Source organism: Lontra canadensis, unplaced genomic scaffold, assembly GCF_010015895.1.
Source record: "Lontra canadensis isolate GAN:19392208 unplaced genomic scaffold, GSC_riverotter_1.0 scaffold121, whole genome shotgun sequence".
Lineage (NCBI taxonomy): Eukaryota > Metazoa > Chordata > Mammalia > Carnivora > Mustelidae > Lontra > Lontra canadensis.
In genome coordinates, this window is record NW_022631115.1 from 3,804,155 (window position 1) to 3,876,243 (window position 72,089).

Consider the following 72,089-nt stretch of genomic DNA (forward strand, 5'->3'; position numbering starts at 1 on the left):
TTTCTGTTCTGATCTTTATTATTTATCTTCTTCTGCTGGGTTTAGGCTTTTCTTTGCTGTGCTTTATCCAGCTCCTTTAGGTCTAGGGTTAGGGTTGTGTATTTGAGGCTTTTCTTCTTTCTTGAGAAAGCCTTGTATCACTATATACTTCCCTCTCAGGACTGCCTTTGCTGTGTCCCACAGATTTTGAACAGTTGTGCTTTAATTTTCATTTGTTTCCATGAATTTTTCAATTCTTCTTTAATTTCCTCTTTGACCCATTCATTCTTTAGTAGGATGTTCTTTAGCCTCCATGTATTTGAGTTCTTTCCAACTTTCCTCTTGTGATTGAGTTCTAGCTTCAGAGCAATGTGGCCTGAAAATATTCAGGGAATGATCCCAATCTTTTGGTACTGGTTGAGATCTGATTCATTACCCAGGATGTGATCTATTCTGGAGAATGTTCCATGTACACTAGAGAAGAATGTGTATCCTGTTTTCTTTGGGATGGAATGCTCTGAATATATCTTTGATGTCCATCTGGTCCAGTGTATCACCTAAAGCCTTTATTTCCTTTTTGATCTTTTGCTTGGATAGTCTGTCAATTTCAGTGAGGGGGTTGTTAAAGTCCCCTACTATTATTGTACTATTGTCAATGTGTTTCTTTGATTTTGTTATTAATTGGTTTATGTAGTTGACTGATCCCATGTTAAGGGCATAGATATTTAAAATTGTTAGAGCTTCTTGTTGGACAGACCCTTAAGTATGATACAGTGTCCTTCCTCACCTCTTATTGTACTCTTTGGCTTAAAATCTAATTTGTCTGATATAAAGATTGCCACTTCAGCTTTCTTTTGATATCTCTTAGCATGGTAATTTGTTTTCCACCCCCTCACTTTAAATCTGGAGGTGTCTTTGGGTCTAAGATGAGTTTCTTGTAGACAGCAAATGGATGGGTTTTGTTTTTTATCCATTCGGATACCCTGTGTCTTTTGATTGGGGCATTTAGCCCATTTACATTCAGGGTAACTATTGAAAGATAAGTATTTAATGCCATTGTATTGCCTGTAGGGTAACTGTTACTGTATATTGTCTCTGTTCCTTTCTACTACTTTTAGGCTCTTTCTTAGCTTAGAGGACCCCTTTCAATATTTCCTGTAGGGCTAGTTTGGTGTTTGTAAATTCTTTTAATTTTTCTTTGTCCTGGAAGCTTTTTATCTCTCCTTCTACTTTCAATGATATAGTATTCTTTTTTTTTTTTAAAGATTTTATTTATTTGTCAGAGAGAGAGAGTACACACAAGCAGGCAGAGAGGCAGGCAGAGAGAGAGGAGGAAGCAGGCTCCCTCCAAGTAAGAAGCCCGATGTGGGACTCGATCCCAGGACCCCAGGATCATGACCTGAGCTGAAGGCAGTGGCTTAACCAACTGAGCCACCCAGGCATCCCAGATATAGTATTCTTTGCTGCATTTTTTTTTTTTTTCATTTAGCGCTCTGAGTATATCATGTTAGTTCTTTCTGGCCTGCCAGGTCTCTGTGGATAAGTCTGCTGCCATTCTAATATTTCTACCATTGTATGTTACAGACTTCTAGTCCTGAGCTACTTTCAGGATTTTCTCTTTGTCACTGAAACTCGTAAGTTTTACTATTAGATGATGGGTGTGGGCCTATATTTATTGATTTTTAGGGTAGTTCTCTGAGCCTCCTGGATTTTGATATTTGTTTCCTTTGCCATATTAGGGAAATTCTCTTCTATACTTCACTCCAATATACTTCTGCCCCTCTTTCTCTTTCTTTTACTGGATTCCCAATTATTCTAATATCATTTCATCTTACGGTATCACTTATTTCTCGAATTCTCCCCTCATGGTCCAGTGGTTGTTTATCTTTCTTTTGCTCAGCTTCTTGATTCTCCATCATTTGCTCTTCTACATCACTAATTCTCCCTTCAGCCTCATTTATCTTAGCAGTAAGAACCTCCATTTTTGATTGAACTTCATTAATATCTTTTATTATGTGGCCTGAAAATATTCAGGGAATGATCCCAATCTTTTGGTACTGGTTGAGATCTGATTCATTACCCAGGATGTGATCTATTTTAGTTAGATTTTAGTTCTTTTATTTTTCCAGAAAGGGCTTTTATTTCTCCAGACAGGGTTTCTTTAATATCTTCCATGCCTTTTTCAAGCCCAGCTAGCGCCTTGAGGAGTACAGTCATTCTGTACTCTAGTTCTGACATATTACCAATGTCCATATTGACTAGGTCCCTAGCCATTAGTAGTGCCTCTTATTTCTTTTTGTGGTGAGTTTTTCCTCCTTGTCACTTTATCTAGATAAGAATATATGAACAAGAGAATAAAATACTAAAAGGCTTTCAAAGACCCCAGAAAAATGTATGCTAACCAAATCAGAAGAGACCCAAAACTGGGGGAAAAGAAAGGTGGAAAACAGAAGTCATATAAAACGGGCCACCCACTTGATTTTGGGTGTATTTTGGACTCTTAGAAGTAACTACCTAGCAAAATTTTAAAGAAAGAAAAAGTTATATATTAACTTTTTCTTTCTTTAAAATTTTGCTAGGTAGTTACTTCTAAAAGACATATATATATATATATATATATATATATATATATATAAAAAGAGTAAACATGATGAAGGGATGGAATATGTCTGTAAAGATAAAAATTTTAAAAAAATTCTAAAAAAGGAATTGATAAGTTGGTTGGTAAAAGAAAAAAAAAAAAAGAGAGAGAGAATGTGCTTAGGCTGGAGAATGGATCAAAGCCATGTGCTAGATTTAGGCATATTTTGATCTATTAAAAGAAACTGTATTCCAAAATTATTTTAGGAAAAAAAAACCTATATGTATACAAAAAATAAGGCTAAATAAAATGAGGGGATAAAATATGACTATGACAATGAAGGTTTAAAAAAATTTTTTTAGAAACGTACTGTTAAGATAAACTAGTTAAAAATGTTAATAGAGGAAGGAGGAAAAGTTAAAAAAATAGAATAAGAAAAAAATAAAATTAAAAAAATAACTTTGCAATACTAAAGGATCATGGGGAAAAAGCCATGAATTCTATGCGTTGCTTTCCCCTAGCTCTGAAGTTCCACTGTTCTCCTTCATCCGTGAGCTTGGTCTTGGCTGGATGTTCTTGGTGATCTTCTGTGGGAAGGGCCTGTTGCTGTGAATCTCAAATGTCTTTGCCTGAGGCAGAATTGCACTGTCCTTGCCAGGGGCCATGCTAAGTAATCTGCTTGAGTTTGCCCTCAGAATCTTTTGTTCCCTGAATGCTTTCCATTGATCTCTGGAGGACAGGAATGAAAATGGCAGCCTCCCAATCTCTGGCCTGGAGGGGCCAAGAGCTCAAGGCCCCACTCCTTAGTGCCCCCTCAGAGATAAGAAGTTAATCACTCCTGTCTCCCTGGTCTCTGGCCCTGCTCTGTGCTCTCCTGGCCTGTGACTGAGAATTTCTATCTCTAGTGCACAGCCCTGTTTGGATTCTCCAAACCCAGCAGATTCCTGGCACATTGTTCCTCCAAGAGGAGGATGGTGAGTCTCCTCAGATCTGCCACTTGTGGGGTCCCTGCTTGAAGATCAGTGGCCTGACTGTGCCTTGGATCACTATTTGAGGTGACCCCTATCTGAAAGTTCACTCCTTAGCTCTGTCTCTGTAGTCAGCTTCCCTGCTCTGATACCTGGGAGCTCTGCCACACTCAGACACCCCCAATCTTTCTGTGACCCAACAGGACCTGAGACCACACCATCACTGCAAGGGTTCCACCCCCACTTAGCCTCTGGTGTGATGTCCCTCAGTGGAGCAGACTTCTAAAAGTTCTGATTTTGTGCTCCACTGTTCAACACCTTGCCAGGAGCCAGCGCCTGCCTCCCACGGTCTATCTTCCAATTGCTTTGGATTCATTTCTCTGCAGGTCCTACCTTTCAGAAAGTGGTCGATTTTCTTTTCCTAGAATTGCTGCTCTTCACCTCTTCTATCTCCTGTTGAGTTTGTACGTGTTAGGAATGGTTTGATAACTATCTAGCTGAACTTCTGGGACCTGATGTTATTTCAGTCTGCTTCTCCTCCGATCTCACCTCTCTGAAGTGTTCTATTTGTTTTTGTTTGTTTGTTTTTGGTTTTGTTTTTAAGAATTTGAGAAGTATCAGTAATAGTTCTTCTTTAATTCTTGGTAAAATAAAACAGTGAAGATATCTGGTCTTAGAGTTTTCATTCTTGGGAACTTTACTGATACTGATGCAATTTCCTTACTAGTATCTGGTCTGTTCAGATATTCTATTTTTTAGTGATCAAACTTGGTAAATTGTATATTTCTAAAAACATGTCCATTTCTTCTGGATTATTTAATTTGTTGGCATGTAATTATTCATAGGAGTTTCTTATGATCCATAGTATTTATTTTATGATCTGTAATGATATTTCTTTCATTTCTGATTTTATTTCCTTCTTCTCTCTTTTTTGCTTACTTATACTAGCTCAAGTTTGTCTCTTGTTTATCTTTTTTAAAGCTCTTAATTACTTTAATCTTTCCTTTTGTCTTTCATTCTCTATTTCATTTATTTCTGCTTTAGTCTTTGTTTTCCCTTCCTTCTAGTAAGTTAGAACTAGACTGTTCTTTTTTACTGTCTTGAGGTATAAATCTAGGGTGTTATTGAAGTTTTTTTTTTTTTTTCCCAAGTTGTTGTCTAATCCCTTCCTCTTCATCTTACTACTGGTGTCCACATTCTTGGATATGTTGAGAGTACAAAGAAGATACTGTTTAAGATTTATTTATTTATTTACTTATTTGAGAGAGACACAGTGAGAGAAAACATGAGAGGGGAGAAAATCTGAGGGAGAAACAGACTCCCTGTGGAGCTGGGAGCCCGATGAGAGACTCAATCCTGCAACTCTGGGATCATGACCTAAGTCGAACACAGTTACTTAACCAACTGAGCCACCCAGGCACCCAAAGATACTGTTTACATTTTACCTTTGTGCCTACAATAAATCTTGTGTAAAATTTAACTTTTGTCATTTAAGGCTATAACCATTTCCCCTTCATAGTTCAGATGTTACATCTTCATACACTCCATATGTGGATTGCTTACTTGGCTGCTGTTATTTGACTGGTCACTGATTAGTATGTTAGCTCTCTTTGTATTTGAGTATATTTTCTTTAGATATCCCTTTGGATGCTATTAGAATCATTTCTCCGAACTCAAGTAGAAGATCTAGAAGTTAGTTTACTTTGAAAAGAATAGGAATAAATCATAAGAGATGGATGATAACAGAGAAGAAAGTTATATGACAGAGCCAGATTGTGTGCTTCCCTGACAAGTGCTTCCTTATCCATCCTTGCCTTGCCTTTAGAATAAAACTTGCCTCTTGCTCTGTTATGTTGCCTGTAAGACCAGAGCCCCTCAGACACAGCTGCTTTTAAATTCTTCTGACCTTCAGCACTGTGGGGATTTTTGCAATGTCCCACTGCCTGACTTTGCCTGCAGCTCTTCCTCCATCACAAGGAAACATTCATGTGGTCCCGGAGTGTTGTATCCTCACTTCTAAGAGGTCATTCATACTCTTTTCTCTGAGAAACTATATTTTAGCCAGAAAAGTGTTTCTATTTAATGCCCTCCCTTCATAGTAAATTAAATTTCTGTTGTGTTGATTATTGTCCTTCATAGCTTCCAATACTTCTGCTGATGCTGTAGCTATTATTTATTTTTGATTTTATCTTTAAAAGTATGGTTAGAATTTTCTTAAGAGTTAGCCAAAAGTTTTCTTCTTTCTTAAAGAAAATGCATGGCTATGTTTACTTACTTATTTCTGAGATCATCTATTTTATTATGTTGTGACCTTAGGTGACCCCCCAGAAGCTGTTGAGGTATTTGGAACCCTTTATTAAAATACTACTGGAGGGGCACCAGTGTGTCTCATTTGATTAAGTCTCCAACTCTTGATTTCAACTCAAGTAATGATCTCAGGGTTGTGGGATCAAGCCCTGCATCAGGTCCACCCTCAGGGTGAAGTCTGCTTGTCCCTCTCCTTTTTCTTTTTCTTTTTCTTCTTTTTTTAAAATTTTATTTATTTATTTGACAGAAAGAGATCACAGGCAGGCAGAAGGGCAGGCAGAGAGAGGGGGAAGCACGCTCCCTGACTAGCAGAGAGCCTGATGCAGGGCTCTATCCCAGGACCCTGGGATCATGACCTGAGCTGAAAGCAGAGGCTTTAACCCACTGAGCCACTCAGGCACCCCTGCCCCTCTCCCTTTGCTCCTCCCCCTGCTCTTGCTCTCTCTCTCTCAAGTAAATGAATAAATAAAATCTTAAAAAAAAAAAAACACACAACTGGATCCACATGTTTGTGTTGACAAACTTTTTCACTACTTTCTGTCATTTCTAATAGGTACTCCATTTTCCAATTTACTCTACAATGAATATACTTAAACAAATAAAAGAAACAGATTAAAACAAATAGGTGATATGTTATGAATTATAAGTAGAATCATGACAAATTGTATTAGAGAACTGATGGTATTTTCTACAAATATGCTTCCCAAGAAGGCATCACTTTTGTGACTTCTTCTTTGAGTTGTGACAAAATTTTTACTTCTTTTTTAGTTCTTAACAATATTTAAGACAGTTGAACTGTCAGATAAATAACTCCTGGAGAGTAGCTTTACATTAACTGGCCTATGTTTAAATAAAATGGAATCTGACACTAAAACTACTGAGAACTATTACTTATATCTTTCCTTAAATAAAAAAGCCTATGTAATCTCTCAGAAGGTAAACACCTAATTTTTAGGTGTTAGAAAGAAAATGTTTTCCCCCTTTAAGTATGTTTGTCTTACTAAATAAGGAACTTTACACACCTGGTTTGTGCTGTTGCTATTTTGTCTCATCACGTTCATTGTATTCTGCATTTTTACAGATACTCCCTAGAGTTACACTAAGGAATATGTACTAATCAGTAAAGAGAACTGAGAAATGTTTCTTTCCCCAAAGTCATCATAGCAACGTAAGCAATGATACCCGGTAGACCTGTCCCTAAAAAGTAACTAAAATTTAGTTTCATACATTATGGATTTGTTATGATGTTGACTGATTTTTAAATTTAAATAGATAAGAAAAGAGAAATCAGAACTTCATACAAGGACCTCATACTCCAAACTCTGACATTCCTCAGATCCTTCAATAAAGGACTAAAGTGATGTTATACACTATTGACTTTATACCTGGGCAACATTTTCCCCTCCCCAAATGGTGAAAGCCAAGCATATACAGAAAGAGTAAATAGATGATTTTATACTCAGCACTTGAAATCAAAGCAAATGAAAAATAATTTGCTCAGCAAATTACATTTCTGACAACTTGAAATCAAAGCAAATGAAAAATAATTTGCTCCACGAATTATATTTCTGACAACTCTGTCAGAAATATTTTTTAGTCAACCTGTGTATGTGCCAGTATTCCCTTTATAACAGTTAAAAGTACCTCTATGATCTTGTCTTGCCTTTTCTGATTACTCAAAGCAGACCTATCTTTGTGTCCCAGTGTACACAGACATGATAGTTTTTTGATTTCTTACCCACAGCTATCTTCACTGATGCTGATATATGGATTATCATACCTGCTTTTGCTGGTTTTTAGTTTTCTGTTGAGAGTCTTTGCCTTCTAAAGGCCTAAATGTTATAACATTGCCCTTAGAACAGTTGTTCCATTTCATTTATTTATTTATTTATTTAGTGCAAGTAAGAGTTAACATTTATAGAACACGTAACATGCAGAATAGTCTTATAAGCTCTTTATAGGAAACTTATTTCACCCTCATGCAATTCTATGAGACATTGCTAGTAATATCAATGGACATTTTTACAGATGTAAAAACTGATTCTCCAAAGTAATTTGCCTAGAGTCATCTAGTCAGCAAGTGAATGATCTGGGCAAGGTGACGCTGGCCCTCAAATCTTTAGCTATTGAAAATACACTCAAAAGATCTAAAAGACTGAGATGTGAAGAGAATGCAGAACTTTTTCCAGTGATGATATGCATATTAGTAATGATTATTTCAGTTTTATATACAAACAAAAAATGTTATTTTTAAACTATGAGTGAGAACACTCATTTCTCTATCACTCAAATGGGAACTGAAATGGACCACAGCAGCTGACTATAGGTATGGTACAGACTCTTGCTCTGCTATGATAAAAAGAAACATCTTAGAGTGGAATTCTTGTTATTCTGGTTAGTACTATTCATCCATCCTTGAATAAAATCTCTTCAACAGTGTACAAAGCCAATGCACTGCCCTCAGCAAGCCTGTAGTTTAGCATACTGCGAGGAACTCCACCCGTTGACCGACTCTGCACTCTATCTTTTTTGCTGAAACTCTTGCTATCATTTGCTTGAACATGCTTCCTTACTGCAGTGATGGGCATAGTGATGTGTCATTAATGATTTTCTGTGTTTCCTGGCCATTAAGGACATCAGTTCTAAAATAATTGGGAAGACTCAAAGCAATTAGAAACATACTACTGACAGTCTAACCACCTCAAGCCACATTAACCTTATCCAAATGCATATTATCATTTTTTATTTGTTCCATCTATGACAGTGACTTTGAGACATTCAAATAACTTATCTTCTATCATGATCAAAATTTTACAAGCAATGCCAGAAATTTTCTGAATTTCTCTGAACTCTGAGGAAATAAAGGAATTTGCTCAGAACACAGGATTTTTGAAATTTATGGCAGAGCTAGGCTTTTAGAAAATCTTTATTAGTCAGTGTTCTCTGAAGAAAGAGGATGAACAGGATATCTATATATATAGAGAGAGATTTATTTTAAGTAATTAATTCATGAGATTGTGGAAGCTGGCAAGTTCAGAATATATAGGGGCTCAACAGGCAGGAGACCCAGGAAGAGTTGTAGTCTGAGTCCCAAAAATCCTTCATTCTTACTTAGATTTCCTTCTGATTCAGGGAAAGTCAGTCTTTGATCTATTTTAGCCTTCAGCTGATTGGAAAAGGACCACTCATATTATAGAAGGCAATCGGCCTTTCTCCAAGACTTCCAATTTAAATGTTAATCTCATTCAAAAACACCTTCAAAAAAACATCAGAATACTATTTGACCACATATCTGGGCACCATGGTCCCACCAAGTTGATAGATGAAATTAACTACAACATCACCTATTTTTTTGTGTGTGGAGTATGAGACTGGTTTGTTAAATACATATCCTTAGCTCTTCCTTAGATAAGCCACTTTGTGATAATTTTACTCCATCAAGATTACAATTTGGATGAATTTCAAAATAATTATGCTAAATGAAAAAAGTCAGTCTCAAAAGTTATAGATTGTATGAGAAATTGGTGAAATCTGGATAAGATCTTTGATTCTACCAATGTCAATATTTGATTTTGTTTCATACTATTCTTATGCAAGGTATTACAATGTGGGGAAACTAGATAAAGAGCACATAGAATTTATCCATACATTTTTTTCCCCAAGTTCTGGTAAAACTATGATTATTCCAAAGTAAAAAAAAAAAAAAAAAAAAAAAAAAAAAAAAGAAAGAAAAAAAGTTAAAGAAGCTTGGTATTTAGTTACAAGTTTAAAACTTACATCCACACAAAAGCCTATACACAGATGTTAATATAAACATTGTTTCATTCATAATTACCAACATTTGGAAGAAATTGTGATGCTTTCTAGTAGCCAAATGAATAAATAAACTGTAGTACATCCAGACAATGTAATATTATTGAGCTGACACACAAGACAAAAGAAATAAAATCATGAAAATACATACAGGAAATTTAAAAGCATAATGCTCAGTGAAAGAAGTCAATCTTGATCCCAACAACATAACATTTTGAAAAAGACAAAACTATGGAAACATTAAAAACATCAGCAGTTGGGGCACCTGGGTAGCTCAAGTCAATAGGCATCTGCCTTTGGCTCAGATCATGATCCCAAGGTCCTGGGATAGAGCCCCACATTGTATTCTATGCTCAGCAGGAAGCCTGCTTTTTCCTCTCCCACTCCTCCTGCTTCTGTTCTTTTTCTCACTGTCTGTCTCTCTCTGTAAATAGATAAAATGTTAAAACAAAACCAAAAATCAGCAGTTGCCAAAAGTTAGGTGGGGGAAGAGAGGTAAATAGGCAGGACATAGAGGATTTTTAAGGCAGATGCTAATCATATGATATTATAATGGTGAATACATGTTATTGTACAGTTGTAAATCTATAAAATGTGGAACACTAAGAGTGAACCCTAATGTGAATTATGATCTTTAGGTTTATGTAGATACATAAGTTGTAGGAAATGTACCACTCTGATAGGGGAATGTTGATCGTGGGGGAGCCTATGTATGTGTGGTAAGGGGACATATGGGAAAACTCTGTGTTTTCCTCTCAATTTTTCTGTGAACCTAGTACTAGTCTAAAAAATAAAGTCTATTTTATTAAAACGTTATAGAAAATAAAGGAATGGTAAAATAGTATACATTACTAATCTTAAGAAAACAAATGGCTATATAAGAAACTGACAAGAAAAGGTATGTTTCCTTTGAAAAAGGGTTATTTCCTAATTATAAAAGGGCCAGCCCCTCAAAGAGACATCAATCTTAATTATGTAGGCAACTATTAAAAACTCAAGATTTATGAAGCAAAAACCAAGGGTACAGAAGAGAGATACAGACAAATCTAAAATTATAGTTGTTAATTTTTATACTACTCTCTCAGAAATTGATAAAACAAGTAGACAAATGTTAATAAAAATGCATAATATTGCTACAATATTATTGTCCAATGAATCTATTTATTGAATAGATATAAGAAAATAACATTAAATGCAGAATTCACATGCTTTTCAAGGACACATGACTTACTAACAAAGCCAGACCACATATGGGCTTAATATATTATGTCATTAAAGTTAAATAAAATTATACAGAGTATGTTCACCTTCCAGAGTAGAATTAAGATATATAACAAAAGGAAAATACCTAGAAAAATGTAAAAATATGTAGAAATCAAGCAATACATTTCTATTTAATTCATGAGGCAAGAAAATATTTGTAAGAACATTTAGAAATATTCAAACAGAATGATAAAACAAAACATTAAAATCAAAGAACAAGACAATAGATCAATAGAACAGAATAGAGAGACACAAATGGACTCTTAAAAAGAAAGAAACAAAGGAAGTTTAGTGGAGAAAGGACAGTTTTTCAATAAATGGTGTTACAATAACTGAACCTCTACATGCAACAACAACAACAACAAAATGAATCTAGACACATACCTTCCATCTTTCACAAAATTTAACTATAAATGGATTATAGATGTAAGTGGAAAATGGAAAATGATAAAATTCCTAGAGGATTACATGAAAAAAAGCCTAGAGGACCTTGGGTTTGGGAACGTTTTACATCAAAGCATGACCCATGAAAGGAAAAATTGATAAGTTGGACTTCAAGCAAATTATAAACAAATTCTGCTATGTGAGAAGCATGGTTAGGAGAATGAAAAGTCACATACAGGGAGAAAGATTTGCAAATACAAACAAAAAACAACAACAACAAAACATAGCTGATAAAGGACTGGTATCCAAAATATACAAAGATCTCTTAAGACTCGGTAATATGAAAAAAAAAAATTAAAATTGAATAAAAGATCTGAGAAAAGAAGGTATATGGATGGAAAATAGGAATTTGAAAAGATGCTCAACAAACATATGTCATTAGATAATTGACAAAACAAAAATGGGATGCTCACTACATACCTACAGAGTTGTTAACATTCAAAACACTGACAACATGGAATCCTGGTGAAGCCGTGAAGCAACAGAAATTCTCATTCATTATTGGTGGGGATGCAAATGGTATAGCCATTTTGGAAGACTGTTTGACTGTTTCTTGTAAAAAATTAAATGTATTTTTACCATATGTTCCATCCAATGTGTTCCTATCCAGGAATCCAAATGAGTTGAAAATTACATCCACACAAAAGCCAGCACAAAATCCCTATAGACGATTTATTCATAATTGTCAGAAGTTAGAAGCAACCAAGATATCTTTCAGTAGGTGAATAAATGAGACTGTGGTGCATTCCTACAAGAGAATATTATTATATGGAAACAGCCCAAGTGTCCATCAACTGATGAAGGGCTAAAGAAGATGTTGTGTGTATGTGTATATGTATACATACATGTATATACATATATATACATACATGTGTATATATAAACATATATATATTTTGTGTATATATACATACAAAATAAACAAGTAAAAGGGAAAAAAAGAGAGTTAGAGGCAAACCAAGAAATAGACTCTGACAAATAGACAACTGAGAACAAACTGATGGTTACCAAAAGGAGGGTGGTTGGGGATAGGTTAAATAGGTGGGTGGGGGATGGGTTAAATAGGTGATGGGGATTAAGGAAGGCACTTGTCCTGATGAACACTGTGTGTTGTATGGAAGTTCTGAATCACTATATTGTATGCCTGAAACCAATACATACTGTATGTTAACTAATTGTAATTTAAATAAAGATTTTTAAAAAATGAAACAAAAAATAAGCAATTAAATCACAGGAAAACATGGAGGAACTTTAAAAGCATATTACTAAGTGAAAGCATCTAGTCCTACTGTATGATTCCAACAATATGACATTCTAGAAAAGGCTAAGCTATGGAGATATATAAAAAAAAAAAAGAAAAGAAAAGAAAAGAAGAGAAAAAATCAGTGGTTGCCAAGGGCTTGGGATGAGGAAGGAAGGGGAATTGGTGGAGTACAGGGGATTTTTAGGGCAGTGAAACTATTCTGTTTGGTACAAATGGACACATACTATTATGCATATGCCAAAAACCATAGAATGTACAACACAAAGAATATGATATAAACTAATATAAACCATAGGTTTTACATAATAATATACCAATATTGGTTCATCATTTGCAACAATGTATCACACTAATACAAGATATAAATAAGAGTGAAAAACATGTATATGTTGTTAGGAAGGAAGGTGCATAGGAACTCTGTATTTTCCAATCAATTTTTCTATACACTTAAAGCTCCTTTAAAAAATAAAGTAAATTGCTTTCATAAAAATATTATGGAATATAACTAATATAACAGTCAGAAGGAAACTTAAGGATGTCGATATTTATATTAGAAAAGTAAAGACTTTTATTTTTTATTTTTTAAGGATGATTTAAAATTAGATACTTAACTTTCTAACTTCTTTTTTTTTAAAGATTTTATTTATTTGTTTGACAGACAGAGATCACAAGTAGGCAGAGAGGCAGGCAGAGATAGAGGAGAAAGCAGGCTTTCTGCCTAACAGAGAGCCTGATGTGGGGCTAGATCCCAGGATCCTGGCCATGACCTGAGCTGAAGGCAGAGGCTTTAACCCACTGAGCCACCCAGGCACCCCAACTTTCTAACTTCTTAAACTAGTTTAAAAGTAAAGATCAAATTAAATTTAAAGTAAATAACATGATAATAACAAATATCAGTGACATAAAATATAGTCAAATAAGAGAAGAAAATCAACGTAGTTAAAAGTAAGTTACATGAAAAAATTTATAAATTATAAAATCCCATAAGCAAGACAAATCACCAAAAAAGAAATAGAAGGGAAACATAAGGGAAGAATATTAGAAATGAAAGAGAGAACTCCAAGAAAGATTTTACAGATACTAAAAAAATAAGAAAGACTGGGACTAAAGAGATTATGCTAAGTGAAATAAGTCAAGCAGAGAGAGTCAATTATCATATGGTTTCGCTTACTTGTGGAGCATAAGAAATAACATGGAGGACAAGGGGAGATGGAGAGGAGAAGGGAGTTCGGGGAAATTGGAGGGGGTGATGAACCACAAGATACTGTGGACTCTGAGAAAAAACTGAGGGTTTTGGAGGGGAGAGCGGTGGGGGGTTGAGTGAGCCTGGTGGTGGGTATTATGGAGGGCATGTATTGCGTGGAGCACTGGGTGTGGTGCATAAACAATGGATTCTGGAACACTAAAAAGAAATTAAAAAAAAAAAAGATAGGACTTATATAAAAAGTTGAGAAGGAAATTGTTTGAAAATGTTGTCAATATTCAACAGTTTAAATGACATGGACGTGTACCTTAAAAGACACAACTTACTGAAACTGACACATGACAAAATAAAAAACCAGAACTGGCAAGTGACAACATTAAATAGAAAATCCATGAAAGAAATTGAATTTGTAATTAAAATTTGTGGTCAAATATTTTCAGCTTTAAATTCTATCAAGCATTTAAAGAAAATAATAACAAATTTTTACAAACCCTGAAAATAAAGAAGGAGGGAATTTTTTACATTATTTTATAAGTCCAAAAAAAGAACTTTCTTAATCAATGCATATTCACATAAACAATTGTGACAAATCAACAATTTGTTAAGTACAGGTAATAGATTGAACAAATTTTCAAAAGAATATAAGATAATGATGAATAAGTACATGAAATAACCCAACATCATTAATCATCTGGGTAATATGAATTAAAACCACACATATGACTTCATACCCATTAAAGTATTTAACATTAGAAAGACCTACAATACTATATATCAGCTAGGATATGGAACATGTATTTTCATACAATGTTAGTGATAGTCTAAAATATTATATTCACTTTGGAGATTGCTTGGCAGATTCTTATAAATCCAAATACACATTTGCATGTTGCCCACAATTCTGCTACTTGTATTTACTAAGGTGGGGGGGAGAACATTTATTCAAGAACAACATAGCACCTGTAATCATAATAGCCAAAAACTAAAAGCAACTGCAATTCCTGCAGACAGGTGAATGGATGAGCATGTAGTTGTATATTCACACAACATAATATCACTCAACAATAAAAATAACTAACTTGAATATATGGTACAATGTATATGAATATCAGAGACATAGTGTGACCAAAATAATACAGACATTTAAAAGAGAGTACATGTTGTATAATTCTATTTACATTAAATTCAAAACTGGGCAAGATTTCACCAAAGTGATTGAAATCAGAAGAGGGACTGTGTCTGAGAGGTGACATAATTTGTGAAATGACATAAGGCTATTTCTGGAGGTAATTAAATATATTTTGATTAGGATGTGGGAACTTGTATATTCATCTGACAAATTTCATTACAGTGTATATAGTTAAGATCTATGAATTTCAGTGTATATAAATTGTTTCTCAATAAAACATAAATATGTAATAAACAGGGAAAACCCCTAATACACAATATAGAAAATTAGCAAAGCCAGGAAATGGGTGTTTGAAACTGAAACCAAGAGGAAAGCCCTCATTATCAATATCAAGAAAATGATGCTATAACTACTACTTTATTTGAGGGGAAATGATTAGATATTAAAACAACTTTTTGTCAATAAATTTAAATTTTTGAATAAATTACAAACTGTAGAAAAAACATATAAAAAGAATTTAGATACACACAGTCAATATACCAAGTGATTTCCTCACCCCAAAACTCTCCACTAAGCTGACCATTTTAGTCAAACCCTCCCTCTACATGTGACCCCTGGCAAACAGTGATTCATTATTCAGCCATAATTTTGCATTTCCCAGAATGTCATGGTACTGAACACATATACAGACTCTTTGAGTCTTGTTTCTCTCACTTGGCATAATGCACTTGATATTCATCCGTGTTGTTTCATGTATCAATATTGGTTTTTGTTTTTATTGCTGGGGAATATTCCATGGATGTACCACAGTTTGTTTCTCCATTTAACACTTGAAGGACATATGAATTGTTTCCAGATTTTTGACAGTTATGAACATTTTTGTGGATTTTGTGCAAACATAATTTTTTACTTCCCTTGATCAAACTGTAGGAATATTTCTGTTATATCTTTGTTCAATTTTATAAGAAATTACCAGATATTTCTTTTCACGACACTGCCAATTTTCATTCTTTCAGTAATGTATGTATGTTTCATTTGTTCCACAGTGTCACCGACAGTTAATATAACTAGTTGAGTAGTGTTATCTGAATTTGGTTTTAATTTGTATTTCGCTAATGACTAATGATGTTGAGCTTCCTTTCATATGCTTATTTGCCCTGTTATATTTCCTTTATAATGTTTTTGTTTAAGTCTCTTACCGTGTTTTTGGCTGCATTGTTTGTTTTCTTACTGTTGACTTGAGAGAATTATTTACCTATGTTGGAAACACATTCTCTGTCAGAGACATGATTTGCAAATTTTTTTCATAGTGTGTGCATGTGGCTTATTTATTTTAAGATTTACTTATTTACTTGAGAGAAAGAGAGAGAGTGTGCACATGGGGGCAGAGGCAGACGGAGAGAGAATCTCCAGCAGGTAACTCACCCACTGTGCATAGAGCCCAACGCAGGGCTCCATCACAGGACCCTGATATCCTGACCTGAGCCAAAATCAGGAGATGGATGCTCAACTGACTGAACCACTCAGATGCCCCATGTGTGGCTTATTTTTAATCATTATCTTAACAAAATCACAGATCAAAATTTTTAATTGATTAAGTGAGTTTATCAACTTTTCTGTTTTAATGGACTGTGATTTTGGTGTTACATCTAAACTCTTGGTATAATTTAGAGTCACAGATAGATTTTCATGTCTTTTTCCTAAACATATTGTGTAGTTTTCTGTTTTGCATTTGGTTCTACGGTTTATTTTCAACTACTTTGTATATACATGTGTGTGTCTTTGTGTATGTGAATGATAGGTATTAGAGAGGAATTTTTTTTTCTTTTTTTGTGTATGATTTTCCAATGTTCCAGAACTATTTTGTCATTGAATTGCCTTTCTTTGAACCTTTGCCAAAAATGTGTTGAATATATTGTTTGGATCCTTTTTTAGACTCTCCGTTATACTTTACTTATACATGTGTCAATCCTTTTTAAAATACTGAGCTGTCCTGATTATTGTAGCCTTAAGGTGAGTCTTGAAATCTAGTATTGTTTGTCAACTTTGTTCTTTCACAAAATTATTTTGACTGTTTTAATTTCTTCTGCCTTTCCATATAAATTTTACTTCTCATGTCTCAGTAACAGAAGAGGGTGCTGTGCTTTTGATGAAGACTGAATTGAATCAATATATTGATTTGAAGACAACAAGGAGCCAAAAAAGTATTTAGATTTCCATTCATGAATGTGATATGGTGCTCCTCTTAAATTGTCCTAGGGTTCTCTCAACAGTGTTGCATAGCTCTAAACAATAAAGATCTTGAATGTAGTGGGGTGCCTGGGTGGCTCAGTGGGTTGAGCCTCTGCCTTCAGCTCAGGTCATGATCTCGGGGTCCTGGGATTGAGCCCTGCATCAGGCTCTCTGCTCAGCGGGGAGCCTGCTTCTCCCTCTCTCTTTGCCTGCCTTTCTGTCTACTTGTGATCTCTCTCTCTGTGTCAAATAAATGAATAAAATCTTTAAAAAAAAAAAGATCTTGCATGTAGTTTATAAATATTTTGGGTGCTTTTGTAAATGGTGTTTTAAAATAAATTTCTACTTGTATATTACTTCTGTAATAATTTTTGGGTATGTTTCTTGTATCCTGCCAACTTGTTAAACTCATAATTTGGAAACATTTTTTATAGGTTACATGAGATATTCTATGTAATATGTAATATGTAGATAGTCATGTCGTTTGTGAATAAATAGAGTTAAACTTGTACCATTTAAATATTTCACCTTTAATTCTTCGTCTTGCCTTATGGCACTGGATTGAAATTCAGGTATTATATTAAAAGAAGCATTGAGAGCACATATTCTTGCTCATTTCTGGTCTTAGGAGGAGGTATTCAGTCTTGTACAATTGAATTTGTGTTTTTTTGTAGATTATCTTTTCAGTGTAAGAAAGTTCCCTCCTAGGGTATTGAGAGTTTTTATTTCAAATGATTTTTTTTTTTCAAATTTCTCTGTAGCTGTTGAGATGATCATGCAATTTTCCTTATTCACTTTGTTAATACGGTGACCTACATTAATGGATTGTCAAATATTAGAACTAGCTTTACATTTCTCCTGAAGTAATCTCCACTTGATTATTGTATACTTTTAAGACTGGTGTCTGGGTGACACAGTTGGTTGATTGTCAGACTCTGGGTTTCAGCTCAGGTCATGATCTCATGGTCATGAGAGCAAGTCCCAGTGGGCTCCATGCTCAGCACCCAGTCTGATCAGGATTCTCTCTGCCTCTCCATCTGCCCCTCCTACTCATGTTCTCACTCTCTCTCTCTCAAATAAATAAATAAATCTTTAAAAAAGAAAGTGACTACCAATTTCTTGAGTACCTGGATGGCTCAGTTTGTTAAGCATCCAACTCTTAATTTCAGGTCAGTTCATGATCTTACATTGTGAGATCAAACCCCACATTGGGCTGCATGCCAAGCTTGGAGACTGCTTCAGATTCTCTCTGTCACTCTTCCTCTGCCTCTCCACAATCTCTACCTCTCATAAAAAAAAAAAATAAAATAAAAAATTAAAAAGGACTACTAATTTCTTCTCAGTGCAACTTTAGCTATGTCTCATGTCTCTTTAATTCTCTTTTTCTTTCTGTTTCATTCCAAGAAAAGATAACTGGAACCTCTGTGTTGGTAAATACATTGAAGCACTGGGAGAGTAGTGTACCTGGAAAGGGCATGGAAGCTCCCTATTCCTGCCCTCCACATACACATTTTTCCATCTGGCTTTTCCTGAATTATATTCTTTATAATAAGATGGTAAGCTTAGAAAAAGCAAATTGAAGCAAAGACAACTGAGAATGGCTTTCATTAGTTTGAAAAAGAGAACTCTGGCCTTGTGCTAAACATTGTTTTTTTTTTTTTTTTTTTTTTTTTTTTGAAAATTTTAGAGAAACTAAGTGTAGAAGTTAACTTCACAAAGTCCCTTCTTGGTATGGCAGCTGATGATATAAAAGAGTATAAAGGATTGAGCTACCAGATGGAACCAGATTTCTGGAACCTAAATGAAAAGGCACAAACAATAATCAATAAGATTATAGTTGATAACAATGATGGAGTGATGTTTCTGCAGACAAGGACATAAGTAGTGCAATAAAAGAACTTTTTGATATACTGAATAATATCTTCAGGAAATATCAAAACAGAATCAAAGGGAATTTTAACATCAAAAGAAAAAGATAGTAAAAAAAAAGTAAAAAAAAAAATATATCAGTGATACCCTGAAAAATCTGTTTTAAAACTGGCAAAGCAATAAAATTTTCAAAAAGTGCCTATTAACTACTTCATTAAACAAACTCAATGCTTCAGGTCTTCAAAACTGTGACCTGAAACTTATGTTAATAGATGTAGTTCTCAGTGGTAGTAATGAGCTGCCTTTATCTGTCAATTTTAATGTTTGACTCTAAAAATGATTAGTCCTTTCTGAAGAGATGGAATCCAGAATCTTGAATGGGAGTATTGCCCTTTTATGCCACATCATAATCTCACACTGAAAATTTTGAATTATTTTTACTATTATCATTCTTTTTTAAAAATATTTTATTTATTTATTTATTAGAGAGAGAAAGAGCACAACCAGGGGGAGCTGCAGGCAGAGGGAGAAGCAGTCTCCCCCGCTGAGCAGGGAGGCCAATGTGGTATTCAATCCTAGGACCCTGGGATCATGAACGGAGCCAAAGGCAGATTCTTAACTGACTGAGACACCTTGGTGTCCCCTATTATCATTCTTTTAAGAATTATAGGCTAAAAGAATCTACACTTTAATGTGTCATTATATAATATTCTTTAAAAGAATTGGAAATATTGGTGTTTTGTTCTAACCTTTTACCTTGAGCATAAGTTAAAGATCATGTATTTAACAATAGTTGGTAATATTCAATAAATAAGCTCCATTTGTTTAAAAAAGATAACCTATCAAAACTGGAAAAGAATAATAAGAAAATCTGTCTACTACTACTGTATTAATTTTTCCCCCCTTTGGGGTTACCTGAGTGTCTCAGCCAGTTAAGCATCTGCTTTCAGCTCAGGTCATGATCCCAGGATCCTGGGATCCAGTCCTTGCTCAGCGGGGAGACTGCTTCTCCCTCTGGTGCCACTCCCCTTGCTTGTGCACTCTGTCTTTCTGTCTCTGACAAATAAATAAACAAAATCTTTTAAAAATGGTTTTAAAAAAGGAATTATTTTCTTAAATTCTATAATGGCATATATTGGAGTTCATGTATAGCACCCAAATTTTGGGAGTCAGGAATGAATTCTTGAGGAAGTTATAGATACCCTGAAGCCTGAGGATAAGTAAAATTTAATCTGTTAAAGAAGGTGTAAAAAAAAAATAGAAATACTATTCCTATTGACAGGAAGATTACTGACAGAGTTTCAGTTTATTTTGCCAAAACAAAGAAATCCTGAGTGTCTTTAAAAAGATTAACTAATATTCATTTCTTTCTGTAATCAGAGTTCAGAGGTAGTTACATGGCCCAGAGCAGATAGGCAGCTCTAATACATGAAATTCTTTTCATCTTTTCCTTTATGATTTTTTTGGGATATTTGCTTTGTTGGGATCCAAGATAGGTCAGATTTACATCCAGGTGGGAAAAAAGAAAATTTTCAGACAAACTGACTTCTATTTAAATTGGACATAAATTAGAAGCTATAAAAATTCAGTATTAAAAAATTTCAGTATTAAAAAAAAAAAACTGGTGCACATAGGTATATTTTACTTATTATGTAAGATCATTTATATGGGAAAAACTTTGAAAGCATGATGAATAAAACAAAACAAAACTGGAAGGATTTGTCAATATAGTCTATAAAATGCCCTTGTATATTTTTTCCTCAGAAAAGTTTAAAAAAATAGAAATCCATTGAAGCTACTTTTTTTCTTCTTTAATGTACTTTTTTTTTCCTAACTGTCATTTCTGATAATAGTTTCGCATGAAGATTTAAACCAAGAGCATATAGCATTTTTATTCAAGGCTTTGTGATTTATTTTTTAAGACTAAGAATGGAAAAGAAGTTAACGCAATCAAATTAAGGTTGTAGAGACAATGAAATTAAAATATATTTAATTTGTGTTTACAAATGCTTAATACTGCTAACATATGCTAGTATAGTTGTTAATTAAATTTCAGCATATGCATTAAAATTATATAAAGAACAACCTGATTTTGTTGATATTTAAGAAACAATGGAAATGAGCACTTAATGCAAAGTGCTTGTCAAGAGGTATTTAAATTGTGAGTACAAACATATATGCTTAGTAGAAATATCAACTCTCTTTTCATTATTTCTGTTTACTGATGAACTTTGTGTTTATCTTTGTGATTTTAACCCTTTAAAGGAATATCTGTTACTTGAATCCCATGTGAAGATATCTTGTCAATCAAATTATGTGAAGTGAAAGGCAACCTCCACTCCTGTACTACCCAGTCACTATGCCCATCTATCATAGCTTCCATATTCCATTATAGGCTTGACCCCCTTTTTCAGTATATATGTTCAGCTCTTCTAATAATATCCTTGCAGACTATAAAATTGTCATATTAATTTCTTCTCCTATAGACTACTTTAAAGTATCCCTTTACACAAATTTTGCAAAGTTTCTTGAAAGTCACCATGAGATTTGCCTTATTTTTCTTAGTTTTACCAATCCATAGTGCCCTTGTCTTTACTGTAATCCATGCTGACAAAAACAAATGTATCTCTAATTGCCTGGTGTCAGCCGCTGGAATTAAAATTATATGGTATAGAATGAGCTAAGTGGCCACTTTATATCTGCCATTGGTTTTACATGTCTTTAATAGTTATGAACTGCCCCATTTATACTGAACTATTTTCCCTTCTGGATTTCCCAATCCCAGGAATAACAGGTAATGTTCAGGGAAGGGAATTAGAGAAACTACTGAAATGGTAGAAATAATGAGTGACCTTACCTATTTGCATTCTGCAAGCATTTAGTTTCTTTGTAGAACTAAGAACACATAATGACTCTGAAAATGAAGAATTTGATTTCAGAAAGTAAATACTTCTGGCAAATGAAATGTTTAATTTCAATTGAGCAGATATTTATTGAACCTATATTACTATGGATCCAATTATTAAATGATATCTTCTGCAACTTAAAGAGAACACTAGAACTGAAAGAGAACACTGCTAGTTTAACATGTCATCTATTCTAAATGCACACTTTACTGACATCTGTTTGCTATCAGCGCATATCTACTAATTTTGCAATTTTTAAGTTTTAATGTTACAAATTTTCAATACTTAAGGGTAGGTCATCTTTGCAAAGTCTGGCATTACTGAATTAAAGACCAAAATATGTAAGAATAAAAACTTAATAATGAAAAGAATCTTTTTTTTTTTTTTCTAGAGAGACTTTTCTCCCAGGACATGTAGATTTTTTTTCAATATACTGATAATTAAATTCTAAAAAATTAATTCAACTGCTAATAAATAAGCCTTACATTATGTTTTTAGAACAAAGTTTTTACACACTTACGTGTTTTATTAAAATAACAAATTACATGGGGTTATCTGAGTCCTTATAATTGTTTTTAAAAGCATTCTTGAATTCCATAAAAATTTTAAGGCAGACACTACATAACTCTGAGAGGCTAATCAATATCTAGGGAGCTCGACATATGAAACTATGATGAAATGCTGCTAATTTTGGTTTCCTGCCATGCAAAATGCATATGCCTCTGATTTATTCAAGGGAATAATGCAGCAAATTTTGGTGAATCTGAGATTGTGATTGATGCATCAAAGTACCAGAGCAGAATGAGGAGACCAGGCCCAGCTTTAATTACTTCACGGAAGCAGCTGTTCACCCGTTATAGGGCATGAGTGTCACTGGCATCATCTCCGTCCTCATCCCACAGATATGGACATAATGTCTCTAGTTGATAGAGCACAGCTGTTTTGTGGGCTATGCATCCCTAAAGGAGCCAGTAAGCTGCCTGCTGCTATAGAACTATTGTGTCTGCAAGGCTGCCCTCAAGCACTCTCACAGGGGAACAGTTATATTCACTTTATGGCAAGTATATTTGCATATCTATCCCAGGAGTCCAGTAGCTAAGGAATGCCTTTCAGAAGTCATTTTCCTCTCTACTTGGGTTTACTAGAAGACAGAATGAAAAACATCTGGGTGGTCAGTTTATAAATGATCTTTATTCATCCAGAAATTTCTTTTTCTGAGATTATAAATGATAATGTATAGACCAAAGTAACTTCTAAAAATCAATAAATTTATTAGAAAAAAAACCAGAAAGTATTTTTTGTTGCCATATTGGGACATGAGTAGTCTTGTCTGGAAAAATATATATATGTAACCATAAAGTAAAAATAAGACAAATACAGATACTAATAACTATAGGTGCTTATAAAGTGAAAGTTGCATTAGGTAAAGTTTAAAATAAAAACAAGAGAAAAAGAGAAAATATTTGCAAGTCATAAGATAGATGCGGAGTTTAGTTTTCTTAATATGCAAAGACTAGATTAGCAAGAATATTAACAATACAACTGATCTAGATAAATAACATGAACACATGGCCATAGTATTTTACACACTCTCTACCATTACCTAGAGACTATTTCCCTACTTTTGCTTCTTGCCTGACTTTGTGACTTGCTTTGACTACAGGTCACATGACGCAGGTTCCAGAAGGCATTAGAGCAGCTCTTCAACTACTCTGATTAGCTTTTCTACTTTTGGAACAAAAGCAATTTGTAAAGTATCCCAGACTCATTTACTGGCAAGTAAAAGGTATGGGGCAGAGCCATTGCTATCCCCCAGCTGACATCACACCAACCTCTGTACATGTACTGTAAGGGCATAATAGACCAAACCACCCCTGGCAAGCCTCCAGAGGACCACACCCTTATAAGAGTGACCGTTGTTTTATACAAAACTAATTATTATTGGGTATGACCAAATGAAAATAAACAGTAAGCCCAAGGTGTTATACAGCTCCACCAATAATTAAGGAAATTCAAATATACAAGTATTACAAAGGAGAAACAATTCTTTTTTCATTAGACTGAAAGACATTATTTTTTTTTTTCTTTTTTTAAAGATTTTTATTTATTTATTCTGAAAGACATTATTTAAAATTGCAAAATATCTAGTGCCAGCAAATATGTGGGAAATCGATACATGTACAATTACCCAGAGTGTAAATCAGTGTAAACTTGTTGAATCTAATTTTGACGTCCAACTAACTGCTACCATTCTTTTCTATAGAAACCATGACACAAATGGATAAAGGTTTTTATAAAAATTCTCATTGAATGAAATAAAAAGAAACATTAGATTTAACTGTAACTGGCAGAACACCAAAGTAAGGAGAACTTATACAAAATGGTGTATTTCTTTATCATGTAAAATAAATCCAGAAGTTGTACAAAACTGATAGGTCAGTATGGTGATCATTAAAGGACCAAACTTCTCCTGTCTTTCTATCACAATGTCTTCAACATGAGACTTAACACCTTATGGTACAAGGTATATGGTGCATTTGTAAAATAGAATGTTATTTTCTATGAATAATAGTATTAGTGAATAAACTTGATCCACCTATATGGACTGTCCTGGAAAGATGTTCTAGAGATATTTCTAGGAACTAAAGACAAATTGACAGAACAATGTGTACATGTATATAGATTGATAAAGATAGAACTAGATATGTCTTTAGAAATCTTGATGAAATTATAGCCACATAAAAAGCAAAATACTGTTTTGTTCATGTTTTTGTTGTGGTAAATCATACAATTCACTATTTTAACCATTTTACAGTGTACAACTTGGTTGCACTTAATACATTCATAGTGTTGCATGACAATCATCATTATCCATTTCCAAAACATTTTAACATTGCCCCCAGAATTCCATACTTGAGTGGTCATGCACTTATTCCTTCCCTCTCTTCTCGCCAAAGTCCCTGGCAATCACTAATCTGATTTCTGTCAAAATGAATTTGCTTATTATGGACACTTCATATAAATATAATCATATAATATGTGTTTTTTGTGTTTGCTTCCTTTTACTAAGCATAATGTTCACAAGGTTTATCCACTTGTTGTATTTATCAGAACCTTTTTTATAGCTGAGTAATATTTCATTGTACAGTTGTTCTACATTACATTTATCTATCAGCTGATGGACAATTTAGATTGTTTTTTCTTCTGCCAATGTGATTGATTTCTTTACCAACATTCTTGTACAATTTTTGTTTGAAGACTTGCTTTGAATTATTTTTGTATGTATAATTAGGTGTAGAATTTCTGATATGTTAATTCTATGTTTAACTTATTTAGGAATTGCAGAAGTGTTTTCCACTATGCTGCACAACTTTACTTTCCAATTAGCAACATATAATGTTTCCAATTTCCACACAGCCTTGCCAATGCTTGTTATTTTCCATTAAAAAAAAAAATAGCCACCTCATAGGGTGTCAGTTGGAATCTCATTGTGCTCTGATTTATGGTTTATTAATGACTAATAATATTGAACATATTTTCATTGTTGGTTATTTGCTTATCTTCTTTGGAGAAATGTCTAATCAAGTATTTTGCTCATTACCTGTTTGTTTGCCTTTTTATTCTTAAGCTGTAAGGGTTCCTTATATATTCTGGCTAATAGAACTTTACCAGATATATAATTTACAAACATTTCCCTTATTCTGTGGATTGTCTTTTCATTCTCTTTGACGTGCAGCAGTTTTTAATTTTGATGAAGTCTAATTTATCTTTTCCAAAAATTATGACTTTTTCTTTTAGTGTTATATCTGAAAAAAACACTTTCAGATCCAAGGCAATAAAGATTTAACCCATGTTTTCCACAAGACTTTTAAAGCTTTAGTTTTTATGCTTATGTCTTTAATTTTGTGTTAACTTTTCTTTAAAGTATGAGGTAAAGATTCAACTTCATTCTTTTGCATGTGACTATCTAGTTGTTCCAATTCCATTTCCTGATGAGATTATTTCTTTCCCATTGAATGATCTTAACACCTTTGTCAAAAGTCGATTGACCTTAAATGCATGGGTTTATTTCTGGATTCTCAATTCTATTCCAGTGATCTCTAGGCCTATCCTTATATCAATACCACATTGTCTTTTTTGTAAAAAAGTATGAAATGGAAATATGTGTCCTCCAGCATTTTTCTTCTTTTTGAGATTCTTTTCACTATCCAGGGTGCTTGATATTCCATATAAATTTTAGTATCAAATTTTCCATTTCTGTATAAAGGACTTTTGAATTTTCATAGGAATTACATTAAATTGGAAATGGCTTTGAGGAATATTACCATCTTAATAATATTAAATCTAATCCATAACATAATATATTGTTCCATTATCTTCTTTAATCTCTTTCAGCAGTATTTTGTAGTTTGCAGTGTGCAAGTTTCATACTGTCTTGCATAAATTTATTCTTGAATGATTGTGTTCTTTTTAATATGATAATACCCTGAGTTGTTTTCTTAATTTCCATTTTTTGTTTATAAAAAGTGAACATTTAAATATAGTTGCCAGTGGGTTGGACAAGGAAGCTCAGAAGTAGAGAAATATTTTACTTCTTACTTCATACAGCAAAACAGAAAATTAAATTGTATTTTCTTTCTCTCTCTCTCTTTTTTACTTTGTCTTCTGCGATTTTACTTTTCATACAAAATTTTTAAAAGAAAAAATTGCACACATATAAGCTTTACTAACATAAAAATGTCTCAAGATGACTGTCAAGGATTCCTGTATCTCTGTGCTGTAATTAAGACATAGGACTAAATGTCAAGCCCATATCTGCTTTGCTGCTTCTTTTTCTTTGCAACAAACCCCAGAGACCCAGTCAGCTTTCTTCTTATTTTAGTAATTACAGCCTCAGAGTCTCCATCTTTCTCTCTTTTTCTTTACAAATTTGTCCTTTGATTATAATTACTCAGAGAAGCAGTTAACATTTTAACTCCATATTAAAAACAACATTTTTTTATATGGTTCTAACTCATAGGTGGGTGCTTGGAAATTTAGAGGAAAAAAAATGCTCATGGAAAAGGAAAAATCTGAATGGTTTAAAGTATAAGTGGGAAACAGTTAATGGAAAGCATTTAACATTACATTGCTACTGATAATAAATCAGAATAGAATCAGGAAATAAAAAGAAAACATTTGATGTTGTTTTTGCCTCCTATCATCTGCACTTTCTAGTTACTGTTCTCATTGTTTCCCCTGTGATGAAGTGTAATTTTCAGGATTCAACACTTTAAGAAGTCTTTAATCACATAACTGCAGCCAAATTTTCTTCTTCTCCTCCTTCTTCTTCTTCTTCTTCTTCTTCTTCTTCTTCTTCTTCTTCTTCTCCTCCTCCTCCTCCTCCTCCTCCTCCTCCTCCTTCTCCTCCTCCTCCACCTCCCCCTGCCCCTCCCCCTCGCCTCCTCCCCCTCCCCCTCGCCTCCTCCCCCTCCCCCATGCCTCCTCCCCCTCCCCCATGCCTCCTCCCCCTCCCCCTCTCCTCCTCCTCCTCCTTCTTCTTCTTCATTTCTGAAATATTTTATTTTTACTTATTTATTTGAGAGAGAGAGAGAAAGAGACAGAGACAGAGAGAGAGAACATGAGAGGGGAAAGGCCAGAGGGAGAAGAAGGCTCTGATCTGAAGGCAGTTGATTAAGCAACTGAGCCACCCAGGCATCCAGCAGCCAAATCTTCCTATGTTAGGTAGGGTTCTGTTCTAGAAGAAATTCTCTCTCTAATCTGATTGTATTTTCCCTTTAATTATTTTTAAACATTTTAAACAGAAATCACTATTTTTCTTTTAAAGTTCTTTTTTTTAAAAGATTTTATCTACTTATTTGAGAAGAGGTGGGAGGGGCATTGGGAGAGGGAGTGAGAATCTGAAACAGATTCTGTACTGAGTGTGGATTCTGATGGATCTCATGACCTTGAGATCAAGACCTGGGCAGAACCCAGGAGTCAATTGCTTAACTGAGTGAGCCACCCAGGTACCCTTCTTTTAAAATTCTTTTTTTTTCCACCTCCAGGTTTATGATTGAAACAAAACAAAACATCTATTTTAATCATTTAAAGACTTATTTTTTTTCTTCTTTTTCTCCTTTAAAGAACTTTGAAGGTTACTATCCTGATTGCCAGGTAGAGAGAATACAGGCAACAGTGATTGCACTAGATTTGTATGGCAATTTGAGAGGGATTTTGGAGACTGTGGTCAATGACAAAGTTATTCCAGTAGCAAAATGAGAAACAAAGAAATTCTCTGGCTACCTGGATCAATCAATATTCTTCTTGAGTAAGAATTTTTTAACCTGCTTAACCCACCAGTTTTGTAATTGTTGTAGTTCAGTGGTATGTGTGTGCCAGAGTAAAAGATGGTTCACTGAGCTTTCAAAAATATAAAATAAATGTCATTAGCCATCACCATAAAAATGTACACTTCAAGTGTGCTTTGTGTAAGGTTTATATTTTCAATTTTTTTTCTTTTCTTTTAGCAGGTTGGGGGGAAGAAGAGCAGAGGGAGAAGAAAAGAAAGAATCTTTTTTTTTTTAAGATTTTATTTATTTAATTGACAGACAGAAATCACAAGTAGGCAGAAAGGCAGACAGAGAGAGGAAGGGAAGCAGGCTCCCTGCTGAGCAGAGAGCCCGATGCTGGGCTTGATCCCAGGACCCTGAGATCATGACCTGAGCCAAAGGCAGAGGCTTTAACCCACTGAGCCACCCAGGCACCCCAAAGAGAGGGAATCTTAAGCAGGCTCCATGCAGCCTGATGTGGGACTCAGTCTCATGACACTGAGATCATGACCTGAGCCAAAATCAAAAGTTGGACACTTCACTGACTGAGCTGCCCAGGTTCCCCTTTCAATGTGTTTCTTAAAAAAGGATTTATTATTAGCTCTATTACCTACCCATCTCTCTAGAAACGGTCTGCCTTACATCATCCACTCGCATCCTATCCATCTTCTGTCTTAGAAGTTTCTGAGTAGTTTCATTTTATTTCAGAGATTTGTAAATTATTTTCCTTTGTGAACCTGAGTTTGATTTAAACAAACAAACAAACAAACAAACCAATATTTCTGAAGTATGGAAAAAGGTTTTCCTGTAATAGAAAGTTCAAAGGAATTTTTTGTTCAATTATGAACACCACATACAGGAGTCAAGGTATTCTTTATGGATTCTGTGGCTTGATTAGTAATAAACAAAAGTAGACCTTAAGTACTTCTGAAGAGGTGTAAGAGAGTCTATTCATGCTGTGACATTGACCTCTAGCCCTCCCCATGACATTGGATGTGTTCGGAAATATAGAGAAACATTTAGTGGCTCCTATCAGATCCATAGGATATTGACTCAATATAAAGTCAATCTACAATCTACCTGCTGCAATCAGGTAATAGAAATGGGTTCAACAGAGAATTCAAAACCGACTCTTCAAAGGATTATATTTATTTTGAAAACTAATCAGATAAATATCACCTGAGATATATTAGCTGTGTATTTTAAACAGTTTGAGCTTCTTTGAGTTAGGCAGTATTTTCTATATAAAAGTATTATCTGTATAGCTGTAAAATGAGAGGCATGAACTCAGTTACATACGAAATTCCTTATAGCTCTAAATGTCTGTTAAAATATGCACCTCAGAAAGAGTTTTTTACCTCTCTACTAATTCAGAAATCAGATTACTTAACTCAAATGAAATGATTTAAAAGTAGTAGTATCAAATCCATTACATGAATAAAAGAGGATATTATCTCTAAAATGAAAGATAATTGAGGTATCATTAAGCTAAGCATATATATTTATACATTCAGGTGAGCATTTATTCAATTATTTACTACTTATCTACCACATGTCACCAACTGTGTTAAGTGTTAGAGTTTTCAAATGAATCAAATGAACATGAGTTTTGTACCTTGAGAACATACTGAAATATTCCAATTCAGATTTATTATTTTTTAATAAAATTGTTACAGTGATAACTGAGACATGATCATGATGCATGCCTATATGGAAAATAGGATTTTCAGTAAAACCAAGTGTCCAACAGAAGGAAGCAAGATGGATTATCTAAAATATTTTCTTTTTATGTGATAATAAGATGTTTGATTAAAGGATCCTTATTTATAATACTCCATCATAAATACAAACTGTTTTCAAGCTTATTTTTGTCAACTGGCAAGGGAGGCATTCAGATTGTATTTTTTAGGCCTTCATTTCTCCTTCCAATTTGAAGGATAATTTTCTGAATATTAACTTCTGGGTTGATTTTTTTTTTCGCTGCATTTCAATCTGGTGACTTGATAAGTTAAGTCCACTCCCAATTCTTATCCTTATTATTTCAAAAATTTTTTCTCTTTCTCTCTTTATTCCACTTTCCTCTTTCCAATTGTATGTATTTTATACCTTTTGAAATTGAGTTCAAAAATGTTTAAAGACAATAATTAACCCAGCTTTTTTTTTGAGGTTAATTGGCATGAAAGATGGTTCTCCATCCCTTCACTTTCAATGTGGATGTATCTGTAGGTTCTAATGGGTCTCCTGTAGACAGCATATGGATGGGTCCTGTCATGTTATCCAGTCTGCAACCCTGTGCCATTTTATGAGAGCACTTAGGCTGTTAATATTGAAAATTAAGTTTTTATTGACATCATGTTGCCTGAGAAGTCCTTGTTTCTATAGATTCTCTCTGTAAATTACTGTTCTATGTCACTCTGGGGTTCTTTCTTCTTTTATAGAATCCCCCCCCCCCTTAATATTTCTTGTAATGCTGGCTTGGTGGCCACATACTCTTAAACCTTGCTGGTCTTGGAAGCTCTTTATCTCTCCATCCATTTTAAATGTCAACCTTGCTGGATAAAGTATTATTGGATGTATGTTCTTCTCACTTAGTGCCCTAAGCATGTCTTACCAGCCCTTTCTGGCTTGCCAGGTTTCTGAGGACAGGTCTAAGATTATTCTGATGGACCTTCCTCTGTATGTAAGGAATCTCTTCCCCTGGCTGCCCTTAGGACCTCTTGTCTAAAATTATGATTCATGAATTTCACAATTAAGTGTCTAGAGGTCTTTCTAGATTTGTTGACCTTTGGGGGGGTGTATTGTCTGCCTCTAGCACACAAATACTTGTTCCATTCCCCAGAGCGGGAAAATAAATGGTGCTGAGAAAATTGGACAGCTATATATAGAACAATGAAATTCAACCATTCTCTTATACCATATACAAAGATAAACTTGAAATGGATAAAAGACCTCAACATGAGGCAGGAATCTGTCAAAATCCTAGAGGAGAACATAGGCAGTAACCTCTTTGACATCTGGCACAGCAACTTCTTTCAAGACATGTCCCCAAAGGCAAAGGACACAAAAGTGAAGAAGTTTTTGGACTTCAAGATCAAAAGCTTCTGCACAGCAAAAGAGACAGTCAATAAAATAAAGAGGAAACCCACAGAATGGGAGAAAATATTTGCAAATGGCACTATAGATGAAGGGCTGATATCCAAGATCTATAAAGAACTCCTCAAACTCAACACACAAAAAAGAGGTAATCATGTCAAAAAATGGGCAGAAGCCATCAACAGACACTTCTCCAAAGAAGACATACAAATGGCTAATAGACACATGAAAAAATGTTCATCATCATTAGCCATCAGGGAAATTCAAATCAAAACCACATTGAAAAAACAAAAACAAAAACAAAAAACCACACTGAGATACTACCTTACACCAGTTAAAACGGCCAAAATTAACATGACAGTAAACAACAAGTGCTGGAGAGGATGTGGAGAAAGGGGAACCCTCTAACACTGTTGGTGGGAATGCAAGTTGGTGCAGCCTCTTTGGAAAACAGTGTGGAGATTCCTTAAGAAATTAAAACTAGAACTACCCTATGACAGTGCAATTGCACTACTGGGTATTTACGCCAAAGATACAGATGTAGTGAAAAGAAGGGTCATATGTACCCCAATCTTCATAGCAGCAATGACCACAGTCTCCAAACTGTGGAAAGAGCCAAGATGCCCTTCAACAGATGAATGGATAAAGAAGATATGCTTCATATATACAATGGAATATTATGCCTCCATCAGAAAGGATGAATATCCAACTTTTATATCAACATGGACGAGACTGGAGATTATGCTGAGTGAAATAAGTCAAGCAGAGAAAGTCAATTATAGTATGGTTTCACTTACTTGTGGAGGATAAGGAATAACACGGAGGACGTTAGGAGAAGGAAAAGAAAAGTGAATTCGGGAAAATTGGAGAGGGAGGCAAAACATGAGAGACTGTGGAGTCTGAGAAACATACTGCGGGGTTTTGGAAGGGAGGAGGTTGGGGGGACAGGTGGTGGGTATTAAGGAGGGCATGTATTGCGTGGAGCACTGGGTGTGGTGCATAAAAAATGAAACTTGGAACACTGAAAAACAATCTGAGGGTTTTGGAGGGGCGGGGGGTTGAAGCTTGGGTGAGCCTGGTGGTGGGTATTATAGAGGGCACATATTGCATGGAGCACTGGGTATGGTGTGTAAACAATGAATTCTGGAGCACTGAAAAGAAATTTTAAAAAATAAATAAAAATTTAAAAAAGGAAACTTGGAACACTGAAAAAATAGAATAAAATTTTTAAAAAATGTTCAGCTCTGAATTCCTATTTTATCTGTTTGCATTTCAGTTAAGAAGCCTACTAAGATATCTTCTAAGTTCACTGAATCTTTCCTTGGATTCTTCTATTCTGTTGATGAGCCCATCAAAAGCATTTTCATTTCTGTAGAGTGCTTTTTATTTTTAACATTTTCTTTTCATTCATTCTGAAAGTTTCTATCTCTTTGCTTTCACTACTTCTCTGTTCTTGCATATTGTCTTTTTCCTCATTAGAGCTCTTAGGGTATTAATCATATATACTTTGTTTTTTTTTTTTTTTTTGCTCTTTTAAAATTTAAATTCAACTAATTAACATATAATGTATTATTAGTTTCAGAAATAGAAGCCAGTGATTCATCAGTCTTATATAATAGGCATGCTTATTGCATCATGTGCCCTCCTTAATGTCCATCACTGTTACACCATCCTTCCACCATTATCCCCTCCAGCAACCCTGTTTATTTCCTAAGATTAAGAGTCTCCTGTAGTTTGTCTCCCTCTCTGATTTCATCTTGTTTTATTTTTTCCTCTCTTCTCCTCTGATCCTGTTTTGTTTCTTAAATTCCATGTATGAGTAAGATCTTATGATAATTGTCTTTCTCTGTTTGACTTATTTTGCCTAGCATAATACCCTCTAGTGCCAGCCCTTTGTTGCAAATGGCAAGATTTCACTTTTTTGATAGCTGAGTAGTATTCTATTGGATACATATACCACATCATATTTATCCATTCTTCTGTTGATGGATATGAGGGCTTTTTCCATAGTTTGGTTATTGTGACATTACTGCTATAAACATTGGGGGTGCAGGTATCCCTTTGGATTAATACATTTGTACCTTTGCATAAATATCAGATAGTGTAATTACTGGGCCAACTTTCTGAGGAACCTCCATACTGTTTTCTAGAATGGCTGCACCAGCTTGCATTTCCACCAACAATGTAAGAGGGTTCCCCTTCATATATACTTTTTTAGTTCCCTGTGTAACAATTCCAAAACCCATATCATATTTGAATCTAGTTCTGATTCTTCCTTTGTCTACTCTGTCTTCTCCCCTTGCCTTTTAGCATGCTTTGTAAATTTTGCTTAAAGACAGACATGATTTTGGAGCAATGGTAACTGAGATGAATAGGCCTTCAGTGTGAGGATTTATTTTATTCTGCATGGAGGTTGGAGTGTGTTTAATCCTTATTGTGGCTGTTAAGTACCCGAGGTTTCAAATTCCCCTCCTGTTCTTGGCTTTGTTTTCCTTGTTCTCTTTATGGCTAAGAGTCCTTTTGAACTAGTCTGTGTCATGGGGTTTTTCAGCTATATTCATTGTTATTCTACTGAATCCCTTTTCGCGTGGTGTTAAGGTATACAAGGAAGCCCTGTATAATTTTACCATTAAATCTAGTCTTTTAGAGGAGTGTGTTCCCGGTCTTTGACATTTTCAAGTGCTTTCTACCTTCTTCCAGTCTTTAAATAAGACAGGAAGACTAGAAGATGTTGGAGTCAGAAAATGTTGTCCCTCAGATGGCATACAACTCTGTTAAAATCTTTGCCCCTGGAAAGTAAACTTTTGCTGTAGAGCATCCTCTGGCTGCCCATTACAAAGCTTATTCTTCCCTCTTCCTGCCAGAGCCATATTTCTTTCATGATCACTATGAAAATCTAGTGGGTTTCCAGAAGGAAAATATACAAACTATAGGGACATAGTTAAGACTACAGTTCCCAAGTGTTTCTCACTCTCAAACTAGTCACACTTAGCCTCCAGAAACTTATCAAATTTATCATTTAAATGTCTCTGCTAGTTTATGTCTCTGGTGGCTTCCCTTCCAGATAAGCAGGTCTCGCCTGTGATCCTGTAGATCCATCTATTTGATTCCAGGGTGGTCGTTTTGGGGGCTTCAGTACTCTGATGACTCCATAGTCATCAATTATCAAATTTTTCAAGCATTGTGTTCTTATAAGAATGGGAGCAATAAATTCCAAGGTCCTTATATGTAAAGGTGAACCCAGGAGTCTCATATATAATACATAAAATAAGTACCATACCCAAGGAACTTTCCAAGTAATGGGTTGAAAATAATGAATCATCAATGAGTACTCTCTGTCAATTGGCTCCATTTTATTTTCCCAAACCTATTTTTCTTTTATGTTGCTTTCTCAAATTAAAATAAATCTTTTTATTTTGACAATTATGTTTGAAATAACATGTTATAAATAAGTATGCACTGAATTAAATTATATAAACTGCAAGTGTTAGTAGGTAGGACAGGAAAATAAATAAAACCAGACTAATAAGGGGCAGGTTTCATGGTACAGAGGGAAGGATTGAAGCATAATAACAAATTTGGGTGGAACTTGGTAAAAAGAATGAATTTTGTAACAGGTAAAGAGAGTAATAATGTAAGGAAGTTATAATGGGGAATTACATGACATTTTTGCTCAATGGGAGATGGTTGTTAAGACTGACATGTTGCATGTGAACATATAAGTTTAAATCAAACATCAAGAGAAAAGTTGCCTCAATATAACTGAAACTAATTTATCAAACATTTTTGTCTTATAATTAAAGAATTAGCAATTTAAACATTATGCCAAGAGCAATAAACATAAAATAACATTAGGTAAGTCTAAGAAAGCTTTTGGAAATTAACCTGATGTCTATTTTGCTAGCTCAAGGTAACAACTATTACTATTCACAAGAACAAAGGAAAATCAATTGTTTTAATCATGAAATTCTCATTCTTCTTGTGATGCTATTAAGAGTAGTTATTTAAAGTCTAAAATCATGGTTATAGCTACTGGCGGATGAAGCTGGGAGAAGTCTGATATATTTTGGTGATTAGGTTTCCCTGCCTGAACAACAAAATGCACCACAAAATATCTTATTTCTTGTCTTTCTTAGAGAATCAGCTGGACATGTGGGTTGTGGACACTCATTTTTTATTTCTGGAAATCCCATCTGATCTTTTGTGAGTTGGCCAGGTTAGTTTTACCTTCACCATTTTCTTTAGCAGGTGAATATGACTAGAACAACCAACTTCTTACTGCCTAACATTTTTCAGAATAAATAGCAAAGTTATGAAAGTACATTAACAGTAATCCAAGACAATGCTTTATCTTATCCACCCTGATCATATTGTATAGTAGTCAGGGAAATTTAAAAAAAAATCAGCTCATTATCCCATAACTAAATTCTACATGTTCTTTCCTATTAAATTATACCTGTTTTGAAACCCTCAATTAAAATATAGTTTGTGTTAATGCTTAATATTTCCAGATTGCTTTAAGCATTTTAAAGGGAAAGATTACCTCTAAAATCTTTTTGTTTAAATTTCCAAAAAAATACAGTAGTTAACTAAATTATAAGTAAAAAGTCATGAAAATATGTTAAGATGAATAAATTCATTTACAAAAATTAATGCTAGTGTTCTGAGTTCTGCATTCTCGCTTAAGATACAGCACAAGATCAATAGAGTTGCTGAAATTTCTCAAAAGTGCATATGATCTTGAGGAGTAACAGCTGGAAAGATAGTAAGTCATCTGACTTCACACAAATTATCAATCCTGCTTCCAAAGAGAAAGCCAGAAGAAATTGTTGATTATATTTTGCTAGTATGAACATTATTTTTCATTCCTATTATATAAGCAATCCACTAAATTTTATCTGCTAATGAGTGGCAGGAGAGAAGCTAACTTATATGTAAATTCAAAAGATGATTATATAAGTAGTATTTATATTTAAATTGGGAATGTCACATTCACAGTAAATTTCCATTTATACTATAAGAACAATGAAAATAGACACATAGAAATCAGAGGCTGGTTATTTGAGTTCTTATTTTTACTCCATTTACATTGCTAGTAACTACTTGGAACCACTCTTGATGTTCTTCTGTACTGTGTATATATATATTTCATTCACTCAATATTAGTTTTACATTGATACATTACTGAAATAACACTTGCAGTTTTTGAGTGGTGCTTTTTTTTTTTTTTAAGATTTTATTTATTTATTTGACAGACGGAGATCACAGGTAGGCAGAGAGGCAGGCAGAGAGAGAGGAGGAAGCAGGCTTCCCACTGAGCAGAGAGCCTGACATGGGGCTTGATCCCAGGACCCTGGAATCATGACCCGAGCCGAAAGCCAAGGCTTTAACCCACTGAGCCACCCAGGCGCCCCTGAGTGGTGCTTTTTTAAAAGATAAAGATGGGTAGTTTATTATGGGTCTACATTTATAATCTACTGTAATTCTAAGACAATAATATCTGTCTTAGAAAAACCTATATTTGGCAACCCAAAACATTTGTTTGAGAGTGACCAGATCATTTAAAGTTGTTCATATATTCTTTATTAATTGGACTGTTTCTACCAAATTGTAATGCTTAAATTATGAACAGTTTTCCCAAAACCCCAGTCTGTTACAATATGTTCTTAGGAAAACATATAACTACATCAGTAATCTTAACAGTAGCTACAGTGCTGTCTACAGTGAGAAGTTTGTACTCCTTTTGGGGGTGCTTGGGGTGACACCTCAGACTAGGTACTTCTTTTCCATTCTCTGATGTGTCACAGGGCTCTAAAGCATAAAAAACTTGTTTTACCTCCTTCATTTTTTCCATGATGTGCAAAGGTGACAGGTTGATTTTGTTCCAATAAAATTGAACTTGGCTTTAACTAGCGATCTACTAGGCTTTTTACCCTGCCTATACGAATCCAACCCCAATCCCTTATCCTCAGGGTAATAGTCATCTTTTATGTCAATCATTTTTTTAGTTAAAACTCATAAAAGTTTCAAGCTTTTTACAAGAGAAATATCTTCACCTCTTTTCTGGCATTAATCATTTTAGGGCTATGATCAGATCTCTCAGCCTTTACCAGAATTTTCATCCCTTAATCTTACTCAGAATGTATTTTCATTTTTTAAAAATTATTTTAGTGTGCTCGCTTCGGCAGCACATATACTAAAATTGGAACGATACAGAGAAGATTAGCATGGCCCCTGCGCAAGGATGACACGCAAATTCGTGAAACGTTTCATATTAAAAAAAAAAATATTTTAGCTATTTTTGACTTGCCTGGAATGTGTATAAAGACTATTCTCAGGCATACTAAATTTCATGGACATAATAATATTTTCTCTCTTGCTTTTACTAATGTCCTAATTGATCCCTCTGCATATTTTGTTTGACTGGTTGCACCAGCACAATTAATTAATATATTAAATCTTTGAGAAAAAAAGTATAACATTTATCTTATTCAATTACAGTTTGAAGTTAGAAGACTTTTTATTTTTACACCCACAGTTCCAGAGACAAAGTAGAATCTTGCTTAAAATGTTTAATTAGCTATCACATAATGGTTTATTTCTCAACTATAGATATAGTTAAATGTAAGATTCTTCTTTTTTAATTTAATATACAAATGGAAAGTAACATATTTCTAGGAATAATGACTCTATAATTCTTTTTGTTTATCCACAAGTTTTGGATCTCTCCTACTCTTTGAGTTTCATGCAGCATTATGCTTGAGAAAGAGTAGATATGTTCGTTTTACATTTATGCTTCATATGTAGTTCTTCCCTTATTCATTTCAACTGGCTCTTTTTTGGTTCCTTTAGGATGAAAACTTGCTATACTCCACAAGAAAGGGAGAATTATTACCATTGCGGATTTCCTAGGATTTTTTTTTTTTTAAATCTGTTATTTATATCCCTTTTTGCAGGCCTGGGGAAGTGCTGTCAAACTCAAACTTTTTAACTCCTTCTTTTGCTATTCAGAGACAGAACACAACAACAGAACAAAACAAACACTCCATTCTTCTTTCTTACTTAATTCATACTTCTGCCCCAAGATCAGTTGCCACCCTTTCACTATGCAGAACAGCTCTTCCTGACTCCACTTACACTCCCAATTTTATATTCCAAGATATCATGATACTCACTATATGAAAGTTCTCACCCTCAGAAGATAACAGAATTTTATGTAAAAAGAAAAAGAGTCAATACCATATGTCATGGAACATATAGAACAGACTTCAGTTAATTTTACCTGTGTGTTTCAGAAAGCTACTTCCAGAGTTGGGATTAGGAAGTAAGACTTTTCACTGGAGTAAGAAGATGTGGGATCATGTTCAAGAAAAGGAAGTTGAGGAACATCATGCTCCCCCATGCCACTATTAGCCTGATGTTTTTTTGTTTGTTTGTTTTTGTTTTTGTTTTCCTTTTATGCCTGCTATTTAATTTTAAAGCCGAATGAATGGATGAATTTTCACTTCAGATACTGCAGAACTGGGTACACATTCTATTGTACTAAATCATTCTGTGAATTCTTATAGGACAAAAAAATCTTCATAATGAAAATTTCCATATATCTAATAAACTGAATATCCCTAATTATATAAATAGTATATTTGCCCTTGTTTTGTCCTTAATATAGAAGAACGATGAACACTGTCTCCTCTATGTTAATGCTTTCTACCTAGAAATAGCTCATAGGACAACTTTTTTTAGGCTCACTGAGTAATCCTAATTATTTTAGCTTTCCCTTGTGTTTTACAAAAGTCATATACTCATATCTCATTTCCCTAATTCCTAAATCACTTTTATTGTTCTCTTTTAGAACATTTCTTCCAATTCTCTTTTTAAAAGGTATAAAACTGTAGCCAGTAAAACTGGATTAGGATGGTAATAAAAACTAGAAATGAGAGACTGAAGGTTAGGAGAATCTTGGACATCAAACATTATGCCTCATTCAGTATCTCTCTACCATCCAGTTCATTAACCTAGTGTTAAATTATTTTTTTCAGATGTTTCATAGGGATCCATGTCACAAAGCAGTAAAGGCAGAAGCAGAAGTAGAGGATTACACTCATCAAGCTATATAACAATCATAGGTTCATTTAGTTAGTTATAGTAAATAAAAAGAAATTATTATATAACATATATATGCCCTAGCTTTTTTTATTTATGTTTTATAACAAGCAAGAGTATAATTATATAATCTTATTGCTTCATCTAGCAGTATCTGTATTGTTTCAGGTTCTGACACTAATTAGTCTGTGTGCCACCTGCTTTTGTGTAAGAAGTGTCTTGTTTGTTTATTGTATTGTTAATACCTTGCATAGTTTTGGATGTGAATAGAATGATAATTTTTGAATAAATGTGACTAAACCTAAGCATGTTTACAGCAACTTAATATCTTTTTGTTTCATGCATGTGTATTGGCCTTTATAGACATTTACAGATTTATCTTTATACATAAATACACAGAAATACCTATACATGAATTAATGTTTATATATAAATGATATGTATATATTTGTACATATACATATGTAGCATAATAGTCACATGCCTTAAGTTAAATAACTTCACTTTTATGAGCTTTTAGTTGGGATAATCATTTTACAAATGTTAATTAATATACCCTAAAGGGAATATTTTGTCCTATGACCAAATGTAATTATTAATCTGTTTTGGACAAATTACTCAGGAAAAGAACAAAAGATGTTCTGTGCAAGATTGTTTCTTAGAGATTCTATTATCTCTCTCTCTTTTTATAAAGATTTTATTTATTCATTTGAGACAGAGATACAGAGAGAGACAGAGAAAGAACATGAGACAGAGGGAGAGAGAGAAGCAGATTCCCCACTGAACAGGGAGCTCAACTTGGGGCTCAATCCCAGGAGCCTAAGGCATAAGCTTAACCATCTGAGCCAGGTACCCTAAGATTCTATCTCTTAAAAATTATCAAGGGATGAAGTGTTTTTGTTTGCTATATATATTGCTACTCTTTGTAGAAATTTAAAAAGAAAAATAAAAATAGTTATATGTTTATTTAAAATAGCAATATTTTAGAGAACAAACTAAGGGTTGTTGGAGGGAGGTGGGTGGGAGATGGGCTGAACAGGTATTAGGTATTAAGGAGGGTACCTGTTATGATGAGCACTGGGTGTTATACGTAAGTGATCAATCACTGAATTCTACTCTTGAAACCAATATAACACTACACATTAACTAACTAGAACTTAAACAAAAATTTGAGAGAAAAAATAGCAATATTGAACCTACTACATAATGTAAATAATTTAAATATTTAAAATACTATAATTTTCTAATTTAATATAAATATTATACAAACAAAACATGTGAGTGAAATATCTCTAGAGAACTATATTTTCAAAAAAAAGCAAGATGAGAGGTGGTATATTTTTATAATTTTATAAATTCTTTTTCAAACTTTTTAAAAGATATAATTTATTTATTTATTTGAGAGAGAGAGAGAGAGAGAAAGAACAAAGGTAGAGAAAGGGGCAGAAAGAGAGGGAGACAGACAAGCTCCTTGCTGAACAGGGAGCCTGATGTGGAACTCAGTTCCAGGACCCTGAGATGATGACCTGGGCCAAAGTCAGACACTTCAATGACTGAGCCACCAAGTTTAAATATTTAAAAGCCCAATATTTAAAGCCCCACAAGTTTATAAATTCTTACAGTATAGCATAAAGAGCATTCTGTTGGATTCTGCTTTCAAACTCTTACACTATGTTTTGGTTGAAGTATATGAGACTCACATAGATATATGAATGGAAGAGAGTGCTGTATTCTAGTAGCATTTTCAGACATTTCTGCTGTTGATATTCTTCTTTAATACAACCTTAAAATTCAACGAGTAGCAGTTTTTTAGTGTCAATAAGGATTTTAAAGCCATACCAATGAATGCTTTGTTTTCTACTATACAAAAATGCATCATTCTAATGCTATTTGAATAGATTATTGAATCATGTATGATTATGTAACATCATGCATTGATCATTTAGAAACTGCTGGTTTACTGAATTATGTGCATATTTCAAATAATGACACACTTCACTTTTTTACATTAAAAATCACTTTCATAATGTTATTATCAATCTTATCAAAATGTCTTTGCAAATCAGAAAGCTGCCTAGAGGTCGGTAGATACAAGTTTTCCAAGATGTTAATACTTGATTAAATGTTTGAAATTGGCCAAGACAAATACACACACACACACACACACCCGGTCAGTGACTTTTCCATTTTCGTGAAAATGTTTGCCATGTATCCAAATCTACCTAAAAGCTAGTTTGTTTGTCATTCTTTCCAGTGAAACACAGTGTTCCATGAAGAAAGCAATTAATTTATCTCATAACTAACACAACTAGACTGTTTTTCCTCAAGATAACTATCAAGGGCTTTATGTGCACTTCCCCTATCATGCTGTATAGTAAAAATATGCATGCAAAGGGGGAGATTTACTAAAGCTAAAGGTTTTCTCCATTGGGAAGGATTTTTTTTTTAAGTGAAACTGGCTTTGTTTACTTCTTTTCTATACACATGTGGTTGTAAAGGGTATCATGCCTGCTAGTAAAATTTGGTGCCAATACTTTAATTCATACTAAGGAGCAAACAGTTTTAGCCACATCAGTGTGTATGTTAACCCAGGGCAAAAGGTAAATAATAGTCTATTATTATTATGAAAATAGGTTTTTCACTTAAAGACATCCTGATAGGGTCTCAGAGACCCTGCGGGACTATGAAACCCCCTCCCAACCGTAGATAGCCACTGCTTTAGAGTCATGTGCAAAGAGAACTTTGAAATACAGAAGACAATAAGCTCAAGAAGAGAAGGGAAATAGTCTCCTTCCAAACACATATAGAGGAGAGATTTATAAACAAGACTTGCGAGGGCCAGCATAGGGTGGTGTGGAAGGGAACCTTAGTCTTAGCTGTGCATCCTTGTGGGGATCTGATACTTCGCATGTCCCCAGATCAAATGGCACGGCTGTCTCTGTAACAGTCATACCAACATCATAAGAGAGGATAAAATATTACTCAGTTATTGTATGGTAACTCTTCCTTCTTAAAGATTATAACAATTTTTAAAAATTCAAAAAAGGCTTTAAAGATTTTGAAAATCAAGTCATTCAACTTCTATATTATAGGATGTTCCTAAAGAATTATAAATTCCTAGAATTTTCAAGCAAGAAGTGCTTTAAGATAATCAGATACCCTGTGTTTCAACACAACTCATTTTACAAATGCTAAAATTAAAGTTCAGTGAAATTCTCACTTGAACATCTTGTAGCTTGTCAAAAGCAGAACCAGGTCTAATACTCACTTCAATTTTTGGATTTCACACTTCTTTTGATGTTTACTGAAGTGAAAATTGTTGTTTTTCCACCATATCATTTAGTTATACTTTCACCTGAGAGTAATAGAAAACCCAATTACATGGACGTAAAACATTTTATTTTTCTTAAATTATAGAAAATCCAGAGGTAGTCAGCCATTGGAATTGTTTAAGGCCTCAGTGTTAACAGTTGGATATCTCTGTGATGTTTTTGACTTTTCTGTCTTGGTCACAAGATGGCTGCTGTGAGCAAGCTATCGTACATACTCTATAAGTAAGAATAATGAGGAAAACAGGAGGGTGACACTAAAGACTAGCATTTATATCTCATCAAAGAACTACACTTGGGAGGATGCATACAAAGTGTGGTAACTTCCAGGGCCTTCCAGCCCCTAGAATATAGTCAAGGAAGAGGGTGAGATCTGACGTGATTGGGACACACCTAGGGTGTGTGTCTGTCTCAAAAACCATTTTTCTGTTTTTCCTGCAGATCCACTGTGTCTCAGGAAGTTGACCACTTTCATAAATCCTTAGGGTGTGCCTGGTGATCTAAGGGTATTTTATCCCCTTGTCTATAATAGATTTGGTGACCCAGGCAAAAACCACATATCACACAGCAACTCATTTGCAATAGGGATCAGAATCAGCATTGGAATTTTACCCAATTTTAGTCAATACATTTCAAGGAACTTCTGTAAATCTTCTAAGGAAGGAATCCCCTATGCTTTGAGGAATAATTTAACAACAAAAAAAAAATCTTATTGCTCTGCATATATCCAGATATATTTATCAGTCCTGGGCTTGTCAGAGTCTGAGACTAAAGTGTACTTGGAGCAGGCAGAGAATGGACAATTGCTTGAGAAATGGATCAAGGGCACTATAAATCCTTGCCTCTCTACAGTCTTACCTTTAGACTTTATCAGTTTCATAAACTAATATATCTTTTTTATGTTTTAAGTCATTTTTGATTTTCTATTACATGTAGCTTAACATGAACTATCTAATAAATTGACTGGCACAACTAGGAACAAAATGGATATGAATAACTCAAGAGTCTCTTCAATCTGAAAATATTTGCTGAGAACCTATGGCATAAAGCATTGCCTGGGAGGCAGGGGGAGTCACAAGATACCATTATTTCTATTAAGATTTTACTTTAGTGTGTAAACAAAAGTATAAACTAATTACTAAATAAGAAAAAAACATATGCTAAAAGAGCTATCTTAGGGATCAAGAGTTTTTTATGAAGCAGAATTTGTGTATGATTTTTTAAAAAGATTTTATTTATTTATTTGACAGAGATCACAAGTAGGCAGAGAGGCAGGCGGGGTGGTGGCTAGGGGGTAAGCAGGCTCCCCGCCAAGCAGAGAGACTGATGTGGGGCTCCATCCCAGGACCCTGGGATCATGACTTGAGCCAAAGGCAGAGGCTTTAACCCACTGAGCCACCCAGGCACCCCTAATTTGTGTATAATTTTAATATCTGGGCAGAATTTTGTCAGATATAGTTGAATGAGAAAAGATGTACATTCTAGATACAGAAAATAGCATGAAGATTATAATATATGGGAGCACAATTGTGAAGTAACCACTATTCAGGTTTCTAGAAATTCGGTGTACACAAGGCAGGTGAACTTAGAATTTGCTATTAAAAAGTAAAGCTCAAATGATATTATGTAGGGCACTGAATGCTGATTTGAGTACAAAGATATAATAAATTTCTATTTAATATGTTATGGAGAAGTCTTAGAAGTTTTTGATAAAGAGAGTTACATTATCAGTCTTGATTTTAAAATGCTACTCTGACAATAATGTGCTGGATAGGCTGAAAAGGATAGATCAGGAGACGATTGCAATAACTAGTAATAAGGGCCTGAATTTATAAGGTTGTTGTTGAAATGAAATTAAAGTCATTATGAAGAAACTACTTTGATTTCTGGTCTCAATGTGCTTTCGGCTATCCCATATACCCACACAACTGTTACCATAGAAGAGTCTGCCAAAAGTGCTGGGCACTGCTGTCACAACATTTTAATTTTTTTTTAAAGATTTCTATTTATTTATTTGACAGACAGAGATCACAAGTAGGCAGAGAGACAGGCAGAGAGAGAGAGGAGGAAGCCGACTCCCTGCTGAGCAGAGAGCCCAATGTGGGTCTCGATCCCAGGACTCTGGGATCATGACCTGAGCTGAAAGCAGAGGCTTTAACCCACTGAGCCACCCAGGTGCCCCTGTCACAACATTTTATGTTAAGATTTTTGTTTTATTTTGTTTTGTTTTGTTTGAGCTGCAAGTAATGAAATGGACTCTGGTTAATGCAAGAACAGTTGAATGGATGGACATTTGAGTAGCTCATAGAATCAAATAAACAGTTTCAAAACCACACTTTAGCAATGACAGACACATACAGAGCTCTATAATGGTGAGCAACATCTAGTGTTCAACTGTCAGAGAAGATGTTGCCAATCTCTTTTGTCCTAATCATTCTCTTCTCAAAATTCACATCCTTTGTAGAATAAAACTGACCTCTCTCATTTGGTTTCACAGCCCTATTAGAGAACTGGCAGCAGATTACTGTGAATGAATAAATTCCTCCAAGGTGTGGTTTTCAAAACAGTGGAGGTGGACTTGGAGAGAAACAAGGTAGTTGCATGAAACAGTCCAGAAAGCATATTTGTCTCTTAAGGGAGTGAGCCAGATGCTACCTAATTTTACTGTGGCCTCAACACAAAGTAATGCACAAGACAACAGATATTATTAAATATTCTTGATTGGAAGAAAGATGCAAAGCAGACTGATCAAAGAAATTATTTAAGATTACTATCCAAGGACAAAGACAGTTTTTCCAGAAGAAAATCTCATTATTTTTCTGACTTTTCTCCTTATGTTTGAAACAGAGTGATTTAAATATAAGCATATATTGTAACACAAATCACCATGCCACTCCCCATTTTTCATAAGGGACATTACTTAGCATGAACTTTAGAATAATGTAAATTTAGTCATTTCTGGAATAATCAGAGGCCAAAGAAGAATCATGAATATATGTATCACAACTCAGAAAATTCTATAAATACATTTACAGAATTTTAAAGATGTAAGGCGAGAAAACACCTCAGAATTTCAATTTCATTTCAGTAAAAAGTATATTCACATAACACATTGATACCCAATCTACATATTCTGGCAAGGAATATTTTTAAAGTTAAAGTAGCACTTGACCTGAGTGCTCATCAGGGAGTTCCATTAAGCCTCTGAAATACAATTCTAAATCTGCTTGTGCATTCTGAGGATCTATAGCACAAAGGATATCTATAATTATTGCTGAGATAAATCATGATTTTCATCCAAAACCGTTAATGTGTCAAACCACAAAATAGTTATTAGTGATTGAATCATGTTTTTTACAAAAATAAATGTTGGAGTCTTAACCATGCTTGCTGTAACAAGAAGCAATCCCAGGATATCAGTGTCTTATAACATATTATTTCTCTTCTTTCTCATTCCAAGACACAAAATAAGACTAAAAGCTTTCTGGACATAATCTTCTTATAACAAATGCACGAGAAATGGGTAGAAACACCTACTGCATTTTAGAGGAACACTTTTAGTAACTTTTACCTACACTAAGCTCTATGAAAAAAGTCTCAAAGCCTTCAGGTAGAGATGTATACACTGGTTACTTAGAGACACAGCAAAGGCAGTGATATAGAATTCTATCATACAGATACATTAGAATTATTAGAAACAATATCTCCATCCAGGTTGTCATGAGTATATAGTTCCTTCAGAGACACAAAATATACTCAATCTATCTTCCACAGTAGTTTAAGGTACTTTGGGCAGCAGACACAAAGCCCAAAAATTCTTGACCTACATTATGTCCAAATCTGACTTCTATTGATACAATAACCAGAATATATTATGTCTCCCACAAGCCAGTGTAATGGGAGAGGAGAAAAATGATCAACATTCCAATTCTAAATGGGACTGAATAGAAGGCACAAAGCTGTCCCTTATATATAGCAATTTTGTAATATCATTTGGAAAATGTTATGAAGTCCTGATACTTTGTAGGTAGAGAATATATTTTGATCAATTACTGACTTTAAAACACACCCCCCACACACATACAAAACACGGATATTGATTTTATTTGTGGGGCATAGTGAATTCTGATTCAATGTATCCCCAATCTTGGTTCTGTTCCTGGGAGGTCCTGTCTTTTCCATTTTCTTCTTGTCTACATCTAAATAGGGTAATGGAGAAAATATCACATGTTACAGTGAGAAACTTTCTCAGCTAACTTGTGGACCTTTAGAAAGTCGGGATCAAAGCTGATATATATATATATGTATATATATATATATATATATATATACATATATATATATGTACACACACACATACACACATATGTGCACACATAAACACATGTGTGCGTGCACACGTGCACACACACACACTCACACACACAAAACAATACCATCATCTCTCTTAGTCCAGGATATGTGTGTATGTGCATGTTTAATTACTATATCATCATAGTAAATTTCGAAATTGAGATATGTGTGTCCTCCACATAAAAATAACTTTTGAGCATTGATCTCCATTCAGTAAGCTCATTAAATTCATTTTAAATAATTTATTCATAGATTTATTTTTAAACATATATAATAAACCTATGTGTAAATGAAAATTAGATACAATTTTTTTGCTGATCTTTTATTATGTGTCCTTTTCATAATAAAGACATTATATATTTTATTACTAATTTGTTAAGGGGTCTAATTCTATAATGAATATATATTGAATATTATCATGTATTTTATTGTATCTCTTGAGATCAAATATAAATTGTATCTTTAACCTTTTAATATAAGAATTATATTGACTAATTTTAAAATATTAACATAAATGTACATTCTTGCATCATCACACTTTGATTCTGATATACAATACTGTTTATATATTGGCAGTTTTTAGTTTGATACTTTATTTAAAATTGTGGCTTCTCTGTTTAGGAGTGAGACTGTGTTGTACTTTGCCTTTTTTGCAATGCCTTTGTCATGTTTTGATATAAAATATTATGCTGATCTCTTGCAAACAGTGGGAGTGTTCTTCTAATCCATGGCAAATTTTGCAAAGTATCGATCTCTCTTTTTCCTAATGCAGAGCATCTGCTATCAAGAGATGAAATTTTTACATTTTAGAAATATAAATTTTGGGACGCCTGGGTGGCTCAGTGGGTTAAAGCCTCTGCCTTTGGCTCAGGTTATGATCCCAGGACCCTGGGATCCAGCCCTGCATCAGGGTTTCTGCTCAGCAGGGAGTCTGCTTCCTCCTCTCTCTCTCTGCCTGCTTCTCTACCTACTTGTGATCTCCGCCTGTCAAATGAATAAGTAAAATCTTTAAAAAAAAGAAAAAGAAATATAACTTTTGTTTTTGGGGATTAATATTCTGAAGTTCAGTTTTAAATGTTTTCTCAAATTTTATGTTTAGCAAGCAAGGAAAAATAAGACAACATCAATGACCATTTAGCAGGTTGGGAACTGATTAAGGTTTAGCCACACTGCAAAAGAAGAAGTAGGTATTAACTGGCTATGGAGGGGATGGGAGATGCAGAAACCAACGTCACAACCATCACCACCACCACATCCCCCTCCCAGCCTCTCATCCTGGCCACAGAACCCAAGAGGCCCTGGAGAGCAAGGAACTCTCTGAAGAGAGGAGATTGGAGAAGCAGTAGGGACTAGATCACACAGGGATTATAGGTCATGTAAAGAACATGACACTTTATCCCAACATCAATAGGAGATCTACACACACTTCCAAATGAATCTTCTAGAAGCAAGGTTGATCCTGCCACTCCTCTGTGTAGGCACTTATAGTAACTTATAGTGACTTCTGATTTACTGTATCCCCACTCTTGGTTCTGCTCCTGGGAGGTCCTGTCTTTTCCATTTTCCATTTTATTATTCCCTCAAAAAAATTCCAGATTTATTAAACCATCTGGTCAAGTTTCTTTATGATCAGCGACTATCTTACATTTTCAGACCTTTCTCCCAGTCCTTTTCTATGTGTCTCTTACTCTAACCAAATGAAGACTTTTTTGCTGCAAATACTACCTCACAGTATTCTTTTCCACTTCTAGTTCCCCCTATTTCCTCTCCTTAAAATGTCCTTCCATCTCTCTCTGCCCTTATGCCTCTGGCAAAAACCTATACACCGTGACTTAATTCTAAGACCATGATTTCCAGAAAACCCTCCCAAACCCTTCCAAACATAAGAGGTCTCTCAGGGCTCTGCACAGCTCACCTCTCCTGGTGTGCATATCATATTCTGCCTCGTGTTGTACTTATTTGTATATACTTTTCCCCTCTACTTAAGAAAAAAAGAAAGGAAGGAAAAAAAATAAAGTAATACTAAGACCATTTAAAAGACTGAAACTGACTGAGATTCTAATTACTCAGGATCCTATATCTTGTTTCTAACAGTGTTCATAACAAGTCATTGCCACGTGACAGCTGTGCAGCAGCATGCTTGACAACTATTTCATTTTAAAAGGAGCATATGGTCTGGCTCATCTTAGCCTGTGTGAAAGGTGCTTTATGTCTGCAAGTAGAGTGACTGAAATCAAGCTGGACTTCCCAGTACATTGAATACATTTGGATTCCAAAAACATCGTTAAGGGCTTCTAAATACCTGTTTCTCATCTATACACACTCATTGTATATAAGTGGTTCTAACTTGATTGCCAGAAATCTGCATGGGATGTTATTACCACAGGAAGTGTATCTAGGAGTAATAAATAATTACCATAGCAACATCATTCTGCACAATGACTGCAATGAAATCGACAGTAGGAAGCATTGGAAAGACTGCCAAACATTTTGGCAATATAATTTATGTATATTATATTTATATACAATGGAACTCATGATTATTATAGGTATCTGTCTCTCAGACATATGTAAACATTTGTGTCTTTTCTGTTATTTTGAGTACTAACATTAGGAGATGTAAACATACATTTGTTATTAAGGAGCTTCCAAATACTTTATTTTCTTGCTTAATAGTTGGAGAAACTAACATACTGCTTGAAATTGTCATAAATAATAAGGAAATTCTGTTGTGAACTGAATCCACATGGAAATATTATCAAGACAAATAAGTACACTAAAAACATTAAGGAATATTAGTGTATATTTCCAATAAACCTGCTTACAGATGGGAATCCCAGAGCTCACCATGGTCAGACACCTCAGTTAAAACAGATCATGTCTCTCCCATTTCCCATTTCACAATATTTTAAACTAAAAATAAGCTCCCCCAACTGTCTGTTTATGATAAAAAAAAAAAAAACTTTATGGTAAAAATGAGAAAGAAAGATTAGAAACAACTATTTTCTTAATTTTTAAAAAGATTTTATTTATCTGAGATAGGTGAAAGAAAGCAAGCAAGCAAGAGAGAGAGAGAGAGAATACAGGAGCGGTGGGGAGGGAGGGAGAAGCAAGCTCCCCACTGAGCAGGGAGCCAAATGAAGGGCTTGATCCCAGGACCCTGGGTTCATGACCTGAGTCAAAGGCAGACGCTTAACCCACAGTCACCCAGGCGCTCAGAAACAATTATTTTTAAAAAGTAATTTACTTTTTCCTAATTTCAACAAGCTATTGGACATAATAGGTTTGTTGTTGCTTATTTTATAATTCTGTATCTCTTCAATACCTTAATTTTACACTTACTTTATGCTATGTACTGTTGTTGTTTTAAAAATAAAAGAACATACACACACACACAACAGAAACATCTTCTGTTTAATAATCCTTATATGGAACACAAAAATAATGTTAACATATTCGCTATAGGTATTATAGTCATGAGTATGGTATGTGTGGTATACGTTTTCTATAGAAACTGATGTGTTCTAGCATTAAAAATAAAACATATCTATATCTTTATCTATCATCTATTTTTAACCAAATGAATTATCTTCCAAGAGAACACACAATTTCAACAGAGCATACCCAATTTTATATGCCAAGAAAATATTTCTTTTCAACAAACATCCTAAAGAAATATCCTGAAGAAAAACACTCAGAAATTAAAGGATTTATGAACAATAATTAGTAACTTATTGAATATTATGAGAAGGTAGTCTATTAGTTTATAGAAATTTATATCAAAGAATGACAATAAATGAGTTTGAATATTCAATTGAGAAAAATTTTATAGTAGAAAAAGTAATTTTAGTTACGCAATATATTAAATTATTAAGCATAGTCAGGGAGTAAATCTTTGAACCTAAATAGAAAAGAAACATTTAGAAATTTTTTCCTCTGAAGAAGCATATTAAACAAATGTGCTTTTGTAATTTTATGAAAATGTTAAAATTAAAAAAGTCATAAAAGAAACACTTACAGTCAAAATTCTTAATCTTCCTCTCTTCCAGGAACAGAATTATATTAATCATTATGCATATTAAAATAAAAAGTGTCTACTCCTAAGAAGAGGGTATGGCAACCATTTCAGAGGCTGTCACCTATGTCTTCTACTGAGACAAATACATTTTACATAAAACAAGTTTGAAGAGAGAGAAATCTGTTGTAGCCTAGCAACAATAAAATAGAGAATGGTATTTAGAGGAGAAAATACTTCTTTTTTCCCTGTGTAATCCTCTAGTAATGACAGATATAGGGCAGAGGAAATTATGTGTCATATAATGATCTTTTGAAGAAATGTTAAAACAGATTAAATTTATTTTAATATAAAATGTGAGTTATGAGACTATAGGGAATAGAGTTGTTTTAATTGCATCTCATTATTCTTACCTTTTCTCATTCAAAAACTTTCAATTATTAGTAATTTACATTGTAACTAATAATTGTGGTAACAAGATAAAACTTAGTTATTTTAATCCAACTGACTACTTAAATTACCCTAATTGGAGTTACATAAAATTCAAGCACTTAGATATCACTCACTTTCTTAACTTACTACAGTCTTGAACAAGCATAACTATGGTAGGAGTCATTTAAATTTATTAAGAATAAGTTAAATATTGAGGGATAAAGACTAATTGAAATGTGAGAATTTGTTATGTTAGAACATATTTTTAAAAATATAGTCTTTTTATATGTCACACATAGAGAATGTAAGAATTGAATAGAAACATTAAAACCACTTCACCAAATATCCTTGGTTCATAGACCAGAAATGTGAGCTATGTAGATGACAAAGCAGTTGTTCAATAAGTTAAAATATCTTACACTGAATAAAGCTTTCAAGTCTAATGGTTTATTATCCATAGTACACTACGTTTCTAAACCTTTTGTTTATCTTATATAGAACTTTTATGATCAGCATGAATGTGGAAATAGTATATGGGATACACAATTCACCTGCTCTTACATGAGGTCGCAAGTACAGATTCTTACATATAATTTAAGAAAATACATTTCAGAAAAATCTGTGCTTGGAAACAGATGTGTAAAATGTGATTAGTATAAGGATGCCATTCTTTGTTAAATATAATAACTCACTATGATTTAATTAGAATTTTCAACTGACTTTGATTTTGTAATAATCATTACTATCTATTCTAGAGAAAACATTGCTAAGAAGAATTTACAGACAAAATTATATTAAAATTTAGTTTAACTTCTGCTTTCATCAATAAGACTACCTGATATCAGACTCACAGTATTTCTTTAAAAATTATAAAACTGCAAAAAATAAAATGATGTAACCTATTTCAGGTATTAGATAAATAGCCACTGGAGAGTTGGGATCCCCAAAGGAAGGGAAATTTACAAAGAACCTCATACAATCCCTTGTTCTTTGACTGGCAACAATGTCATGCTGCAGCCAAGAGGGGAGGCAGAGATCAATATCCAGCACCCAAAGCTGCTGGACATGGGAACAGCAACAGCTTCCTGGTCTGTGACCCGTGAAATTACATTGGCCCCACACCCACAAAGCCCCACTCTTAATCCTATGGTAGTGTCATCTCAAAAATCTTTATTCTTTTGTCTTTGACTTTGATTTATGTAATTGAAATCCAATGGAATAATATATAAAGCATGTGAGCAGAGGAGATATTCACAATATGCTTGTATGCTATTCTTGCTGTGTCATTCACATATGGTGTTTCTGATACCCAATGTGCATAGAACTCTGGTTGGCTTATGTTGTATGGAGTTCAGTGACAAAGTGAGCAGAGACTGAGCATATCTCTTCTATGACTAGGATGACCCAAGAAGTTGTGCTTTCTGTTCCATTTAAAACACAAAAACAAGGAATGTTCTATGGAACCCTATCATATGCTTTCTTATTCTTATTATTACAGGTATTAACCATACACTTATGCTAAGAAATGAAGAACCAGTTAATCCATACTTTCCTTTCAGTCCTTTCTAACTAACCAGTAAGCCAAAGGAGATAAAGGCAAAGTAAAAGTAATCTTTGGATTTGGTAAAAGGGATATCATGGATGAAGGAGACAGTGATGTTCGGACAATGCAATATACTGGACAGTACCCCTGTACTTGTCAATGGGACTTTAAATCTGCATTCTGTCATTGATAAGATTGCCATTGCTGACATCTCATAAATATAACTCTAAAATTGGGAAAATGAAATCAATGAAACTAATAAAGATAGATTGTAACATGTTCAGATAGGTGATAGAGAGAGATGATAGATAAACAAGAAAGAAAATAGCAAAAAAAAAAAAATAACAGAAAGATGGAGATGTATCTCCATATAGGCTGCTTCCAGGAAAATAATTATAATCATAATGTGAATCCCCAAAAACTTTGGTTAAATTAGAGTTCCTGAATAAGATATTTGTGTATTATGCTTATTAATGTCCATAATATTATTTTGCCAAAATCCAATGAATAAATATATGTTTGAAGCTGAGAAATTATGCATTTTTATGAAAAAAATGTGTAACAGACTCTTGGTCAAAAATCAGAAAAATACCCCCCAAATCAGCTGATTTTGCAAAATCCTAAACTATAGCGATTTGAAGAAACTTTTAAAAAATTAAAGTGTAGTTCAGGTAGAATTTTTTTATGAGTACTAAATATGAGTTTAATCTTCCTGATATAGTAAATGTGGTGGTAATATGATTATAATTTAGTTTTTAGTTAGGAGAGTCACATTTTAAAGAAGTTACCAGTACGATAATTTAGAACTATATTGCAAACCATCTAGATGTAAACAATTTCCTCTAATGAGAATAACTGCAAATACAGCTTTTTTTTTTGTATTTATGTACATGGGTATTTCCTGTATACCAAGAGAATGAACATTAAGTAATATTTATAAGTTCAAATAATGGTGAAAAACATATAAAATGTTTTTATGTATGCTTTTATTTTCCAGGCATTATACATGTACAATGGACTGCTTTTAATCTGTACTCATTAAAACAAAGTATTTTTAGTTTGACATAATCAATATTTTTGCTGAAAGCAGTAAGTTTATCAACTAATTCCATTTTATAAAAGCAAGGTTCAATGATCTAAGCCCAATGACTACCACTTAGTCTCTTAAAAGATAATGTAACTTGAATTGAATTGTGTTTTATTTGTTCAATTGTTTTCATTTTCACACACTAGAAACTAGGTTTTAAAGAATATTTGCTGACATACCTTCTGGCCTTATGACTGCTTCTCCTGTTGTCACATTCACTTATAAATGCAATCAAGATACCAGAAATTTATTTGGGCTCTAGCCCCTGAGAGGGTGTGGTAAAAATGATTTTTTTTCTACTTAACCATTTTAATGAAATATTTATAAATGCATTTCATTAAATTTAGATATGATTTTATTGCTAGTAATATGTTATTATTATTTTTTTCTATTTTAGTCCAAAGAGAGGATTTCTACTTTAATCTCTATCAGATAAAAACATGTTTTGAAAATTTATTTATTTATTTGAGAGAGATAGAGAGCAGGAGTGCAAGTGGGGGGAGGGGCAGGATCCTTGCTGAGTGTGGAGCCACATGCAGGGCTCAAGCTCAGGACCCATGAGATCACTACCTGAGCCCCAACCAAGATTCAGATGCTTAACTAACTGAGCCACCCAAACGTCCCCCAAATAAAAACATTTTAACGTTGAATTTATGTATAAATAGTTAATTCTTCATAGTTGTCAAAGAATAAGTATTCGCAGATAGCAGACTATAAGAATAATACATAAAAACAAAAAAAGCAGAAAATGAAACAATGTGATAAAATGTTGAGAAAGTAAATATGAGAAGAAACATCAAATAATTTATAATTCATTATTATTAACCCAATACAGTGAACAAATACATTATATTCTATTAGAATTTTATCAATTTGCTTAAAAATACTAAGGGTTCTATTTCCACTTAACATGAAAGAACAGTATCAAATGTTTGGTTCAGTGGCATAAATTGTTATCTAACTCTTGACTTTGTACTGTTTATAAGATGGATGTCATCATGTACTGTGGTGTGCTACTTTAAAAAGCCATGCAATAGAAGTTCCTCAAAAGATGTTTCAGCATTAACTTCATAAACATGTCTTATTTCAATATCTGGTATACTCACTCATTATCTCTATGCCTTTAGAAAATAATTCCATTTCTGCACATTATTTCTGTGTCCTATAAATGGTGATTATAAATTTGCTTTGCCTATCAAGTAAAAAATTGTTAGTTTATGGCTCTAAAATATATAAAGTGCCATTTAAGTAAAGTAAGTAGTTCTGGACCACAAATGTGGGTATTGGTAAAGATCATATTCTTTGGATAGAAGTCATCTAGGTATGATTTCCAGATCCATCATTTGACATTGTAAGTAAACGTGGATAAGTTACACAACCTCTTCAAGTCTCATTTCTCCTTTTTGAAACTGGGTAAAATAAATATTTTAATTTTGCATATTTAATGTTTATTCAACATTACAAAAAATATATATTTTTTAAAGTTGGGGAATAATGTCCCAACAAACATGTTTTAAAAAAAATTAAATCCATGAATGACAATGTATAAGTGGCATTTGGAAGATTGATTCGATAATGGGAATAATAAGGATTTAAAATTGAGAAATAAATATAGGAATCTGTAAATCCTTACAATATTCTGTAATTAAGCTTTAGATTTAAAACAGATGGTGGGAGGGAGAATAAGTGGGTGTAAGTAACATGATAGAGAAAAATATTAGCATAAAATAACCAGCATAATAAAAATTTAGAAAGCAGCACAGAGAATTTTTTTAAAACATTGCAAATTTTCCAGTAATGTAGAAGACAAAATGGCAGTAATCTCAAGAGAAATGGGGCTTTCATAGGGGATAAGGAATTCTTTCTTCCTTAAGGACATAATAACTTCAATTTTAGACACCAAGATTAGATTACCAAAGGTGAAAATGCCCAAGAGAAAATTAGAAAAAAGCAAAGAATTTTGGGGTTGTGAAAACAATAGAGTACCATATGCTCAGAGCCAATGAATAAGGTCCAGAGATGGGACACGATCTCCTGGTAAGAGAGCATAGAGGGAGTATCCTGAAAACTCAACTTTAAGGAATCCCTACTTTTGCAACCAGGAGATTTGGAATCAGGGTGGAAAACATGCCTGGAGAAGTCAGAGTTTTAAAGAAGACAGGAAATTTATCAAAAGCCACAAGTCAATTAAGTAAAATGACAAGTCTTTAATGATAAAAATTAGGAAGTCACTGATCCATCTTCAGAGTTTGACTTTAACAAATATAGAGATAAAGGATTGGTTTTAAGAATTCAAGCTTTTATTTTAAACGATCTCATATGCTTTTAAAATCCCATTGCAATAATTAATATTTTTAAGTAGCTTAAAAACAAAACATAACCAGATATAGTACAGTAATAAAATGTTGAAAGTAAGACTAATTCACCACCTGATAGCCTTCAGATCTGCAAGGAAGCAGGAACAGCAGGCATTGCCAGCATCTGTAGGAAGAAAATATGAGATGTTCCCCCAACATAAGGTGAAGAATGGGAACAAGGTGAAAAACCCGAGAATGTTGCAGAGCAGTAGGTTATAAAATGCAACATATTTAGATGTTAAGAATTCCATTTCTACTTACTCAACCATATAGGAGCTAGAAACTGCAAAAGTACCACCTGATTCTATATTGGCTATTCTAAGAAGTCGGGTGAATCTTATTGCAAAATTGCTGAACAGAGAGAAGCCAGGGAGAAGAGAGAGATAGCAACAAAATAATGCCAATTCAAGATAAAACTGGAATACTAAATTTCTAAAACACATACTGAAAGCTACATTTAATACAAAATAGTTGATATGCAGCATTATTCACAATAGTTAAGATACAGAAACAACCTAAGTGTCTGTTAATGGATGAGTGGAGATTACACACACACACACACACACACACACACACACACAGGAATATTATTCACCTGTGATAAAGAAGGAAGTCTTGCTGTTTGTGACAATATGAATGGAACTTGAAGGCATTATACTAAGTGAGTTAAGCCAGACAGAGAAAGTCAAATGTTGCATAGTTATTACTTAAATGTGGAATCTGGGGGGATAAAAAAGTCAAAATCATAGAGACAGAGTAGAAAAGACCTATAGGGTTTAAGGATATAATTAACACATTGTAACTGTAGTTAATAACACTGTTATTGTATAATTGGGATCTACTGAGGGTGTAGAACTCAAATATTCTCACCAAAACAAACAAACAACCCCCTAAAATCCTAAAAGAAAATCACCAAATAGAAAGCATATTTATATCATACAAAATAAAAATAGAAGGATGATCTTCAAATTATATTGAAGAATAAGTAAAGTTAAGACGTTTAGAGAAAGGAATGATCACTGAACAGTCACTAAATTAAAACAGAAACTCTCAATAGCTGGCATCAACGCTACACTTGAAAGAGTTAGTTAATGGAAACTAAGTACTGTGGAATTCACCAAGAATATAGGTCCAGAAATACACAAAGATAGAAATACATGAGATGTTAGTTACAAGATAAATAAAGATGAATTAACAGCCTTCATGTTATCACTAAAAGAAGTTTGCTAGAAATATAAGAAATGCCAGATGAAAGTCTATAAAGGGATAAAGCTAGAAAATTTTTCAGAATTAAAGATATGATAGCTCATGCTATAAAACGTAAATAAAAGTTCTGAAAGGAATAAATAAAAAATAAAACCTCTATACTTCAAGATATCTTAGAAAAAAATAACAAAATATCAATGATAACGATAAAAGCTTTTGTGCCATGAAAAAGAAAAAGAGAACAGATTACCTGCAAAAGAACAAAAACTATAAGACCAGAGTTCTTGTAATCACAATGGAAATCTAAAAAGAATGAAAAAGTGTAAAAATGCGGAGAACAAATAACTTCATATTTTGAATTCTACCCACAGAAACCTCAACCATGAATTTATAAGTATGATGACTCACATAGATTTAAATCCAAATTCATGGTTTTTTGCTCCATATATTTTAAATAAAATTTTTACTTTACAGTAGAACCAAAAAGGAAGGTCCTTCAAGTAGATAAAACAAGTAATTATGAACCTCCTTTGTCTGAACAAACTCAATTTTATATCAGGTTAAAAAAAATAGTTCCATATTATTTCAAGAAATGTGATTTCATGGCCAAAAAGCATTAAACATACAAGGACACAACAACACTACTAGAAGCCAGTAGTAAAAATAATAACAAAAGATCTACAAATATTTTACATGTAAGTTAATTAAGACAGATTATAAGGCATAAGTATTTGACAACTTAAAAGATGTAAAATAAAGGAACAAAATAGAGCAAGAGAACTGTTAAGAGATAAACTAAGGCACGTTAAAAATTCCAAATTTGTTTGAGTAAGCATCAATTTGAATCAGGCAGCACCAAACTGAAAGTGGTTAGGAGCTGCTCCACAGACAGAAACTAAGAGAGAGGTTTCTAAAGAGAAGATGCATAAGTAGAGCAAAAAAATTATTTGATTGGCCAAGTGGCTAGGTGTAAGTGGTTGCCTTATTAGAAAAAGCCTTGTGTGCTCTTTGTGAGTGCTTGTCCTTACATTTCATTTCTTCAGATGTGAGTGCAACTGACTCTGGCTTGGTAGGCTACCAAAGGAACTCAGCCTAATGGCCTTGCCTAATTACTAACAATATAAAGAAGGAAAAGTGGATTCAAGAAGAAATAAATTAAGCTTCCGGAAATGAAAAATATACAAATTGAGAGAACATGGTTGGCTTAGTCAGTTAAGCATCTGCCTTTTGCTCAGGTCATGATCATAGGGTTTCTGGATCGAGTCCCCCTCGGGCTTACTGTCCAGAAGGGATTCTGCTTCTCCCTCTGTCTCTCCTCTTGGCTCTTGCTCACTCCCTCTTCCTCTCTGTCAAATAAATAAAATCTTTTTAAAAAGAAAAAAAAAATACAAAATGAAAGTAAGAATTTAATGAGTTCCTTTTAGGGAGGAGGGGGCAAGATGGCAGAAAAGTAGAAGACCTTGTTTCAACTGGTGCCCTAAAGTGAACAAATTATCTATCAGAACATGCTGAACACCCATGAAATCAGCCTGAGATGTAGGATTATACACTTCTAGATCTCTGTGGGAACAGAAGACATCAGTGGAGAGGTAAAGTGGATTGGGAATGCTGGGACTGATATTGGAGGATAAACAGAAGGGGGGGGAGCCACCAAAAGCAACCCATTGTAAGGTAATACCCCAATACAAAAGTGCCCTGTGATTGAGGACCAGCATTAACTTGGAGTCTGGGTAAAAGCACTCAAAAATAGCAAAAGATCTTAAGGGGCAACTGGTGGAATCAGGCAGTCATGGGCACTGACCTAAGCCCATGAAACCAGGATGCCCACTTCTGGCCACCATCCATGGAAGAAAGAGTGCAGTGGAGCCTCCAGTTCCTGGTCCTGGAGCCCCTGGGGTTGCAAGGCTTGCACCACCAGTTGGCTGGGTGCACCCCCACCCCTGCATGAGGGAGTCTGGTGAGGGCGCCAGCCCGTGCTCTCTAGAACTTTTATGCTCTGTGAGCACTGTGCAACTGGAGTCTGATCCACTCCCCACTCATGACTGAGAAAGCTCTGTGTGGGCCGCAGCCAGTGGTCTCTAGGACAGGTCGAGTGTCTGGAATCTCCCAACCCTGACCTGAAGGAACTTAGCACAATTTCTGGTCGGGATCCCGCAGTGGCAATCTGTGCAACCCTGAGGTCTGGACCCCAGATAGCAGCATCAGCAAAGATAACCACTGGAAGCATCTCCCTAGAACAATATCATTCACGGTTTTAGTGGTATGGGAGTGCAGAGACAAGCAGCTGCTTTGGGCAACCCCTGAGAAAGTGGCTGGGGACAAGCACTGCCTGTGGGAGGTTACATGGCTGAGCAGAGTTGGCAGAGGGGGAGTTTCTGTGTTCTGGGCCACCCAGAGGGGAGCAGACTGAGGCTTCTCTCTGAGATGGAGATCTCTCTGAGATGGGTGCAGTTTGCTTTCCACTAAACCTCCAAAAAGCTGCAAAAAGCAGCCAACGTAAAAGTCCCTCCAAAGAACAAAAGTCTGAAAAACAAGTTTTCATAGAGCCCAGCCCCTTGATTGGGGGCAGGAGGATTCAACCCAAGCAAGACTGCCTGAAAAACCACATGGCAAGCCGCTTTCCCGGAGAGCCAGCCAAAAGAATGGAAGGACAAACACTCAGGGTCCCCATAAAACTGTAATACACAACATCAGGGGAAAACAATATATTAAGCTCCTGTATTATCCTAAAACTGCTATATTTCATAGATACAACTTTTATTTTTAATTTATTCTATCTTGTTCTTTTTAACTTTTTAACCCACTTACCATTACAACTAGAGGTTTACTGCAACATATTCCATAATAACCTTTTAACCTGAACATTTTTCATACATATACCTGTGCTTTTCTTTTTCTTTATTATTTTTTTACTATACATATAGATATAAGCTGAGAGATAATCCTCTTTCCCTAATCAATACCACCCCTATATTTAAACCAGTTTTAATCTCCCTTTATCTCTGTAAAGTTGAGTCCTTTAACAAAGATATCAAGATACACCCAGGAAGAACCAAAATAACCTTCCTCACCCACATCGAGGATTTAAAACCACCCTCCCATCTTTTACTTTTGTCAGTGTTTCAGCATATTTGTTATTGTTCTAGTATTATATAAATCTATGCTTCTGGTTCATTTTGGCTGGGTTCATTTTTTTTTTTCTTCTTGTCATTTACTTTTGTTTGTCTTTTTGTTTGTCCATTTTTGGTTGAATATCTTATAAATCTAACCTCTGGGGCCCATTCTGGCTGGGTCTTCTCCCTCTCTCTTTCTATCTCTCTCTCTCTCTCTCCTTTTCATTTTCTTTTCTTTTCTTTTCTTTTTTTTCTTTATGGTGGTGACTTCCAATTCCTCAGAAGTGTTACAGGGAGCACCTTGCCTGGATTGCAGATCATATATTCAGTTACACATCCCCTCAACCACCTCTCACCAAAATGATGAGGAGGAGGAACACCTAACAGAAGAAAAATTCAGAGACTGCCTTCTACATCAGAACTATTGGATATGGACATAAACAGTATGTCAGAAAGGGAATTCAGGTTAACTATCACCCAGGCAATGGATAGGTTGGAGAAAACTATTAGTGACAACATAGAATCTCTAAGGGCAGATGTAAAAACCACCTGGGACATAGTTAAAAATGATATCAATAAGATTTAATCCAATATAATACTCCTACAGCTAGGGTAACCAAGGAAGAAGATAGAATTAGTGATCTAGAGGACAAACTGATAGAGAAAAAGGATCAGGAGGAGGCCTGGAACAAAGAGCTTGGAAGCCATGAAAACAGAATTAGGGAAATAAAAGATGCCATGAAACATTCCAACGTTAGAATTATTGGGATCCCTGAGCAGGTGGAAAAAGAGAGAATACTAGAAGATATAGTTGAACAAATTCTGGATGAAAATTTTCCCAATCTATGGACTGGAACCAGTGTTTGTGTTTTAGAAGTAGAAAGAACACCCACCAAGATCAACGAATCTAGAAAGGCCTCCAGACACTTAATTGTGAGACTGATGAATCATAATTTTAGACAAGAGCTTCTGAGGGCAGCTGGGGGAAGAGATTCCTTATGTACAGAGGAAGGTCCATCAGAATAGTCTCAGACCTGTCCACAGAAACCTAGAAAGCCAGAAAGGGCTGGCAAGACATATTTAGGGCACTAAATGACAAGAACATGCAGCCAAGAAGACTTTATCCAGCAAGGTTGACATTCAAAATGGATGGAGAGATAAAGACCTTCTAAGACCAGCAAGGTTTAAGAGTATATGACCACCAAGCTGACACTATAAGAAATATTAAGGGGGGTTCTATAAAAGAAGAAAGAACCCAGGAGTGACATAGAACAGCAATATACAGAGACAATCTCTATACAGTGTAATTTGAAGAAAACGGAGCTTCTGTATATGGGTAAAAGCACTTCCTTACTAACAATAAACAGAAAGCTAGTCTGACATGTATTTTTGGGTAATATATGGTCAAGAATAAAGTTCAAGAAAGCTTTACCAAGAATGCCAGCCTACTTTTAAAGTAGGCTCTGAGAAACAGCAAAGGGCAAGTTATGAATTTGTCTTCATAATCCTTCACCTTTTCTTTCAGCAATTCCCTTTCTCCTTCTTACATACCTCTTTTTGATTTTTTGCCTTTTACTAGAATTTATCTCTTAAGGCCTTTTTGGGGGGAAGTGAGAATGTTTCTTGATGTACTCATCCTATATGGATTTTCTACAGGAAAGATTTGGATCTCATTTCATGGAGGTACCAGTTCCTCACTCCATTCTCTTCCTAGTGAGACTCCTAGAAAAATATCACAGAATCAGAGAGTTCAACACGATTTGGCCCTCACACTGTGTTTTTGGGCCCATGACTTACAGGAAAGCTCAGAGGTTGACTTTTAAGAATAATTTATCCACTAGAAATAGGTAGAGAGAAGGATAGAGTGACTGAAGGATAGAAGATCTCAGAGGAAGAAGTTGCTTGCTTCACTTGAAAATTGAGTAAAGCGTGGTGCCCGATAATGCAATCTTCATGCACATGACACAAGCTACTCTGCTACTAGAGTCCAATGATAGGGAACAGGTAAATAGTTGATGGGAGTGCTCATCAGACTTGCCTTTGTATCCTGGTTTAACCACTAACCATGTGACTTAAGCCTCAGTTTTCATCTGTCAAATACTGTGGACAATAATATTTAATACTTCAGATGCTTATGAAGATTAACAACACAATATGTGCAAAATGCCAATGCTGAAATGCAGAAATCTCTCCTCAAATGATGGTGTGAAGATGGTAGTGATAATCTAGATTATGTCAATATAGCCATAATCCAATAAAACAATATGTCTACTCAGACTGAAGACAATGTTATTTTAATTTTCAGCTATCTTTTCCATTCATTCCCTTTCTTCTATACTCATGCTGCTTCCTAGGTCAGGCTTACATACATTTTGACCAGTCTTCATGCCTGCAGGCTTGTTCTTGCTTACCTGTCCTTCATTCAGCAGCCTCAGTTCTTTTGCCCTCTCACCCTTCCCTACACATCTGAATCAGCCATTCCCTCATGGTCCTGAGTATTGCATGCATAAAAGTGTACAAAACCTGCACACACAGTTCATAGGCAATATGATGTCAATAAATATTCACAGGCAACATGATGTCAATAAAAACATATCTTTCAATAATCACTCTCAACATGAATGGCCTAAATGCTCCTATAAAATGGCACAGGGTTGCAGACTGGATAAAACTACAGGACCCGCCAATATGTTGTCTATAAGAGACCCTTTTGGAACCTAGGGATACATTCAGACTGAAAGTGAAGAGATGGAGAAGCATCTTTCATGCCAATGGGCCTCAAAAGAAACCTGGGGTGGAGATCCTCATATCAGATTAGATTTCAAACTAAAGATTTCAGAGATAAAGAAAGGCATTACATCATTCTTAAAGAGTTTGTCCACCAAGAAGATCTAACAGTCATAAATATTTATGCCCCCAATACGGGAGCAACCAACTACATAGAACAACTGTTAATTAAGACAAAGAGTAATACTGATATGAATACATTAATAGTAGGAGATCTTAACCCACCACTCTCAGTAACAGACAGATCTTCCATGATGATAATTAAAAAAAAAAAAAAAAAAAAAGCATTGAATGACACTTTGGACCAGATAGGCCTCATAGATATATAAAGAATATTGCACCCTAAAACAACAGAATACTCATTCTTCTCAAGTGCACATAGAACTTTTTCCAGAATAGACCACATGCTGGGTCACAAATCAGGGCTCAACAGACACCAGAAGACTGAGATTATTCCCTGCATATTCTCAGACCACAATGCTTTGAAACTGGAACTCAACCATGAGAAAAACTTTGGAAGGAATTCAGACACTTGGGAGCTAAAGACCACCCTGCTTAAGAACGTTTATATCAACCAGAAAATCAAAGAAGAACTTAAACAATTCATGGAACCCAATGAGAATGAAGACACATTGGTCCAAAACCCGTGGGATATGGTCAAGGTGGTCCTAAAGGCAAAATAAATAGCCATCCAAGCCTTCCTCAAAAAACCTGAAAAATCCAGAATACACCAGCTCTCTTTACACCTTGAAGAACTGGAAAATCAACAACAAATTAAGCCAACCCCACACACAAGATGGGAAATAATCAAGATTAGAGCAGAGATCAATGAGATAGAAACTAGAGATACAGTAGAACACATAAATGATACGAGAAGCTGATTCTTTCAATCAATTAGATTGAAAAACCACTGGCCAAACTAACCCCAAAGAAAAGAAAGAGGACCCAAGTTACTAAAATTATGAATTAAAAGGGAGAGATCATGACTAACACCAAGGAAATAGAAACAATCATCAGAAATTACTATCAATAGTTATATGCCAATAAGTGAAGCAACCTAGATGAAATGGATGCATTCCTGGAAACATATAAACTTCCAAAATGGAATCAGGAAGAAAATGGCAATCCGAATAGACAAATATCTAGTAACAAAATAAAGCAGTGGTGAAAAACCTCCCAAAAAACAAGATCCCAGTACCTGATGGATTTCGGGTAAAATTCTACCAAATACTCAAAGAAGAAATAATACCTATTCTCCTAAAGCTGTTTAAAAAAAAAAAAATAGAAACAAAAAGAAAACTTCCAAACTCTTTTTATGAAGCCAGCATTACCCTGATCTCCAAACCAGGCAAAGACACCACCAAAAAGGAGAATTTCAGACCAATATCGCTGATGAATACAGATGCCAATATCTCAACAAGATCCTAGCTAATAGGATCCAACAGTACATTAAAAAGATCATCCACCATGACCATATGGGATTTATCCATTGGAAGCAAGGGTGGTTCGACATTCACAAATCAATCAATTTGACAGAACGAATCAATAAGAGAATAGAGAAGAACCACATGGTCCTCTCAATTGATGCAGAAAAAGCAATTGACAAGATACAGCATCCTTTCCTGATTAAAACAATTCAAAATATAGGGACAGAGGGAACATTCCTCAATTTCGTAAAATCTATCTGTGAAAAAACCACAAACAAATATTATCCTCAATGGGGAAAAGCTGACAGCCTTCCCTCTGAGATCAGGAACACGACAAGCATGTCCACTCTCACCACTGTTGTTCAACATAGTACTAGAAGTCCTAGCAACAGCAATCAGCCAACAGAAAGAAATAAAAGGTATTCAAATTGGCAAAGAGGAAGTCAAACTCTCTCTCTTCACAGATGACATGATATTTTATATGGAAACCCAAAAGGGTCCACCCTCAAACTACTGGAACTCATACAGCAATTCAGTAATGTGGCAGTATGCAAAATCAATGTATAGAAATGAGTTGCTTTCTTATACACTAACAATGAAAATATAGAAAGGGAAATTAGAGAATCAATTCCATTTACTATAGCACCAAGAACCATAAGATACCTGGGAATAAACCTAACCAAAGAGGCAAAGGATCTGTACACGAGGAATGACAGAACACTCATGAAAGAAATTACAGAAGACATAAAAAGATGGAAAAGCATTCCATGCTCATGGCTCAGAAGAATAAACATTGTTAAAATGTCTATACTGCCTCGAGCAATCTATACTTTCAATGCCATCCTGATCAAAATTCCACTGGCATTTTTCAAAGTGATGGAACAAACAATCCTAAAATTTGTATGGAACCAGAAGAGACCCCAAATTGCTAAGGAAATGTCAAAAAAGAAAAACAAAACTGGGGGCATCATGTTGCCTGATTTCAAGCTCTACTACAAAGCTGTGATCACCAAGACAGCAGAGTACTGGCACAAAAACAGACACATAGACCAGTGGAATGGAGTAGAGAGCCCAGATATGGAGCCTCAACACTATCTACAAATAATCTTTAACAAAGCAGGGGAAAAATATCCAAAGGATAAAAGACAGCCTCTTCAATAAATGGTGCTGGGAAAATTCAACTGCTATGCATAGAAGAGTGAACTCGACCATTCTCTTATACCATACACAAAGATAAACTGAAAATGGATAAAAGACCTCAATGTGAAGCAGGAATCTATCAAAAACCTAGAAAAGAACATAGGCAGTAACCTCTTCGATATCAGCCACAGCAACTTCTTTCAAGATATGTCCCCAAAGGCAAAGGAAACAAAAGTGAAAATGAAGTTTTGGGACTTCATCAAGATCTTCTGCACAGTATAGAAACAGTCAACAAAACAAAGAGGCAACCCATAGAATGGGAGACGTTATTTGCAAATGACACTACAGACAAAGGACTGATATCCAAGATCTATAAAGAACTCCTCAAATTCAATACACACAAAATAGATAATCATGTCAAAAAAATAGAAGACACTTCTCCAAAGAAGACATACAAATGGCTAACAGACACATGAAAAAATGTTCATCATCATTAGCTATCAGGGAGATTCAAATCAAAACCATATTGAGATATCACCTTATACCAGTTAAAATGGCCAAAATCAACAATATCATAAACAAGTGCTGGAGAGGATGTGGGGAAAGGAGAATGCTCTTACACTGTTGGTGGGAATGCAAGTTGGTGCAGCCATGTTGGAAAACAGTATGGAGATTCCTTAAGATATTAAAAATAGAGCTACCTTATGATCCTGCAATTGCACTGCTGGGAATTTACCACAAAGATACAGATGTAGTGAAAGAAGGGCCATCGTACCCCAATGTTCATAGCAACAATGGCCACAGTGTCCAAACTGTGGAAAGTACCAAGATGCCCTTCAACAGATGAATGGATAAAGAAGATATGGTCCACCTATACAATGGAGTATTATGCTCCATCAGAAAGGATGAATACCCAATTTTTTTTTTTTTTAATCAATGTGGACAGGTTTGGAGGAGATTATGCTGAGTGAAATAAGTCAAGCAGAGAAAATCAATTATCATATGGTTTCAGTTACTTGTGGAACATAAGGAATAACATGGAGGACATTGGAAGAAGGGGGGAAGTGAGTTGGGGGAAATCAGAAGGGGAGACAAACCGTAAGAGACTGATGAACTCAGTCATTGAACTCAGTCACAGCAGAAAAGTGGGAAGGAACTCAAATACAGGGAGGTTAAAGAGCATCCTATTCAGGAATGACTCTGAGAAACAAACTCAGGAATGACTCTGAGAAACAAACTGAATGTTTTGGAGGGGAGAGAGGTGGGGGAGTTGGGTGAGCCTAGTGATGGATATTAAGGAAGGCATGTATTGCATGGAGTACTGTGTGTGGTGCATAAACAATGCATTTTGGAACACTGAATAAAAATCAAATTAAATTAAATTAAAAAATGAATTTAATGAACCATTTAATACAAGATTAGCTATGAATAACTTAACTGAATTTTAAAAATTAGAAGATTTTCTAGAAAGAATCATAGAGAATAGTTCATAAATCATCTTATAAATAGAAAGACTGAGACAATATGGTAGAGGATAAGAGACTTGGAAGAAAGCATGAAAATGGTGAATATTTAGTTGAAGTTCCAGGAGAAAATGGGAAGAGATTGACACTAGGGATAATTTGAAGAAATAATGGAAAAGACTTTTCCAAACTGATGATAAGTATTACTGAATAGATTTGAAATGCTCAATAAAATACACAAATAAGAAATTGTAGTAAAATGGTAATTATTTTTTAAGTAATAAAATCAGCAGGGATAGAAGAAAGATGAAGACTTCAGAAGAATGAAAATTTTATTAGAAATTATCTTAGTTTTCAAAAGAATGCTGTAAGACTATACTTCGTTCATTTCTTATTCAACAAATATTTATTGTTATAAACAGTTTTAAAGAGTAAGAATTGAAAGTGAACAAAAGGTAGAAATAGTGAAATATATAAGCAAAAAATGTAGTATGTCAGAATATTTCTGCTTACTTCAGTTGTGAGAGTAACAGTGACTGAATTTACCTTCTCACTTGAACTAAGAACTAGACAAAATATATGAAAGAATGGTGTGCAAAACATCAATATCAGACAAAGACAGTCCTTTGGTTATTTTGGTCTAGTACCTGGAGAGATTTTGTAGGTTGTGATATAAAAAGAAGATCCAGGTGGAGCCTCAGGGTGCCAGAATTTAATAGAGAGAGCTGGGACAGGTCAACACAGTTCAAATATGCTGGGAAAATTAATGGAGACAAGAGAGCTCCAAAGGCAGAGTACCAGAGTTTTACAGTTCCCACTCAGTACACCTTTGAGTATTTAGCTGAGTACAGTTCATGTACAGCTGAGTACACATGACAAAATTACATAAGGCTACAAAATGAATCCCCCCAAATAAGCCTCAAAATCCAGAGACAAGATTAGACTTAGAATAATTCCTGTTCCATCTGTTCAACCAACAAGGAGATCTAACAATTACAAATATTTATGTCCCTAACATGGGAGCAATTATATAAGCCAATTAATAACAAAATTAAAGAAATACATTGATAATAATACAACAGGAACTTTAACACTCCATTCACTGTAATGGGCAGATCATCTAAGCAGAAGATCAACAAGGAAACAAGGGCTTTGAATGACACATTGGAACAGATAGACTTCACAGATATATTCAGACCATTCCATCCTAAAGCAACAGAATACACATTCTTCTTGACTGAACATGGAACTTTCTCCAGAATAGATCACATACTGGGTCACAAATCATGTTTCAACCAGTACAAAAAGATTGGGATCATTCCCTGAATATTATCAGACCACATTGCTTTAAAAAATGAACTCAGTCACAACAGAAAAGTGGGAAGGAACTCAAATACAGGGAAGTTAAAGAGCATCCTATTCAGGAATGAATGGATCATCCAGGAAATTAAAGAATTTTAAAAATCATGGAAACAAATGAAAATGAAAGCACAATTGTAAAATCTTTGGGATACAACAAAGGTAGTCCTAAGAGGGTTGTTTGTAGCAATAAAAACCTTTCTCAAGAAACAAGAAAGATCTCAAATACACAACCTAACATTCCACTTAACAGAGCTGGAGAAAGAACAGCAGGACAGCCTAAACTTAGCTGGAGAATAGAATTAATAAAGACTAGAGCAGAAATCAATGAAATGCAAACCAGAAGAACAGTAGAACAGATCAATGAAACTAGGAGCTGGTTCTTTGAAAGAATTAATAAGATTGATAACCCCCTGGCCAGACTTATCAAAAGGAAAAGAGAGGACCCAAATAAAATTCATGAATGGAGGAGGAGAGACCACAACCAACACCGAAAAAATAAAATTATAAAAAGCTTATTATGAACAACTATAGGCCAACAAATTAGACAATCTGGAGGAAATCGATGCATTCCTAGAGATGTGTAAACTACCAAAACTGAAACAGGAGGAAATAGAAAACTCGAACAGACCCATAACTAGCAAGAAAATTGAAGCAGTAATCAAATATCTCCCAACAAATAAGAGGCCAGGGCTTGATGGCTTCCCAGGGGTATTCTACTAAAAATTTAAAGAAAAAGTAATACCTGTTTTTCTGAAGCTGTTTCAAAAAATAGAAATGGAAGGAAAACTTCCTAACTCATTCTGTGAGGTCAGCATTACCTTGATCCCAAAACCAAAAAAAGACCCCACCAAAAAGGAGAATTATAGAGCAATATCTCTGATGAACATGGATGCAAAAATTCTCACCAAGATATTAACCAGTAGGGACTGCTAGTGGCTCAGTCAGGTAAGTGTCTGACTTCGGCTCAGGTCATGATCCCAGGGTCCTGGAATGGAGCCCCATTTGGAACTCCCTGCCCAGTGGGGAGTCTGCTTTTCCCGTTGCCTCTCCCTCACCCCAACTGTGCTCTTTCTGTGTCTCTCTCAACTAAATAAAATATTAAAAAAATAAAGATATTAGCCTATGGATCCAACAGTATATTGAAAGGATTATTCAATACAACCAAGTGGGATTTATTCCTGGGCTGTAAGGGCAGTTCAACATACACAAATTGATCAATGTGATACTCTGCATTACTTTTTTAAAAAATGACAAGAACCATGTGATCCTCTCAATAGATGCAGAAAAAGCATTTGACAAAGTACAACATCCTCTCTTGATTAATACTCTTCACTGTGTAGGGATAGAGGGAACATACCTCAATATCATAAAAGCCATGTATGAAAAGCCCACATAGAATTTAATTCTCAATGGGGAAAAACTGAGAGCTTTTCTCCTAAGGTCAGGAACACAACAGGATTGTCCACTCTCACCATTGTTGTTCAACATGGTAATATCAGACAACAAAAAGAAATAGAAGACATTCAGATCAGCAAAAAAGAAGTCAAACTCACTCTTCATGGATGACATGATAGAAAACCCAAAGACTCCACCCTCAAATTGATAGAACTCATATAGGAATCCAGCAAAGTGGCAGGATATAAAATCAATGCACACTGGACACTTGGGTGGCTCATTCTGTTGGGCATCTGCCTTTAGCTCAAGTCATAATCCCAGTGACCTGGGTTCGAGTGATGTGTCAGGGTTACTGCTCAGTGGAGAGCCTGGTTCTCTCTCTCTCTCTCTTTCTGACAAATAAATAAGTAAAAACTTTTGAAAAAATAAAAAAATAAAATCAATGTACAGAAATCCATTGCATTTCTATATACTAACAATAAGACAAAAGAAAGAGAAATTAAGGAGTCAATCCCATTTACAACTGCTTCAAAAACAATAAGTTACCTAGGAATAAACCTAATCAAAGAGGCAAAGTCTCTGTACTCAGAAAACTATAGAACACTCATGAAAGAAATTGAGGAAGACCCAAAGACATGAAAAAAGTCTATGCTCATGGATTGGAAGAATGAATATTGTTAAAATGTCTAAGCTACTTAGAGCAATCTATACATTCAATACATCTTGATCCAAATTCTGTCAACTTATTCACAGAGCTGGAACAAATAATCCTAAAATTTGTATGGATCCAGAAAATATGGGTAGAAGACATGAACAGACACTTCCCAAAGAAGACATCCAAATGGCCAACAGACTTATGAAAAAAAAAATCCTCAACATCAGGAAAATACAAATCAAAACCATAATGAGTTACCACCTCATACCAGTCAGATGGCTAAAATTAACAAACCAGGAAGCAATGGGAGAAAGGGGAACCCTCTTACACTGTTTGTGGGAATACAGGTTAGTACAGCCACTCTGGAAAACAGTATGGATATTCTTCAAAATGATAAAAATAGTTACCCTATGACTTAGCAATTGCACTAGTGGGGTGGGTATTCACCCCAGAGATACAAATGTAGTGATTTGAAAGGGTACTGGCATCCCAGTGTTTATAGCAGCAATGTCCAATGTCCGCAATAGTCAAACTATGGAAAGAGGCCAGATGTCTACTGACAGATGAATGCATAAAGAAGATGTGCTACACACACACACACACACACACACACAGAGAGAGACACACACACAATGCAATACAACTCAGCCATCAAAAAAATGAAATCTTGCTTTTTTGACACAAAGTGGATGGAACTAGAGGGTATTATGCTAATAAGCAAAATAAGTCAATCAGAGAAAGACAATTATCATATTATCTAACTCATAAGTAGAATTTAAGAAACAGAGGAACATAGGGGAAAGGAGGGAAAAATAAAACAAGATGAAACCAGAGAGGGAGACAAACTATAAGATATTCTTAAACATAGGAAACAAACTGGAAATTGCTGGAGGGGATAGTGGTGGGGATGGGGTAACTGGGTGATGGGCGTTAAGGAGAGCATGTGATGTAATGAGCAC

General features: G+C 34.6%; 1 non-coding gene across 1 annotated transcript; it reads left to right on the plus strand.

Moving 5' to 3' along the window:
- Nucleotides 1-37,535: 37,535 nt before the first annotated feature.
- Nucleotides 37,536-37,642, plus strand: LOC116857266. The gene has a single exon (XR_004380723.1). It is a non-coding gene; the product is annotated as a U6 spliceosomal RNA (small nuclear RNA).
- Nucleotides 37,643-72,089: the final 34,447 nt, after the last annotated feature.